Raw genomic sequence first — 65,908 nt, 5'->3', positions numbered from 1 at the left:
TTCGCGCAATATGAAATAATTAACAAATTTCTTAATTTTCTTTTTAGTGTTAATTGCGAATTTCGGGATTGGCTTAAGTGATATCACGTTGTCTGCACAAGATTTGATGTTAAAACTGGGCGAAGAGAGTACAGTCCAATTGAACATTACGTAAGTGCAGAAAGGTAAAGCTTTCAGAATCATTTTAGTTAATCTTTCAGTGAAATTGATTTATTTTATTTGTTTGTTTTTTTTTTTCAGGGAAATTAATTATAAAGATGATAAGTTGAACTTTTACGTTCAACACGATGATATCGTCTCGATAGAACCGGACAGCGTGAAGATGGTGGATGGGTTTTACGAACTGGTGGTAAAAGGGACGAGCCCTGGGCATTCCGAAATAACCACAAATACCACCAAAACTAATTACGAGTAAAGAAAAAAAAACCTTATAATTATCCAATCTTCATCGCACTGATACATTATTTTTCTATATGAAGCACGGATAGTTTATTCCTTCGGGTGACGGTCTTCAAGCACGCCCAACTCGATGTATTTTCGGAAATAATAGGGTGGATATACTTCGTGGCGTGGTCAATCTCGTTCTATCCCCAAATCTACATCAATTACGAGAGGCAAAGGTAAATTAAATCAATCGTGGAATGCAGTTCTCGTCTCATTATTTTCTCTTGTGTGATTATAGCGTCGTCGGTTTGAACTTCGATTTTTTAGCGTTGAACGTGGTCGGATTCACCCTTTACGCGATCTTCAATCTGGGCCTGTATTTCATACCTGAGATCAGGGTATGATCAATGCCCCGCAGCAGTCTTCATGAATCGAGTATAATATGATTATTTTTAGGCGAAGTATGCGGAACTTCATCCGCGCGGCTTGAATCCCGTCCAAGTAAATGACATTGTCTTCGCGCTGCACGCGACCTTTGCTTGCCTCGTCACTTTGGTGCAGTGCTACAGGTACGAGAGGGCCGACCAGAAGGTATCCCTAACGGCAAGATCCATCCTTGGAGCTTTCGCCGTTTTCCTGGGAATTGGAATCATCTTGGCCGCTACCAACACCATCCACTGGATCGACTTCTTGTACTACTGTTCCTACGTCAAATTAACAATTACGCTCATCAAGTACGTCCCCCAAGTGAGTAAACAAAACAATTAAAAGTTTTAAAGATCGCATGAGGATACAAGAATCTTTAATTGATCCCAGAAGTCAGCGACTGCAATTTACTCATTGAAAATAATTAATGCTCAGTCAATTGTATTTTTATATTTGTTGTAAAGGCCTACATGAACTATAAACGCAAGAGCACGGTGGGCTGGAGTATTGGAAACATATTCTTGGACTTCACCGGCGGTATTTTATCTATGCTGCAAATGATTGTCAACTCCTACAACTACGGTAACAAAACTCTACTGTTAATTTCTTTATCTAATTTAATTCTTTTTTATGCAGACGATTGGGAATCGATTTTTGGGGACAAGACCAAATTCGGCTTGGGCCTCTTCTCCGTCGTCTTCGACATCTTCTTCATAGTTCAACATTATATTCTCTACAGACACACGAATTACGAAGAAAGCTGATCTTTTCCTTCACGCACCTGCATTCTTCACTTATTATTTTTTAAAACACAAATTGTGTTTGTACTTATTTGTTGGTATTATTTATTATTTAAGGACAATAAATAACTACTTTTTTTTGTTTGTTTCTAGACACGTTGCTTATCTAATAGGAAAATCCAAACATTCTGCAGGAAATAACCACATCCTACGCGTAATACTCTCAAACGGCAATTGTAATCAAATTATAAAATTACATCAGCTTCAAAGTTTAGATAGTTACAAGTACAAAACGAATACTTGAAACTTCAATATTCAGTTTTATACGAATTAGTCGCTCATAACGCTTATTATTAATACAATAATACATGCATTGATAAGAAAGATGAGTAATATTTCTATTAGCGCTTTACCACATAGGCGCCAAAATAAACGGTATGATTTTTTTAGAAGAGTTAATATGGGGCCTCCAAATCAGGTTGCCTCACAAAGTCATGATTTGCTAACGCAACTTTATAGAAAGTTGAATACCTCATCTTTCCAACGAAACTATTGGCATCTTCGTACTGTCGTCGAGTCGCCTGCTATGAGCTGTAGAAATTGAAAAAACAGAGGAACGACGTTTCTTTTTTCAGTCTTTTCTGATTTTCTCGAGAACCCCTTAAGATAATTACATCATCGACTAATGGTATGAAAGCTAAATGTCTCACCTTTCCAACGAGCCTATTGGCATCTTCGTGCTGTCGCCTACTACGAGCTGTAGAAATTGATAAAAAAGTGAATAGGATTTTCTTAAAAATCTGAGATCCTCAGAGTTTTCAGGTGTTTTCATAATTACATGAAAATTACGTAAATTTTGTTGCATTTCATGATTGCGCCATCCTTACGCAACTTTTTAAGAAACAAAAGCATACAAACAGAATAATTGGAGAAGAATAACGATGCGTTCTCTAGCAACTGTGATCTTTTTAATTAGATATTATTGATTAGGTGTAATTGAGAATTATAAGAAGAATAAAAAATAATCAAATAACCCTTGATATCCGAGATCTGTTCGTTGAAAAATTGTAGATGTTATTTAATGAAGAAAGCAGAGAGAAAACGATTTCATTACAACGAAAACGATTACAGATTTTCATAAATTTAGATTAATTATCCAATAGAGAAATATGAAACATTACAATTTTATTATTAATTGTAATCTTTCATATTTCTCTATTGGATAATTAATCTAAATTCATACTTATTTATTCTATAATGCTCATTAATACATAATTAACAACAACAACAAAAAATTAATTGTATTGAGAATGAAATTAGAATGCTTAATTTTGATAACTTATAGTAGATGTACTGACCAAAACAAAATACCAGCAATTAGTTCATTTAAAATTTTGTAGTTTCCCTTTAATTTGCGTATTTGATGGTTTAATTAACATTTGTGGTAATCGAACGTGAAGGTTTTGCAGAAAATTGAAAATAAATGATTATATTCATATATAATGGAATATTTTAATTTACTATTTTAAAGAATAATTCTTTTGTTTTCGTTTGTTATAAAATATGTTAGTTTTGGTCAATTAATAAGAAAGTTATTAAGCCTTAATGAGTTGGCGGTTTTCGCGAATCAAAACGCAAGTCCCCCCCCCATTGTTTCTCGAAAATGCCAGAATATTTCGATTTGCACCAGGAGACCATGAGTAGCGAGGAGGTATCTGAGCTCCTGGCATCGGTCGTTCCTGATTGGTTGTAATTTGAAATTTTGAAATTTACGTTTGTGTGAGTGAGCGAACTGTCATTGTGACAGTTGTTAAAGTCACAAGTTAAATTTAATGGTTTTTATTGGATTTCCTGATTATTCTACATTGTTCTGAATGAGAACTTAATGAACAACATGCTCCATCGATTCCTTCTTCTATTTCCATGTATGGAAAACCTTTCTCTGAACTTTACATCTCACTTCGGGCAAGTACTAATGGAACATGTAAACAACCATCGATCACTAAAGTTCTTTGTCTTTAGAAAATATACAACAGAAATTCAGCTAACTTGGGACAATTCTTAAAATCTTTTTACAAGAAATATACTCAATCAGTGTCTTCATATAAGAATGTGCATTAATAATAAACATAAAGTGCATAGTCAACTTGTAAACAATCATTGCTAGAATTCTTATAATTTTAGGTGGAGCATATAGCAACATGCCTCTAATGTATAGTTGACGACCTTAAGTTCTCCAGAAAGTGAAGCAGTTTTCATTTGCAAATAGTGAAAACCTTAACTGCTGAATGTGACCGAAAATATTACTTCATTAAGAAGATGGATAACGACTATGAACCATGTAGCATGCATGATTCTATTGTTGCTTCCTACATGATTCTTAGAGACTCATTTTAATCTCTCTATATTCAAGATTAACAATAATGTTCAAAACTCTTCTGAGAGTTGATGTATATGAAAATAATGGTCATTTTCGAAAAACCAAAGTTTGATAATTTATTGTGACGAAGCTATGGTAGCTATAAACATGTTTTTATGCTGATTTTAATCTCCGTACATTCTAAGTCAACATTCATATTCAAAATTCTTCTGGCAGCAACTACAGTACATTTGCGAAGATGTTATTTTTCCATCTGTCATTTGTGAAATCCCAAAGTTTATTAATTAATTATGAATACGCTATAGCAGCTATAATCCAATATTTACGATCATTTGAATCTACCTATATTCAAGATAAACATCCATGTCTAACATTCTTGTGGGAGCTAATTTTTACGAAAATATAGGCCATTTTCGAAGACATTATTTTTCAACTCATTTTCTGAAATACCAAAGTTTGTTAATCAATTATGAAGACACCATTCCAGATACAAACTAATATTTACGCTAATTTTAATCTGTGTATATTCAAGATCAACATCCATGTATAACATTCTTCTTGGAGCTCAAGTTTACTAAAGTAGAGGCCATTATCTAAGTCTCTGTTTTCCTATTTGTACCTCAAAGATTATATGTATGTTTGGTTGCTTGCACAATAGGCGCAAAATATATTTTCATTTTTTATGACAGCTGGCGCCATCTGTTAGCAATCTTTCAAATGTTGTAGTTCAGGTATTTTTGGCGCTGCAGAAAATCCACTTCTTTAAAATCGTTGTAATTTAAATAAACAAACATGTCCACTTAGTGCTTGAATAAATATAATGTTATTACTTTAGTCTAATTATTTAAATGCTAATTAGTTTTCGAGTTATATGCATTTTAATTATGACAAGAGGCGACATCTGTCGGAATTTTCTGGAAATTTTATGTGTTCATTGTGTTGCATACATTGTCTTTCAGTTTGTTGACAATTCTTACCATCCTTACCAAAACTTAGGTTAATTTAAAGTTAGTAGTGATCTGCAGTAGTGACCATCAGTGACCATCCTTGTTGTAAAAAATGGAAAACCAAAAGAACGTTCCAACAAATGACGAAATCATCGACGAATTAACCAAAGATTTAGAATCGCATTGCATTCCAGCAGAAGTTGAGTCCAGTGTTCCTATACCAGAAGAAAATGAAAAGGAGAGTGTTTTTCCTGAGGATTTCGAGAAGTCAGACTCGGAGGACGAAGTCCACGAAGATTCACCAAATGATTTGATTGATGAGGAAGGGCTGAAGGAGATAGAACTGAAATTATCTGTGGAGGAACTTGAGGAGAGGTATAAAGAATCATTGGAGTTGAAGGGCAAAGGAAACGATTTGTTCAAGCAAGAGAACTACCTAGAATCCATAGAGAATTACACATCTGCATTGAGGATTTGTCCACTGAAGTACCCAAAGGACAGAGCCATATTTTACTCAAACAGAGCTGCCTCCAAAATCAAAGTGGAACGTACAAAATCTGCAATTGATGATTGCAGTAAATCCATTGAACTCGCTCCTGACTACTTGAAGGCATACCTCAGAAGAGCCAAAGTGTATGAAAGTACAGAGAAGCTGGACGAAAGTCTGGCTGATTGGAAGAAGATACTTGAACTGGATGCTGGAAATCATGAGGCCAGAGCTGCTTGCATGAGACTACCACCAATGATCAATGAAAGGAATGAGAAATTAAAAACAGAAATGCTTGGTAAATTATACAGATATTTAATGTGAATGTGCACTAATCTATTCTTTTGCAGGTAAATTGAAATCTCTGGGTAATGTTTTCCTAAAACCATTTGGCCTTTCAACGGAGAACTTCAACTTGCAGCAGGATCCAAACACAGGAAGCTACTCAGTGAATTTTCAACAACAAAAGAAATAAATTATTTTTTGTATTAGTTTAAATATTTATTTATAAACTCGTGTATTTATAACAGCCAATTAGTAACAAACAAACAAAAATGGGATTAATATATATTGACAGTTACTAATTTATTAATTTTTTTCCAGTATTTTTGCAAGTAATATCAAAGTGAGATCTAATCCAAACCATCCTCCTCAGCTGGTGGAGCTGTCTTTCCAAAGTCAGGATTTGGGAAGTTGCTCCATTTCTTCAAAAGCTCAACGAATGCGGCGAATTTCGGATTCGAGACGTACTTGTCCATATTATTTGGATTCAATACAATATCATTAAATGCAGCGCTTATCTCAGGATCCTAAAACAAAAACTTGTTACATAAAATCGTTACTTATTTTTTAGACTAAATATTACGTTCATAGCTTCACGCAACATTGGATCCTTTAGGAAATCTGCCAAGTTAGGCATATTGGGTGGTGGCTGATTAGCTGTTTCCTTAGGTTTTTCCTTCAACTTCTCAGCATTCTTTCTCTCTTGCTTGATTTTATGCTGCTGAATCTTCAGCGCATTTGGCTGCACCTCCTTCAGCCATTCATCGGACTGCTCATCAAAATCAATTTTGCAGGCCTGTCTCAAGTCATGGGCAGCCTTCTCCCATTCCCCAAGCAATCTGTACGCCCGACCTCTGAATTTAAATGCAGCAGCTGAATCACAGTTCAGATCCAGAGCTTTGGTGCAATCCTGGATGCAAGCATTTGGCTTGTTCATTTTGATGTAGGACTGTCCCCTCTTGGTGAACAGTATAGCACTCTTTGGATTCATTTGTATGGCCTCAGTGAAAAACTGTATGGCTTTCTCATAATTCCCTTCAGAGAATTCATGCATGCCTTGACCTCTGACTTCATCAGCTTTATCAATCTCCTCCTCAGTCGGTTTCTTCTCATCATCACCCATAACCTGCTCATCGGTTACTGTGTCTGGCTCCAGGCAGCCCTCCATATCAAACTCCAGAACAGATTCAGTATCACTTTCCTCAGCCTCCTGAGGCTTACCTTCAGCTGGATTTATCTTTGGTTCCTCCATCTTCTGTCTTTTAGGTATTTGACCTCCAAATGATTCAACAAATTCTTTGAAGAATTTTAATTCCTCTTTGTGCAGGACTTCTGGATTAGCTTTGCAAGTGTCAACGATACTTTTCAGTGCAGTCAGGTTGTCTTTATTGAAAGGGCAGGCCATTTTCTACGTTGTTTTGTTTTCACGGCCGGCTTTGCAAATTTTGTATACAAACAATATTTCAAGTTTCGCAATGGCTGTAACGCAGCTATATATATATAGAATACACCGGTTTATCATTCAACTACACCTTCTACCAACTCGACAAGACTTAAAACCGATATATTGCTATATTAAGAACGAATATTTGATAATAATTCCAAAATACAAATACTTTTAAAACTGATTAAATAATTTCAAAACAAAAATAAGATAATGTTACAAAAACACAATTTAATATTACTTATAATAACCAATTTCTAAAACGCATTTGCTTAACAGTTACTTTAAAGTCTTTACAACAATATTATGTTCATAATTGCTATATAAATAAGTTCCTAACATTCCTCAAATAATTAAAAAAATTTAAAAATCCTATAACCCATTTCTTGAAAGTTATTAAGTTGGCAGTAATTGGAAAACAACTTCGTGGCAATCCAATATAATATAACAAACTGACATGAAAACTGTACGTCACGTTTTAGTCGGCGTATTTTTTTTTGCATATTTACAAGTTTAGTTGTGTTTATTATTAATTAATGAAAGAGCGCATTCGCGTCTAATTATTACACAGCCATGTATTCGCGCCACTTTGTGATCGTAGCATTAGTTTTCTTACAAATCGTAGATTTTATACAAGGCGAATGGAACACGAAGGACTTCATGAAAAGGGAGCATTCTTTAGTTAGGCCTTATCAGAGTGAGTATTGTTTTCATAACGAATACATTCGTCTTATCAATCAATTGTTTAATATATTTTTTTAAGAATTTTAACCTTTTGTTTTTTTCGACATGCATAACTCTCAATGTCAAAGGGGTCCAAGTTTTATTTTTATACCTGTTTCAGCAATAATGAATCCAACAAAAGATACAAGTTTTGGAATCTCTTTGTTTTCCTACAGAATAATTATTTCCTTTTAAATTTTTATAAGAAAATTTCATATTCATTCTATGATACTATAGTTGCATATATTTGCAATTCTAAATAATATTTTGTTATATTTTTCAGCTGCTGGCCTGCAGATTCCTTATTGGGACTTTGGGGGCAACACAATGGTGACAAACGAGTACATAAGAATCACACCCGATAAACAGTCAATGTCCGGCTCTCTGTGGAATTCAGTGGTAAACAATGACTCACACTATTTCCTTACATTATCTAAGTCACATATAAGATTAAGTGCTTTGTTAATTTCATTTGTTTGCATTTAAAAGAAAATTTGTGGAACAAAGTATATATATATTTTTTTAATTTTAGCCTGTGAAAGCGAAAAATTGGGAACTGCAGGTGCAGTTCAAAGTGCACGGAAAAAGCGGAAACCTGTTTGGCGATGGTTTCGCCATTTGGTACGCGAAAGATCGAATGGAAGATGGACCCATCTTCGGTAGCAAGAACTTGTTTCACGGTTTGGCCATCATCCTGGACACTTACAGTAATCACAATGCGGCTCACAACGTAATCCATCTTTATTACATCCAATTGAACTATTTAAAATAATATATTTTGTTGTTTAGCACCAGCATCCTTACATCTCGGCTATGGTTAACAACGGCACATTGAACTATGACCACGATATGGATGGCACCCATACGCAGTTGGCTGGATGCGAGGCCAAGTTCCGGAACTTGGATCACGACACTCACGTATCCATCAGATACGAAAAGGACACAATTACTGGTGAATTGGATTTGGCTTATGCGTCTACATTCCAGGAATTAATTAACTTTCGCTGTTTTCAGTTATGACCGATTTCGATAACAAAGCCGCTTGGAAGATGTGCTTTACTGTGCCTGGAGTAAAGTTACCTACCGGCTACCATTTTGGTATTTCCGCCAAAACCGGACAACTCTCTGATAACCATGACATCCACTCTATTCGTCTATTCGAATTGGACCTTCCTGACGATGTACGTCTTTACACATTAAATACGTGAATATATAACAATTTGATTATTTTAGGTCCAAAATCAAGAGGACCGTTCGCAGATCGTGCCATCAGCGACGTTCTTCGAATCGCCCAGAGATCACGTGGATGATCCAAAGCCATCATCTTTGGGAGGATTTAAATTGTTCCTGCTGATGCTCATCGGCGCCCTGGCAATCCTTGCGTGCGTCGTGATCGGTATTATGTTCTACCAGCAACAGCAGCAAACGAGAAAACGTCTTTACTGATTCAAATATTTATATAAAAATTATTAATACCGAAAGAGACAAAGGCAAAAGCATCTAGTAAGTGCAGAAACAAAACACACAAAAAAAGGCCCATCTAGTCTTTTGTTCGTTTCTCTACGTTTTGTTTGTTTTCTACGTGTGAACTAAAGTTCGAAATTGTTCTTTTATTTTGTAATCGAGAATTAAATTGTTTTTTTTTCTGTGTGTGGGCCAAATAAAATACGTTCTTTTTATTTATTAACTTTGAAGGGACTTTTACTTAGATCATTCGATTATTAAGACACGGGATATTATTTATTTCACGTTTATATTTCTTTCCTTTTTCCACATCATCTTTATAATTTCAGGTTGATTTTTTTCTTTATATATGTTTTTGACACAGTTATATTACAGACAAGTACACAACATTTATAATTTAAATGGAATATCATTCGACACTAATTTAGATTATTCTTGGGTCAAATGTCTACATCAATTTTGGGAGTTTCTTTTGATAATATTAAGTCAACAGTACACGGGATTTATATTTATGTTTCTCTTTAATAAATATTCCATTATATTTCATTCAGGGCTTTGGTTATTATATTATTATTATTACACATCGAAATACACAACATTCATAATTTTAATGGGGAATTCTTCCTTTTGGCAAGGATTTACAAGCTGAAGCGAATTCTCATACAAATATTACGGAACATTTTTACTCAGTTTAGCTACAATACTTCAATTGGTAAGAAAATATTGATATTTTGATCCAAAAAAAAAATAAAATTCGCTCCAGCTTTGTACAAATAACTTAAGAATAAATGACTAAAATATTAACTTAAGAGATTTGCCCAAAAAAAAATACATTTTCGAATGTTTATACAATTTTTTTGAAACATTAATGTAGTAATAAAAAAAACAGAAACAAGTTGTAATATTTTTCCCTCGTAATTATATATGATAAAATGTTCAATGTTGTAATGTAAAAAAGGTTTAATTAAATAAATAAATTCATAGACTAAATGAAATAGTCCATTTTTTTTAAATCCTTACTAAAGATTAACACGTTTTCAATTGGGGGGTTAATAATAAAATTAAGAAAAAAAAACAAGTACCCACAGAAAAGGGATGTATTATTTTTTTTGTACATATATATATGAAAGTTTTGTACGTAACACAAGATAAAATTCCCAAAAAAATAAAAAGTAATAAACGACAAAACAAAACAATGTAGTAAATATAAAAACAACCGTACAATCTCTCTAAATAAATTCAATTGCGAGTTAAAATTCTATTTTAAGTATAACTGACTAGTATATTATTTATTTTTTTTATAAATCCATTTTACTTATATAAGAGATTTCTTTTATAATATCCACTTACGGCATACAATTATGTATTGTATATACTTGAAATACATTCAATTGTAAATAAGTACATCAATTTTGGATAACTTCTCCTAATTCGAGTATTCAATTGCTTTTTGTTTGGTTTCGAATTGTTTCAAATAAAATAAAACGTTTGATGATGATAATAATAATAATAAAAACACATTCAGGTTATTAAATATAGTAGTTTGGGTATTTTAAGTTTTGTTTGTACCATTTGAGGAGGAGGAGCGTTTGAAGGCGGAGCGATGCGAGTCTTCAAACGGTAGTTTCGCGGAATATCTTTACGGGGTTGTCTATGCTGTTAAGATAAATGTATCTGGTGACGGTGGAAGAGTCGATGATCTCATTAACAGGCGAAGTTAATTTCCGATCATCCTTAGCGCTCAGACCTGCTCGAAGGAGGAAATAAAACAAAAAGAAAACATTTGATTCGATTATTAATGCCGTCGCATCTGTCGGTTATGTAAATTGATGGAAAATGTTGCTATTTTTTGTTGTTGCTTGAATATGACTAGATTTGTTTGTGAATCATTGCAAGATTTTCCATTTTTTTTATATATATATGAATATAAGTTTCTGCTTTTGTAAGCGTCACACACTGCAAACAAATATTAGTTAATAATTTATAAAAAAATAATAATAAAAACCAAACTATAAATAAAATTAAAAAAAAAACATTGAATGCGCATAACATGTATGAAGTAAGTGAGCTAATATACTAAAAAAAAACTATTAGAACTACTCAGAATATACAACAGCAGCTACGTTTTTGATCGACTTTATTGGCGGTTGAGGTTGCTTTAACATCGATTTGCTCGATGAGCTTGTTCTGGCCGGCTTTGGTGGCAGCGGCCGTCTCCTCGAACTCGAACCAATCCTCGTCGCTGGAGCTGTGATGGCTGTGCAAACGGGCTAAGGAATGCATGCTTCTATTTGAGGATATCAACTTGGGTTTGCTACTGGATTTCATGTGCTCGCTCATCGTCCTCGTCCTGAAGGGGTGGTTGTGATGGTGCAACTGCTGCTGTATTCCACCACCGCCACCACCTCCCCCGTATCTATAGGACGAGACGTTCACGTTGTGGGAAACGCTCCTGGTCATCGGGCTTCTTCGCGAGTTCTCGAGCAGGAACGTTTCCAAGCGACGCTTCAACTGTTGCGGCGAAACCGAGTTACGTCTCAACGTCCGTAAGTCGATTTCGATCTTCGACTCGGGATTCGGCGAATGCGAGTCCGCACTTTCGGGCGTGTACGGCTCGTGCGATAACATGTCGCGTGTGATCGGCTCGTGCAGAAGGTTCGAGTTGATCGTCACATCTGTGTAACTCTTTCGCGTGTTCACCATGTAATCACTCATGTCTATAACATTGATAGTAACGGAAGCAAACGAACGACAACATTGGCAAGTCACTGGCAAGCATTCGTATTGCGCGTGGTCACAACATTTAATAATACCTGAGTTGGATAGGATTGTCGCCCTTAAATACACCGGCTGCAAAATTCAAAACATCTCTATACAAAACAACACTAAACATATATCAATATCATCACAGTCTTTGCGAACCCGAACATGCACGAACAGCACCCGATGATGGACACAGTCCGTGATCGCAAGGGTCACAATCAATCCTTCATCAACGTGCCTCTCATACCAGCTAATAAGTTGTATTTCAATTTTTAAATTACAAATTGAAACGTTAACTTATTTGCTAACATAGAGACAAATTACAAATTAACATTAGTTCTTACAAACCATGCGATGACTGCACTAATGATTGAAAGAATAAAAACACAGTATCAATGATTAAAGTCCTCATTCAACGTAATTATTATAGTTTTTTTTTTCTGATCTAATAAGGGTTGTTGTTTGGATAGTGGGGGAGAAGAAGTTTCTAAATCATATACACAATACATATGATACTAATCGAACGAATATGATAATTTGTCGGTATCTTCAAAATTCAAGTACCTTTTAAATCGACATGTGAAAATCCAAATAAACTGGCTGCACAATAAATAAATAAAAATAAACAAATAAATAAAGAGATTCTCTATGGTCCCAAAGCAGATTCTAAATTATTATTGAGTTGTCCCCCCGCTACTTTACGTCTCACACGTAAAACAGATGAGACCTTGATTAGTATTAGATTTATTCACACCCATGACGCTTCTAGATGAGTTGTATAAAAAAAAATGTTTGTTTTTATTACCTTATGATCACCCATACACGTGTTGCGTCCCATGAGATCATATATTACATTGTCAGTCTCTTCAGCGATCAGCGCTTTGGCTGCGTGGCTAATCAGGACGCGGTCGCACCAAGCCGGGCATCTGGTCTGCATGTAGCAGGAGCCTTTACCCACGGATTCCTCGAATGGATACGAAGGTTGGAACGTGACCGGATATTCGGTCAGGTTATCCTCGAAAGCGCTCATCTCCTTATCGAAACTCTTCAGCTGTTTACAAAACAAATCGTTAACATCATCAATTTCAAGTTGATCAAAGCTACAAACATACATAAGTCACTGAAGGATTCAGGAAGATGTTCTGGTGATCGGAATGGTTGAACTCCTTTTTGCCGACGGTCAATATGACCTCGCTTTCCTCGTTAGTGTACTGCAGCTTCGTCAGCTCGTTATTCTTGTTGTTCTGGACGTGCACAGTCCGCAAACCATCGGTCAATTTCTATAAACGAAATGTATTTTCAATTTAAATTGAGCCTACATCAATGAGCGAATGTAGCAGTTAATGAAAATAATGAAAGAAATATATATATATTGTGTTTATTTACTCGACGTTTTCTCTCTTTCTTACACTATATATTGATCGATTCATGCAATTTAAAAAAAAAACGATAGGAAACGGAGAGACAGCGAGAGAAAGAATAAACAGTAGAACGCAGGCATACACAGATAGTAAAAGAATTACAGATATGGAGTCAAGATGAAATTGTGTGAAAGCTACCCCTAAAATATTTACAAAATAAATTCAGATAAAAAAAAAACTAAATAGAGTTAGTCTCTTAAATTATCGTTTACAAAGTAGTACAGATTTATTATTATATAAAAAAATAAAACGAGAAGTAGAGTAAATAATAAATTAATAAAAATCATAAATACCCGCACACTGGGTGGGTATAATGAAATCCGTTCCCTCAGATCCACAAACCACCTACAAAAGCATTTAAAATAAACAAAATAAAAATGAACAAAAAAAAAAGAGTAAACAAAATAATACAAGGATAAGAAAACAAAGTAAAATAATCTCGATGGCCGCGCAAGTCCGTCGTTATTTAATCAAGCCGAATCTCGTAAATTCTCTAACAATGCAAATCGAGAGAGTGCGATATATAAATAAATACTCTGAGGAGAGAGAATAAAGGAGTGGGGACTTACCTCTCACCGAAACTCCCTGACTCCACATGTAATCAATTTACATTTATCTGTGAGAACGAATAGGTGCAAAGACAAATTTACCTTGACCACGGCGTCGGTGTCCGTGCGGAAGTTGAAGTCGCCGAAGAGGAAGTACGGAGCCTTTCCGTACTCGTCGTCATGGAAACGTTGCAGCGTATGTTCCAGAGCCCTCCGTCTGTTCTTGCAGTAGACCGATGGGAATTCCTCCATGGCTATGAAATTGGAAGCGTCGTGGAATAGATGGATATTGATTAGGTCGAAAACGGTGCCCTCGATCGACCACCTGGTGCGCAGGAAACCCTTCCTCGACCATTTGCACTGCAAAATAGGAAAACGATATGTAAAACTCGGTTCGAAACAAAATCCCGACAAACAGAACTTTACAAATGAATTTAAAAATGAACTTGTTTGAGTCCAACCATTATTGTTAATAGAGTATATAAACAAACTATGTTTAAGAGACTTCCACGTCTTGTTATATAAACAAATACATAAGAACAAAAAAAAACCTCCACCAAGACTCCTTTGATACTGTCGGTATTTTAACACTGTCAGGATTATGGTTGTCGGGATTTCGATATAAATCCTTTTAACTCTTTGAAATTCCTAAATTCCCCAAGTGGGGCCAGACAACTTCGTCAATTGAATCAACATCGGCTGGTATTCATCAAAATTCCTCGTATCATACCAACAAAATTAAAGATATTTCTCTTTCCTGGACATTTTCTATAAAATTATAATAATGCCCTCAAAAAGTTAAACATGCCATTATTATAATTTTCTAGAAAATGTCCAAGAAATGGATGAATTTGATAGTAGAAACTTTTATGTTGATTCATTTGACGAAGTTGTCTGGCCCCACTTGGGTTTAGTAATATACGAATTTCTGGCCCTTCAAAGGGTTGAGAGTATCTATTCTCATATATTTTCTAAATAATATTATAATATAAATAAAACTGTTAAATCAGTTACAAAGGACGAATCATGCCGAACAATAGGCACTCAGGATGGACCCTAAACGCAAATCTAATCAATTCCGCTCCGAGATTCAATACCTTCATAATTGAACATTGATCGTCACCGAAGTAGACGAGAGAGAGAGTTACACAATAGACCCGACCAGGAATCCGTCCATACGTGCATTTCCAACCTGATTATCGCAAAAGCGCAGGGACGATCCAATTCCTCGTTACATTCATATTACAAAACTCGCAGCGATGGATTGTTGTCAGTCAGTTCGAACGAACGAACGGGAAATTAAAAATAAAATAATATATGTTCATGTTTAGCGATATGTAAATTCTCGAGCAATTAAATAAAAGGAGTTTTAATGTTGTTGCTGGTGTAGTTATTTATTTTTTTATGCAGCTGCCACCGAATAATTAAAATGGAAAACAAATTATTATTTACTATGAAATGTGAATTTTTAATGTGTATTTGGTAACAAACTCAGATGTCCATTTTTATAATCTACGACTGGTGACGTCAAGACAATACGAAACAAAAAAATACACGTTCTCTTCTTTTGCATATGTATATATATAAAAACGAGTGTTTGCTTGCGTCGCCCGTTTGTTACGTCCGAGCGTCAAACCCAATTGCGTAAGATTCGACGCAATGTCGCGCGCCAAAATAATAAAAATATATATAATTGAGAAAAATAATTTTAAACGTTTGTTATTTTTACATGCGTATGTATTCACCTTCGGAAAGAAATCCTGCGGGAATTTGGCCTTCTCCTTCGTCACCACCGACTCTATATTGCCCGAATGGATTTCCTTCCCCGAGCACGCCTCAAATTCCAGCTCTTTGAAGTTCCATATCATCACGTTCTCGATGGACTCGTGCACGAAATACACGTTCCCCAAAGCCTATCAATATCAAAGAAAAATTATTATTTGTTTTCTTATATATATTTTTTTTTTTGTAGTCTGAAGTAATGTTTCTTTTGTGTTCTCACAGTGAAGTTCTCTGCAGAGCTGTAGTCCTCATCCAAATACACTCTGACCCTGTCGAAGAGTCTAAGCTCATTGCTTTGCATCAGCAGGTTGACAAAATCCTCGACATGTCTCATGCTGTTCTCATAGTTCTTGCCACCCACCTCCTGGCAATGCAGTGCAATAAACTTCGGGTTCAACTTGGACACAGTAGCTAGGAACTCTTCTGTCCATATTTTCAGCATTGGCTCAGGCTGTGCAGAGAGAAGAAAAAAACATGAAAATCAATTAGACAAAGCACTCTGTGTCTCATTGTGTATTAAAAGCATGCTATCTATTAATAATGAAATTGAATCAAGTGGTTGTTTTTAACATGTACACAAGCAAAGTTGAATGACTGAAGTTTGTCATAGATATATTGATTTTATGGAGCTTCTTTTATCTTCTTATTTTGATTGTTTCTATAGGAGAAACGACGTTTCCTAATGGACTTACATCCTCGAATATTGATCCTACATTGGCTGTGACTAGTAAAATAGGTATTGTTTTAGGTGTAGAGCCCATTGTGCTCTTTGGCTTCTGCCCAGTTCCTCTTTGTTGTTTATTTATTTATACTGCGGTCTTCGAAATCGAGATCCTCACTGAGTAGAAGAACATTGCATCGTCTCTTGGACCACTGCACCCGTCGATAACATTATCCTCTCCACCACGACCATCGACTCTACTTTTCTGATTATCCGCCACTTCCACCTCCTGATGACATCTAAACGCCCACGCACCACTCTCGCACTCGCTCTATGAACCTCTCTTCTCACACCTGTTTACACTATATATTTGTGTCTCAAATGTATATAGTGCTCATGTCGAGGAAATCCGTGCACTATCAGTTAGGTACGTCCTGATGAGCAGCTTTATGTACTGTAGTCGCGGCGTTGCCCTCTCTTACATAAGTCCGATACGTGATTAACGGAAGGGATCCTTCGATTCACTTAAAACAGGATTGAAAAGCAATTACTGGAACGGAAATTAATCGTCGGCCGATGAAAAGCAATCAGGCTCGTAATGGGGTCGAACCCAAATCTCCAAATAGATGAACTGTGGCAACATAGCCATAACATTAGTCAATATTGATCACATAACTGGAGGGCTTTTCCAATTTCCCACCGTTTTTCCATTTTCTTCGAAGCGCTCTTTCTTCACCAACGTTCACCTTTCACCAATCAACTGAAAACACACAATATATATTAACACTATTTTCAAATAAATAAATAAATCTGGTTTAAACATTTTCTATTCGATAATCTGGTTGTATACATGTGATGACATATATCGTTGTTTTTACAACACATTCATAAATGTTACTCGTAAAGTGTAAATATAGATATATTATTTCAACATTAGACACGTTCTATTTCTAAGTATTTCGAAATATCTCGTTAAAATATATGAAACTTATAACTAATAATCTAATAAGAACTACAATATCATTAAAGCTGAAAATCTTACCATTTCAAGAAATCCACTGATATCTTGTACACTCTTCAAGTCGCCTGCGAAGAGTTATCAAAACTGTAGAAGTTGAAGGGTCAAATCTTTACGTTTCATTTAATTTCAAGATAATTAAATAATTCAACAATGAATCATAAACTGAAAACTGCCACCTTTTTAGTGCTTTAAAAACGTACTGAAACCAATTTTTCGATTTCGAACGTCTCTGGAAACTTTCAGTATTTTTGTGTATTTTCTGCGCGATTTTGATCAAATCACGGTATGATAAAGATTAATTACTCGAAAATATTTGTTTTTCTTATTTGATTGTATAATCAGATGTGGATATGCGTTGTGCAATTCGCTACATATTAAATGTTATCATGATTTTTAAATTTTTCATAATTGTTATTGTATGTAACCAAATATACACAATGTGTATGTTTGGTTGCAGACATTATTGTTTTCAAAAAAGCTTTATTTTTGATTGATAGTGTTTCTTGATTCTGCAATCACCGAATTTAAATATTAATTACTTTGTAAGATATGAATGTTTTAATTATTACAGTTGGCGTCATCTGTCGACAATTAAAGTAACCCTAATTGAAGATCAAATTTGAAGACTCTATCTTTAGACAAACGAAGTTTGTAGTTCGGGCATTTTAGCGCTGCTCAAAATCCATTTCTCGAAAAACGTATTAATTTATTTAAAGAAAAACTTTAAATTGAAGAATGATCAATTAGAATTGAATTAATGCAATCACTGAATTTAAATATTAATGATCTTGTAAGATATGAACGTTTTAATTATTTCAATCAGCGCCATCTGTCCACAATTAAGGGAACTTTAATTCGAAATCGAATTTTGTGATAACAAAAGCTTATTTGAATCATTGTACATTTATATTAAAGATAAAGCTATGATCTTTCCAATAAATCTATTGATACATTTTTGTTTTATTTAATTACTCTATAACATAACGTGTGCGAATTACAATCTTCGAATTTTAGAATATTACAACAGAGTTAATTCCAACAAATTTACTTTAAGATTTCGATTTTGTTAATACTAAGAGTTGAAATGATTATCTATCTCGATTGATGCAAATGTAGTTTAAAATCTTGCTAATTCGTATTTGGTTGAAAAGAAACGCACATTTTATTTCACATTTAGTAAGTTTTAATTAACTGTCTCCAAAATAAAATAAAATAAAATAATATTTCCAACAAAAATATAGTGGGCTTGTATTGTAATCAATCAACATTCTGTTCGAAAATAAACATCATTTACAATAATTTGTACGAGAAATGATTGTAGTAAATTCATTACACATAATGTATAAAGTAGTAGAACTAAAACAAAAAACTTATTAATTAAATTAATAATTTTGCGAGATAGAGAGAAAATAAAAGGAAAAAAAAAACAAAAACATCTTAGAACCTAAATATGCACAGACGAAAATAATATTATAAACTTAATATATACAAGGGGGGTAGTTTTTTTGGGGAGTTGAGGGGGTGGGTGGATACAGTATCGCTGAGAGATATTTATTTCTTGCACATGGGCCAGATTGGAAGTAATAAAAAAAAATAAACAAAAGCCTAAAGGGCTCAAAGTCAGGGCCTCCCATGAAACTCTACACGTCTACCTACAGCATGCTTGGATTTGAAGATCCAATTACATTGAATTTGCGCCCAGTGCATTTTTGTCTGTTCTATATATTATATACATATATATATATATAATTAGAACTTTAATCAGAAGAGCAAATCTCCTGTTGTTTAAATACATGTTTTTTTTTGTTATATTAGTTCGTATGATATATAATAAATAAATAAGATATAGTTTTCTTAAAGAGAGGAAATCTTTCCAAACGTTACTTGAGAAAACCTGAATACGAGCGGGTTGATTATTACGTCCCTTTAGCACAGGAGAAACGAAGTGGAAAGATGGGGGGAGAATGAAAATAACACTTATTTTGTTGTGTCGGTGCTGTTGTTTTGTGTGTAACAGTTGGTATGATCAAAGAAACATCCTCAATTGATGATGACCACGTCGGCGTTGCTCTTGATCTCGGTGGGCTCTTTCTTGTTGAGTTTATGCCAGGTGTCGCCGAGGGCTTTGGCGAAGTGATCGTCGACGGAGAGGCTCGCATTGTCCATCATCTCTATGACCTTCTGCTGTGCTACTGGCGCCGATGCGCTCAGCACAGTCGGCAACTCCTTAGGAACGTTGTTATTTGAAAATACTGTGTTGTAGTCCTTTCCCAGGGATCTCCGAAAATGCTCATCAATTATTGGGTCGCACATCGAAATTCCTATAATAATAATAATAAGAAAAAAAACAATAATTAGATTCGAAAAGTAAAAAAATATAAATAACTATTTATCCCATGTTTAAGAGCAACTATTCAAGTATTCCGACATTTCATTGGAGATTGATTACCGACATGTGTTTCCAATTAATCTTACTTTATTACCTAAATATTTACTAAGAACATTCTTGTAACATGTAACATTCTTCTACTTAACTCATTAACTATACGTACTTTACTCAAAATAAATTTAACCAATTATCACATATTACTCCACTTAATGATTTCTTCATTAACAATTTTAAATTGATGCAGCAAATAACAATCATTCTCAAATATTCTTATAAAGCAATCAACAACAATAAAATGTTTACCAACACTTTATTCTTTGATTGATTGTCGACAGTTGTTTCCAATTAATCTTACTTTATTACCTAAATATTTACTAAGAACATTCTTGTAACATGTAACATTATTCTACTAAACTCATTAACTATACGTACTTTACCCAAAATAAATTTAACGAATTATCATTACACATAACTTCACTTAATTAATTCTTCATTGACTATTTTAAATTGCTCTTATAAAACAATCAACAATAAAATGTTTACCAACACTTTATTCTTTGATTGATTATCGACAGATGTTTCCAATTAATCTTACTTTATAGCCTAAATATTTATCAAAAACAAAAACATTCAAAAACTCGATGATTTCTCCATTAACAAAATTGATATTAAAATCGTTAAATTTCAAGAAATAAAAATCACTTTCAATTCGTAGTCTAAGCGTGGCGCTGAAAATTTACGAGCGCACTAAAAGAGCGTCGAAATTAATGGGTCCCCGAGGATCGCTTAATTTAAGAAAATCTAAATCTCAATCAATAGAAAACAACGAACTTTACGACTCAGATGGACATATTAATAATAATAATGTCGAAGCTCATTTTCGTGCTGCTTTTTAATGTGCCCACATATTTACGAACTTCTTTTTTTCTTCGTCTTCGTTTTCTTCTTCCTACGGCCATAAAAGCCGAACATCTGCTACTGCGCACGCAAAAATGTTTATTGTCGCATGTTTTGTAAACATTTGAGCCAACGCACCATAACAAAATAAAAAGAGAATGAGAAAGAAGAGAATTTACAGCCGTCGTCCCCTCAAAACTGGATTACTCAATAACACTGATGTTACGAGACCAGACTAAGTAAACTTACTTAATTATATCCATTCTCGTATTATAAGATTTACTTCTAAAACCACGAAGACTTAACGACTTCTTTTCATTGCATTTTCATAATGATTATTCATTAAATTTTGACTAGTAAATCTATTCGTTTGGTGAATAGAAATGATATTAAAGATTGCAATGAGTTTCAAATTTTTAAAATGTTATGGTTTTCCAATATTGAAATCTTAAAGGAATGTATTGGAAACAAGTTGATCGTACCTGAGGGCAATTCGTCCCTGGCGTTGGGACCATTTGAACTGATTGCAGGTCTGTAGCTGGATCGGAAGCTGGGATCGCTTATGGCCTGAGAATAAGTGGGAGGAAGACCCCTCTGTTTGACGGACATGTCCAGGGGGGCGTCGGCGGCCGTCGTCCTCGCACCGTTGCTGCTGTTACCATTTCCGTTTCCATTCTGACCGGAAGCCGGTGCTGCGGTGCCGTTCTCGCTCGGCATGACCAGCCTATCGCCGACGACCAACAGCACTTCCGGCATCCTCGGATCCGATTTCCTCAAGTACTCCGGACGCGTTCTCCGGTCTTTCTTCCATTTCGTTGTGGGTAACTGCTTAGCCGCCGCCTGCTTCGACTCCGCTGATTCCGCTGAAGCAAAAAGGAAGAAAGAAAAAAGTTAGTTAAAATCTGTAGCGCACATGTTTCCAATCCATATACATATCTTGTGTATGTGTCTGTATTTATTTTCTCGTATTGTTCGGCACGCGCGAAAATAGACCTTTACGGATTCTTCGGATTCTTTTCGAATTCCGGACATCACACTTGTTGTTGTCACAGCCGTTTGCCAAACGTTCGCGCGCGCGGCTCGTGAAAGGAGGAGACGCGCGTTTTTAGCGAAACATTTTTAGACTCCCTATCGTTCCTTCTGATCCGACCCAGTGGACAATAGTATAAACTTATATTTAGCCCTCCCAAACAGATTAAAACGAACACTTAAGTTCGGTGCGTTTTGCGGCGGTGGCATTCTCGGACCCGGATCCGAGGAACGCCGCCGAAATCCGGGTTCAAGAACACCGATTTATTGTTATCGCCGTTTCGATATTAATAATAGTTTCTACCACATTTCCTAATCACCATTATCGCAGTATTTCTTTTCTTCTTTTCTTCTTTATTTAGCTCAAAAGGAAATGCGCGGTTTCGCCTGCTCGAACGGAAACTTCGTCCAGATAACGCAATGTTGTTTACTTGTCAACAATTGCACGCAGCGAATGGATTATTTTCAGCAAACTCTCGTTATTTTAAGAGTCGAGTTAACATTTAACCCGAGGTTTCTAGAGATCGTAACCTGCAGCTAAACAATAACTCATTCAGCAATTTGCTCATCGAATCAGTATGCGTTTCTTAAACCAATTACGTTCAAAAATCACCTTTGAAGGCAAGATCGAGCACAAAAATGACGCAATTATGATAGCTCTTATTCCATTTTTAATATGTTGCAATAACATTGAACTACATTTGCATTCAACTACCTTTAGATCACAACTATTTATATTCATTTGATGTCATAGAAATCCCTTAAAGCAAATTCAAATTAGGATATCATTTTAAGAAATTCCAAATTTCAACACAGTAAACTATTTTGATTACTACTTAACCACGCATACTAATTAGATAATCAATTTACATATCACAAACAAAATTATGGCCTTTCCAGTGAGTAAATAACTTGTAAAAACATGAAAATTATTTCACATTTACAAAATTACTTTTAAGTATTACAAAGTAAATATTTGCTGAAACGTGTTTCAATAGCAGAGTAAAACAGCGTAAAACAGATGAAGAATGTTGATGATTAATGAATACAACTAGCTTACAAAGGATTGTTTCTATTGGGTAATCGATGCGTGCAACAGCGTATTTTTCTTAATTAACCGAAGTAAATCCATAACAGAATTATCCTGTTCTTTCTTCTTCTTCTATGTATGCACGTTCATTGAGATTACAGAAGTTTTGTAACACCAGAATCGATCCGGAACGCATCGAATCCAATTAGAGGAGAATTGAAATGTTTTTGCTTCTTTTTTTTACTCCATCCATTTGTTGACGTTCTCGTCAACTGCAAAAAAAAAACGCGGCGAAGGAAGAACAAAGTTAATTACGTTTTATGGGAATAGTTGCGTTTTCAGTTAATACCAAGAGAAGAATGATGACGATTTCTCACCATCTTGGGATAAGATGGAAATCTTGCGTTGTGCACGTGGACTAGATTTATTAATTGGAGTATTAAACATTTTATTGTTATTGCCATGGTCATGGAATGGACTAAATTGTTCGTAGCGCATGGACGTTGTTGACCCGTCAAGGCCACCATCAAACCGCGACGCAATCCGAAGAATTCCTTTGGAACGACGTGGAGGTGGACGAGAAGAACGAGATGAAGAAGAGGAGAGAAAAGAAGGAAAAAGCGCGCACACGAAATCGCGCACTTGTTTATATGTATATGCAGTTTTTTGTACCTTTCCACGGCTGCCAGAATCTTTGCTTCCGGTTCTTCGCCTTCCGGATCTGCTGCTCGATGCTATCCCTCACCAAAAGCAGCTCCTTCACGTACAGCGGTAAATCCATCACTCGTTCTATTTTGTTGTTGTTGTTGTTCTTGTTGGAGGGTTTGGTGGGCGGTGGTGATTCGGTATTTCGCACTTTTTAATCACTTCCGAAGGGCGCGCCGATAACAGATAACAATTGTCACTTGCTCACCGACAGTTTCTCGCCTCAGATTGACTTTTTGTTTGTTCTCTGGCCGTGTGAAAGACCTATTTTTACGCGAGTCCCATTGTTATTCCTCATGGACCTTGGACGAGAATAGTAAAGCCGGGAACTTCATTCATAAGAATCTCAGGTAGAAAAGCAGGTATCCGTAATTGCCTTTCCGAGGAGGCCTCGGCTTCTATCCGACCACTTCTTAAGGCCCAAAGTGCCTTGGCCGAGCTTACTTTTCAGCTCTTTTTTTCTTCTTCTTTGTTTTTACCTTCGTCCCTCTACTCCACTCCACTTCACCTCCCTCTCACTCTCTCTTTTATCCGACAAACCACTAATTTAATTCCAACTTCAATTAAAAACCAACACCCTACACACACATTTATAAATATATATATATACACACACATATGCATTTATAGATGCGTGTGTTTACATTTAAATATATTCAAGAATTTCGGCCTCATCCTTCTTCTTCTTCTCTTCCTTCAACTCCTCGAGCACCAACACCTCCTTCCTTTCATCGCCAACTACAAGGAATTGCTTTTTACGTCGAGCCCAATTAGCGCAATACGAAAACTGTTCTCTATGCAATTTCCACTTAATAAGAATCTTCTCCGTATTCAGTTCTCGTTTCCACCTTCCTCTTAGTTTTTTTTTTGTTTGTTTTGTTTTCCTTATTTCTTTCAACAAGCATTGCCATTATCTAAGCAGAATTATCTGCGACGACGCGTTTCGCCATCCATCGTGAATTCTCAATAAATCTGTATCACAGTTTCACCAGAAAACTTCATTGCGAAAATAAAAAAACGTTGAGAAAAGCATCCTCATCATCAACAACATCCACAGTCTAGATTTTACTTTTTACTTTTCAGCGACGAAGATGCATTATTCTTCACGCTTACTTAAACTTCTTGCAGGTCATCGATTTTAAAACAAACTCTGTTGCAAAAGCTAATTGCCAGAAAGTAAACAATATACAGTTTGTTTTTAATACATTAATTCTAAATAAAACATGAAGCAATAATATTAATTTATAACCAAATAGATTCGAAGATGAGACTTATTTTTCAAAGAAGTGTTGATTTATAAATTAGGAAACGTGAAGAAATCGAAAGTGCGTGAGCGATAGAAACATTCCCAAGGTAGATACTTTAAAATTTAAGTTAATTGCTGTAAAGAAAAAATAATCCAATGCAGGATAAACCGACTCATTGTAAAGCTATATATCATGTAGTTTAGGTAATTGAACGTTCAGAGATTGTACGTAGACTTCTTTATATATATATATTTTTTTCTCTCAAATATTTATTACCTGAAGGACGTCTGTAAATTTAGAAACCGTTTGGCGTCCTCCAACTTTGAGGTGGAACAAATACCCACCAAACACGCAAAATGCTATTATACATATCCACTGCGAGCATCGCGAAAAACAGTACAAACGTTTAATTGTTCCCTCGGCTTGCCAAAAACTTGTCCTGGCCTCATTCTACAATTTTTTTTCTCTACTTTGCTGCATATTTCTCCTACGACCAGGGATTCCTTTCCACACACACACACGCATGCAGACACAACAACAAAAAAAAATAAATAGTAATAAAAGGGAATAGAAATAGTTATTGAGGTATTTGAGAAACGTGATCGCTCGAAAATAAAAACGTGTTCTTTCTCGGGCGATTGAAAGACGGACGGGCACGTTAGCCTGCAGCCGTTTCGAAGTGATTACACTGTTAAAAAGAGATATTTAACGAGGCTTCGAAGATGATCGTAATCAAGTATAATGAAGAACTGATATGCTAATTAACCTTAAGCTTATTAGTTTTGTTTTTAATGGTAACTTGCAGAACGAGCTTGACGTTGTTAAAAAGTGTCTGAAATAGCAGTAAAAAAAATAATCATTTGCTTGAAATACAATGAAAACGTGCAATGACCTTACAAGATGTTCCATTATTTAAGAATGTGCTGTATTGCATTGAGAACTTTGCCTATTTTGCGCGATTCAGTTGCGGTGATCAGAATTAGTTGCATTCATAGGAAAGTCATCAACGCTTTGAACGAAACGCTGTATTTTCTAAACAAATTCAGAATTCCTGCTCGTCTGTTAATTAATATGCGCGTCTGTCGATACCGTCGTCCGAGTTGGAAAGTAGTTTGAATAACAAAAAAAAAAACAACAAATCTGAAAAACCATTAAAAGAAAGATCATATTTCGTCGATCGCATTCCTTTTCATTCCACCTCGAATTATTTATTTTAAAACTATGAAATGTGAATGAAACGTGTTTAAAGGATGAACAAATATAGATGTAATTGGTGAAAATATAAGATATAATCTGCGTATAAGGAAATTGCATCGCGGCGGCGTGACATTACCGTGTGTGAGAAAATTCAAAGGATCGTGATGTATGTAAAGTGATCTCATTATGTAATGAAAAGTGCACGAAACTGAGAGATACAAAACGGGAAATTCATGTACCGAGCGTAATTAGTTCTCGGCGGGGAAGATCATTACGTTGTATGACAAATCAGAAAATCGCACAGCTTCATCTCCTCAGGATCCGATGGGAATCTCGTGATCGCGATAGCGAAGAGAATATTTTCGGAAAAAGCTTTTTGGTAGGTTGGTCGGAATGTGGATGGTTGTGTTGGGCAATTGCATGAACATACTATTATTAAGAAATAAAAAAATCATTGGCGGATCGGCCAAAACAACAAGACAATTTATCTGTCGCGAGGAGGTGGAGAGTACCGACACCGATATAGAAGCGCATGGAGGAAGAGGGGAAGAGTTTGATGATGATGATGATGATCAAGATGTGTGTGGACGTTGAAAATGCCGATTCCGCACAATGGTTATTTCTGTCAACGTGCGTTTAGTCCGGTTGTAGTGTGTAAGTGTATAGAGGAGATATTTGAAGTAGTACAACCGCATGCCATTGATCGGCATTCTTATTTCACACCGACACATCTGTTTCCAGTGAGCGTACGGATGGTTGGTTGGTTGGCTTTGGGTTTGTCTCGACTTGGCATTGCTTGGTTCTCTTCGGGAGAGCACAGATCCGGATGATGTTGATGATGATGACGAGAAGGAGAAGGTAGTGGTGAAGGTGGAGGAGGAGGAGGAGGAGGAGAAGAGGAAGACGGCGAGCGAAGGCGACTCTGGCCCATACTGAAACGGTCACTAAAAGGCAACTTTCCAAAAACGCATTCCAGAACGAAAACCTCCCAAGAATTTTGACTGTTTGACCGAACACAACAACCACGCACACAATAAAAGAAAAGAAGAAGAAGAAAAAAAGAAGAGAATATAAGTAACAAAAGTGATGCGCGGACCCTGACACAATAATGCTGCTTCTGGTCCAGAAATTTCTCGGAATCGCTGATGGATAATTACGTGGCCAACATTTTCAACCGTTTTCCAGAATTATTCATATTCATCCTCCTGCTGCTTTTCAGGAATACGAAAGAAACTCTCCGCATCTTAAACTAATATTGTTTCCACGTACTTCACATTGAATTACATTAGTTTCATTTAATTGACATTCCTTAAAACTTACAAATGATAATGTTAAAATATTCATTTAATTATTTTTATAATAGAATATTTTAAGTTTCTTATTAAAATCCATTAAATATATATTTCAATAAACATTATAATATAATGTAAACATTTCATTTGACGTTGAAAATTAGTTTTTTTTTTTTGGAAATTTGCATAAACAATTAAAATTTTAAATTCTCCAATTCACTTTTGTTAACAAAAGTAGACTTATCTATTATTGTTTTTTTGTTAATTTCATATTGTTTTTATCTTAATTATAGAAAAATGAATGGTATTTAAATGCACGTTCATAATCAAAACAAAGTAATTAAGATATTTGTTTAATTGCGTCTTCAATGATAAACATTTGATTTGACGTTCAAACGAAATGTTTATATTGCAATTTAAACAAAACAATTGTCGGATTCTTTCAACTAAAAAAAGAAAAAAATGCAAATTGAATGATATTTAAACTAAAAGATCAGACGGTTCGCGCGCTATTTGTTTTGTATAAATTTTGAAACATGTCCAAGCGTCTGGGAGCCAAGACAAACAGGTTGATGGTCGTCAATCAGAGAAATTGTCTGCGAACTGGAATTCAGTTAAAAGATGAAAAAAAAAAAATTATATATATATTCAAATCGATTCGTTGCTTAAAACGGTGCGGATATTTTTCTCGTCGGCCTATGCCTTTCATCAAGTTCATTAAAGGAATCCGATGGAAGTGGAGGAGGTGGAGGCACGGACACAATTCTCAAGGTGAGATTGTGCGAAATCTTTCCTGTTTAGAGCACCGACGCGATGCGAAATTCCTCAAATATTTGAACAGATTTAAAGCAAAGTGGATATCCTACAACAGACTTTCTTTGTCCAATTTTATTGGAAAGTTCGCATACCGACACCTCTTCCTTCGCGCGTTTCGATTGTCCATTCCAGCGCCGTGTCTTTCCATCGAGCTTTAATTGTTACTACCAATAACTTTGATTTGATAGGAACGAAAGAGAGAGAGAGATGCGTCTGCCTGTGGGTGGGACAGGCTTGGAAAAAATTACGCGCCGCGAGTTATTCGAATGGAATGCGATAATGCGGCGCGAGAACAAACAAACAAATTTATTATTTCGACGAAAGCGGGCGGACCTCTACCAAAAAAAAAAAATTAACAAAACAACAAGAGAGAATAAATGAAGGGCGTTGTTTGATCGAGTGGTAATAATGAATCGCACCGAATTAGGTTTGAAGAACAAAACTGCGTTTGTTCTTTGATCTTCACACGGGAAATACGCATGAAAATCAAAAGGAACACGACACATGGGAAACAACAGCAAGAGAAGAATAAAATTTGAAGAAGAAAAAAATCGTGCACGTGGGAATTGTAGTTTTAAACTCACGGTACAAATGATATCGTTCACCTCTTGTATTTCTTTAATATGAAGACAACGAACAAGATTTGGGAAAACCTTCTGGGGTCAGGAATACATAACAGTTGTTCCGCAATTTACGAAATATGTTTACCATCCCGCATACCACACGTTCGCCAGCTGATAAGTCGGCTGTTATCAACGAAATAATTGTATATACGACATCATCATCGTATATCCAAATGCGGACAAATAGATACATAAATGCACGCACGCATATGTCGTGTCGTGTCGTGCGAGGAGCCGCTCATGCATTATTTAATAACACCGAGGCGATTATTGTTATTACCCGAAATGGAAATAAGTCGAACAGGAAACAGGAAATACCGCCGGGTCGGGAGAAGAATCCGAAGTCGCCACACGAAATGTTAATTGTCCAATAAATGTAATGCGTCTTTAATGCTCGACGGAGCTCTTCGGATTACTAATTAATTACGTAAATACAGTGCGTTTCCTCTCCAAGCCCACCTCATTTACATGATCATAAGGTTCCACTGAAAACAACAAACACACTCGATTCAAACGCTGAATTCAACAGCATTAACTAATTAACAACTAATCCATTAAATATACGTATTCAAGCTACAAAACTAATTATAAGAATTATCCCAATAAATCTGATTTTTTGAACTTACTTGCATTAATTTATAAGAATTTGTATTTATCTATTATAATGAAATTGTTTAATATTTCCTGTGGATATTTCCAAACAAAGCAATTATACTTTTAGATCAATTCATTGCACCAAACCGACATTATCGCTGTTCAAGAATTATCCCATTAAATCTGTACGTTTTATTTCGCAATCGGTTATAAAATCGGTTAATATTTCCTGTTGAAGAAAAAAAACGATAATTCCAAACAAATCAATTATTTTTTAGATTAATAATTGAATCGATCCAATCCACCAAACATCATTAAATTTCTGTTTTCAATTTACAAAACTCTAATCGTAAAATAATATGTATTTATAGAGCAATTAATCAATGAAATTAATACTTCTTTCGTCGTTAAATGATAATTATATACATTTTTTTGTTAAAATATTTGTTTAATTAGAATTTTAAATAAGTTTTTCGTTGGTAAATATTGCATTAATAATAAAATTGTATTTGTGCGAATGTTAAATAAACTATGCAAAGTAGATACGAGAGATACGCTTAGAATAAGAACAAGCAGCAACAACAATATCCAGGAACTTTCATCTGAAGATGTTGTGCTACAAACGTACCGAAATCTTAGGATCTACGATCACCGTAGCCATCTCGTCTCCTCTCTTCCGGTACGATTTAATTACGTTCGTTCCTTTCCCCTTTCTGGATGGACGTGCATTGTCTGAACTGCATCAATTAAATGTTATGAGCCGACTAATGGGGTCCCAACTGTGAGAGCATCCGCTCGTCGAGTCCACGGGACCCCCCTTTGGGGGAAGAGTGCGAGTGAGAGAAGACGGACAAACTATGTACAATCAGTTCCAATGAGACAAAAATACTCTCAATCTCAATTAAATGATTAATTAACGTCCACCTCTTCCTCATCCTCTTAGTTTTGAATAAAAACATAAAGCACGTAAACAACAAATATTTGTATGAAAGAGTTAAGAGTATTTTAGTTTAAACAACTCCAATGAAAACTCGATTTCACTAAATAATTAACATCCATCTCTTTCACATATTTAAGAACAAAACCATAAACCACATAAACAAAATGTGTCAACATATGTATGAACAATTGTAACATCAATCAGGTCAAAAGAAAAATGTTGAATCCCAATTAAACGCTTAATTAATTTCCATCATTTCCTCATCCTCATAGTTAAGAATAATTCTATAAAGCACGTAAACATCAACATCGATATTTGTATGAAAGGGTTAAGAGAATTTTAGATAAAAAAAGACAACTCCAATTAGGTCCAATGAAAAATACTCAATCCTAATTAAATGCTTAATTAATGTCCATCTCTACCTCATCCTCTCAGCTAAGAACAAAACCATAAAGTACAGCAACAACTAAATTTTGAAATAACTGCATGAAAATTTTAAGGCAATTTTAGCTAAAAACTTAATTTCATTGAATAATTAATTAACATCAATTTAATTCACATATTTAAGAACGAAACCATAAAGTACATAAACAACAACCATACGAAAATGTTTCTACATATATATGAAAACTTTATGATAATTGTAACTAAAATGCAACATCAGTCAGGTCAAATGAAAAATATTGTATCCCAATTAAACGCTTAATTAATTTCCATCATTTCCTCATCCTCATAGTTAAGAATAATTCTATAAAGCACGTAAACATCAACATCGATATTTGTGTGAAAGGTTTAAGAGAATTTTAGATAAAAAAACACAACTCCAATTAGGTCCAATGAAAAATACTCAATCCTAATTAAATGCTTAATTAATGTCCATCTCTACCTCATCCTCTTAGCTAAGAACAAAACCATAAAGCACAGCAACAACAAAATTTTGAAACAACTGCATGAAAAATTTAAGGCAATTTTAGCTAAAAACTTAATTTCATTCACATATTTAAGAACGAAACCATAAAGTACATAAACACCAACCATAAGAAAAGGTTTCTACATATGTATGAAAACTTAATGATAATTGTAACTAAAATTCAACATCAATCAGGTCAAATGAAAAATATTGAATCCCAATTAAACGCTTAATTAATTTCCATCCTCATAGTTAAGAAGAAACCCATAAAGCACGTAAACAACAGTAAGACATTTAAAAAGTACTTTAGTTGAAGTTGTTTGAATCGATGGGTTATATTTAATGAAAGTTAAGGAATTTACTTGATCAGAAGAGGAAAGGATAACAGATCATTGGACTCACGAATCAGTTGTTACATTGCGATCGCGTTGCGTCATTTGGATTTCGTTTCCCCTTTTTTTTGTATATACATATATTATTTTTTTCTCTCTTTTGAAGTAAAAACCTCCTAGTCCAAATGATTTACAATAAAAACGTTCCGAATTCCAGAAATGTTTACATGTTAATGTATTCACGGGGCCCACGGACGCCGGTGTCGAGATACGGACAAAACGAGGTTTTTTTTTTCTTGTTTGTTTTTGAGTATAGTGTGTGTATGTGTATTTTGATGTTTTTACCTGTTGCTGATGTCGGCGACGTACTGCTGAGGGCCATCGTCTTCTTCTGATGCTTCTGCTGATGCTGTGTCTCCTGGACCATGGTGGCCGCTCTCGACAGCACCTCCAATGGTGACTCGCCTCCCTCCATGTCCTGGAATGGAATGCGGGGTTATCACTCACAGCTTCTGACTAACTCTCATCCACACACAAATGCATACACTTGCAGCACATACAAATACATATAAATACGTGTGTGTGAGCGTGTGTGTCTGTCCTCTCTGTGATAAAAGGCGACCTCATTCAAAACGTGAGCCGCTCATTTAAAAACAGAAAATGCATTCACGACACTCTTTAAACTACTCCACATTCCAAATCGAATCTTTATTATTGATTGGGCACCGGCAAAAAGGATTCTTCATCTAATTATCTACGTGTTGTTCCACCTGTGATCCCCACACACACACATCACGGCACACCTCTGCATCCATTTAAAACGCGCGAGATAGTAACGAGCTGTTAAAGTCGTCTCCACCATTATAACATTTCACAATAAAATAGAATTACTTTTATCTTTGTTAATATTACTTTTCGATACTTTTCTAATAAAAGTAAGAACATTTTCAGTATCGCACTTGAATTCTACTTTGATTGATTTAAACTATAATATTATAATAATATTTAAATTGAAAGCGTTTAAAGTAATTTAAAACTTTTATTTTATATTGTGTTGAGTGTTATTTTCACTGCTCGACCTAATCTAGTCGCATATACTTAAGCAGCGTTGATAACGGTTCACAAAAGTCGAAGGATTTTAGCTCAATATTATTAGTTTTAGTATAAACGAGCACGAAAAATGGTATTTGCTCAATTCGCTTTCGATACGCCCCGATAAGTCGAAAATTATGCTTTATCTTCTGTTTACTGAATACCTTGATATAAAAAGTAAATAGTTGTACTCGTCTATTGCATCTTTGATTAAACACGAGTGTTACGTAACTGTTGCTTTTAGACTGTGAAATAAACGTATTTTTAAAGAATTATACATTTTTTCAAAATACTGAAAGCTACAAAGTTTTCTATCAAACGTATTTGATTATTGTTTTATTGATGGAGCAATTTCGTGCTGAGGCAATTTTAAACAAATTAGCTAATTAGCATTCATGTAGGTTACGAAAATTAAACTCTCGAAGTAATTGTTACCATGTACTGTGCGGTCTGCGACAAAATCGCGATCGGAATTAACAATTAAATCGCTTAATGAAGACATACTTCCACTTCGGTTTGGACGACGGATCGAGGCCTTTGCCTTTTTAACGACACACCGCTTTACACATGCAAGTCATATCGCGTGTGCTTTCCTACCTCCTGCTCTTCGTACAACCGCGTCCGCCCGAATATGCATGCACATTCGATAACAACAAAGAAAGAAAGATTGAAACAAAACGAAGAGGACATTATTACAAATGAAAGCAATTATGATGTTATGTGTTCAATTTCGAAATCGGAAATCGGTCATATCTGGAGCAAACTTGCATACACGTACGCTTCGCAATGGCACTCGAAGAAGGAAAGCGATTAAAATGTCTCGGCCCGACACCACTTTGGCATAAAACGACGATGCGGATCTCCTCTCTCGCCGAAGAGATTTATAGCCCAATGAAATGGCAGGAGGATAAGAAGAATCAAAATGGAAATTCGTAGCAATTCGATCTCACGACAATTAATTTCCCAGGCCACGTTCCGTTTTTATTCAATCCCGTATACGCCGTTTATTTCCGTCTTCTTCGCCGTTTTCACGTACCATTTGGTTTATGTGTGTGCACAGCCTTCGCGCGGATGTTCTTCTCTAGGCCGAGGAGAGGTTCTTGTAAATAGGTAACTGCTACCATCATGAGTTATGCATGGTGGTTGAGCTATCGCCACTATCCGTTTTTTTTTTCCACTCTTTTGTCCCTCTTTGTGCGACCGGGGCAGGTGGTGGGTTATTTATTTATTTTGTTATGTGCATACGTTCGTGCTCGTTTCTTTTTTGAAGAGCCATCAAAAACCACCTGCTGTTCGGGACGGAATTAAAAATTGGACACGTGCTTATTTCGTACGCACCGCAATTTGCGAAAAGGACGCGGAATTCGTTTTGTACAACATTTATTCTTTTGCTTCTTCCTCCTTCTATTTACCTCGCGCTACACGTGTCATGTGTGGATGCATTTATTGCATATGCAACGTACAACTGCATATGTACGTACACGAATAATGAATGCATTCACGTGAACTGACGTCGTCCTGAGGAGCTGAGTGTTCCATATCAGTTCACGAAAGTTATAATGTGTGCAGCACATGAGACGAAATATGATGTTTATACACATTAGCCTTCTTCCTCTCTTGGTAATGTTCTCGCATGCCACGGTTGGAAGAGGAAAAAAATTGAGGAGACGTAGGGGAGACGCAGCAGCAGCAGTCATGCTTGATGGACAACCCCTCCCTGCCAACCATTTCAAAAGGACAACTTCATTTTTACAGATTATGTTCACTAATACCTAGAAAACGCATTCTTTCTTTGAAAAAGAATGAAAAGAAACGAGTCTTAATTATAGAAAAAAATACTTGTCAAAATGACATCAACCCCAAATTCCACTTATACCTAGTTAATTAATTAAACAATAACTTAACTTAAACAACTATGTACTAATCGCACATCGTAATAAAGAAATTAATACCAAACAGATGACTTCACTTCATTTCACGAGCTGATAAATGCAAATCCTTCCTGGAATCTATTAATGTACAAATGCACATTGCGTGAATCAGTCTAATACCAGTAGCTGCATAAACAACAATTTTGTTAAATTAAAAAAAAAAACTTGTTAGCTCCAGCCTAATTCTAGTCGTGTCCAGCTTTAATTAAAACGATTACCATCATTTTACCTTTTCGGATGATTTGACGTTACCCGACTTTAACTGCTTAATTACTACCTTAAAAGGTAAACCTGACCTGAGGACCACGGTAGTCTGACAACCATTATTTACCCATTATTTTTATATATATATAATTGAAGGTTTTTAAGATCGATTGACAACATTTTTCTTATTTATTCTTGCTTGTCAAAATTCAAAGACACTAATAAAGACACATTGTCAATCTTCCGTCGTAACACAAAAAAAATTCAAATTGTTTGAGAAATATTGAATGAAATAACTTTTATGTTAATTCCAAAGTCACGCAATTGAAGGCTTTGCTGCAACAGCTCTTACTATGTAATTAATGTACACACACACACGCTGTAGTAGTGTGTATAAATATAAAAGATTATCTAACATTGACAATTAAGAATATGGTTAAAAGGGATTTAGTAAATATAACGATTATATGGATGATTGGGTCTGTAGCCGAAATGTCTATTAAAATGTTTAAGCAAGTTCTGCTATTTACTTGCTAAATGAAAGTAAATATGTACACAGTTTATGGTCACCAAACCAAAGCAGGTACTCAAAGGACAAATTGTATTCGATGTAATGGGAATACGCAACAAGCGATATAAATTCTGAAACTGCGTAATAAACTTTGTGTATAACTGCAGATATTTATGTATTTTCTTGCATCCATAGTCGAAGCCAGAGATATTCTCCTTAAAGAAGATAAGCGGAAGTCTTTTTGCCTAAATATAGAAACATACCCCTACATTAAGTCCAGATGCTACTTCCACTGAATTCTACAGTCTTTTTTTTTCACTTTTTATAACGTACTTCTATGTATTTTGTATACATTCACCATGCGACTAAAAGTATTAACTTTTATTAAATATTAATTATTTCTTTACAAATATGTAACATTTACATTATAAATAAATTGGAATACAATATTCTAATTATGTAAGAAACTATACATTTTCCGAAAATTGATAAGAGTTGTCAATAGCGTTTGAGACTTTCGTTACCATTCCTACTGTTTACGCAATTATTTGCCATTATGGGTCGGTTTCTGTCAGCAATTAGAGTAATTGCACAACGTTATTGATAGTTTCAGCAATTAGATGAGCGCGACAAAACAACACACATACAAAAAAAACATTCCATAGCAACCGAAAACGGGGAGGCGATGATCAATGGAAAAGGTCTTGTTTAGAATATCCATTAGTAGACGCATGAAAATATTCGCAACATTTGATTTTTCCGAATACCGGTGTCAAGGCCGCTTTCTGCAAGTAGCAATAATTTTATGAGAGCACGCAATTTTCCGATCGAGCGGATAAATCATAATAAAATATGAATGAATGAATGAATAAAAGAGCAGCCCTCTGGAACTAATTACAATAAGTTCAATTGCGAGGTGAAATTCCGCAAAAACAATGCGATTCAAATGAGAGAAAAAAAATAAAATAAACAAAGTGAATATAATTAAATGAATTGACGACGCGTGGAAAATCAGAAAATCAATACGTTCATTTATATATAAATATGCATATTAAACTTATGTTGTTGTTTTTTTCTTTCGGTTCGAGCCATTGCGCAAAACTTGTTTAAATCGTGAAATTGAAATTCGTTTAAAAGAATCCGCGGAATGTGACCTCAATTGTTTTCTTTCTTGTCCCCTGGTTTTTTGTTTTCTGTTGCCTGACGTTGTGTGTCTGCGTTTAAAATTAAAAGTTTATGAAATAAATATTTTCTGCTTGTTGTTGTTGTTGTTTGTTTTCGGGACAAGACTATTTTTTTTGTTTGTCTTGTGAAAAAGGATCATGTTTGTGCTTGGAAAAGTTGTTTATTGAATTGACCGGTGGTCGGTGGTTGTTTTATTTTTGTTTTCAGCCACCCCGAAAATCGATGCAGAGGGAGATCACGTGGTGGAGCAACCCCCTCGGTGTACGGTGTTGTCCATGGCACTCACCCCAAATTCCTTCTGCACCAAGACACGGAGTTGCTAACACTGCCACCGAATATCCAATGCGGGAACGGAACTATTCAAATTGTTTGACACTATTTTGTGCACCGACGAGTACAATTGTGCGAAGAATTTGACATTTCGGTCAAACCTGCGATTGTGGTATTCGAAGAATCCGAAGTATTTACTTTGAAACCCCTGCTGGAAAACGCGCCAACTAAACGACCAGGTTCACACGACACCAGTTCTCTAAGCGTGAGGATGACCGATGACACAGGACGACGTTCCAGACAATGCGGACGATGGGGACGCAATGCGCGGAACACGCTCGAAATACCTGGAAACTATCGACGGTTTCGTCGGATTCCAATTGGAAAATGCCGAATTTAGGACAGTAGCGAGTTGTGCGTGTTGATTGCGGCTTCGACGCGGATTCGTCGGCTCCGATCGACGCCCGTTCGCTCCGCCTCGGAGGCCGCCTCTTCGGAAAGCAGTTTCGAGCGCAAACGGGATTTCAGCCGGCTCGATTTCTATTCATTTATTGAGCGCAAACATCCGATACCAAACTTTTATTCCTTCAGACCATCACGCAGACGCCATCCGATCCCGCACTATTTCCCATTCAAAAATACGATCCTTATCACCTACATACCAGCAATACCTCCAACGAATATCGTACTAAGTTGTACAACTGTCTTTCCCATCCACAAATTCTTCTAAACATATCCACCTATCTCCGTCAATAACTGCAACTCCTTAATCTAATAGTTTCAAGCAAATTTCACAGCAAAACCTGAAAGCAATTCATACAATTAAACATAATAATATTAACGATATTATACTGACACATTCCAAAGGATATAGGTGTAAGATATGTCACATAATCACACTTCCTTAATGCTTTATTATGGACTAAACAAAACTTGATCTTACATAAATAAATCGCTAAGCCTTAAAAAATATGAGAATATTAATTACCGACATAATAGAGGTAGTAATTAAAGCAGATTTTTTTTTGAAATATTTTAAGCATGTGATTTACACTCTTAACTTTATTCCGAATCAGACATATCCATGATGGTCTGCAAAGAAAATTACGTATTACAAAAAATAATTCGATTACTTAAATTTAAGATCTGAGTTACGTTATCCTTCAGTGTGTACATCTCGGTCAGACCGGTCATATCTTCGAGCACCTGAGAGGAGTTAAACACGTTCAGCAGGAACTCGAAACCTTTGGTACGGTATGCCTCGACGATGCTGTCGGAACACGCAATGCATTGGTTATACTTTTCTGTAGCTGGGAGAACCTGAGTGAACGTGGAAAGGAATCCTCTTAACGAATGCGGCAATACCCCCAAAATGCAATCCTCTACAGCAGAATCTTCACAGATTTCCGCCGACTTCTGCATCTTATAGTAAGCCGGGGCAAAGCCTCTGCAAAGAAAGATTTAAAAACGTGTCCAAAATTGTTATAGATATTAACCCCAATTTATGTTGCAATATTGATATAGCGAGTTCGACTACTAAAGCTCCAGCAATTTGACTTATGCCAGGTCTGGTGACTGTGCATTGCTGATCTAAGCTCCTATCTTTCAGAGACTGAAATTGAAAAGTATTAACATTAAATTGTTAATTTTATCGTCAAGACTTTACATTTCCCGGTGCTGTTATATCGTTGCAAAAGTAACAACCTAAATTGTTGCCTTTGATCATTTTGAATCCTTTGACGTTGTTAGAGCAATTTTGCGTTTCTCCGCGTACGCCGTGTCTCATAACTAGGTACGTATCGAAACCCAAAGCTGCGTTCAAAACCAATTTCCCGTAGACCAATCCAAGTAACGTAGGCAACCATCTGGATTCTCTAGAATCCATCAGAAGGAACACCACATCAGACTCGACGATCAGATCACGCAACTTGTCGACGGTTTCTTTCGTATGTTCTAAGGTGCTTTCGCCGACCGGGTGACCGGGCATGGGAATCGTCAAGTTGTACCCTTCGCTCTCCTAAGAATCGATCAATCAGTAATTATCGAACAACAATGGGGAAACCATCATCACTCACAACTCCTGGAAAAATCTTCTTCAGATTATCAGCGGCGGCTTGAGCTTTCGGCTTGCCTGCTACGCAGTCTTCGTACGTGAACAGACTCTGCCTGACGGGATTCGAATATGAAACAGTCGAGTTATCCACGAACTTGATCTGCCTCACGCCCCAACCCTACAAACAAAATAACCACATTTAATAACTCTTCCCACAATAAATAAATATGTGTTAACACGTACCAAAAGAACTCTGGCCACGGAGCATCCCAAAGTCCCTGACCCAAGCAAAAGGCATTTAGCGTTTTTGATCTTCTCCAAATCGATGTCAGGCAGTAAACGCCACTTCATCAATTTTAAATTCAAATCTACCGCAGTTTCAGCCAAACTGAAACATCGTTCGATTATAACTAATTGTAGAATAAAAACAAATAAATTACCATTGAGGATCTATGGAACTTTTCAGATTGACCATTCTTGGACCCATTTTTCCTCTTTCGTTGCGTTCCCAGCCAATCCAAGCCTCAGGTTTGCCGAATTCTTCCGGTAAACTAGCACGAATCAACAAACTCTTCAGCAACGATATTTTACCATTTTCGCGGCTTACACGAAACGAAAGAAAATCTACTTGTTTTCCTCGAAGTTTATCACTAAATCAAACATATGTCATTAACAAATTAACCAATTCGTATGTAAAGAAACTTACCAATAATACATTAAAAATAACATAAAGTTCTTTAAAACCCATCCAGAGTATTTAGGATCAAAGCACGCGTCAGAAAACGCCATGTAATATTGATCCAAAGTATCCTTCAAATCAACAACTGCTTCCAAATGCTTCATCTCAAAATGTTCCTTGTGGACTAGGAAAAAATGCTTCTGATCTTCACATAAATTTGAGTAATTTACATATAACTGGTCCATCTGTGAATAATCCAAATAAACAATCAAAACTAACGTAAATTGTACAATTAATTTACCTGATCATTATTGAATTTTCCACTTATATCTTCAATAACATTCAGTTTCAGATTAACATTGGAAGGTGCAGGAAACCCAAACCAATAATAATAGTTGTACTTTTTGAGATCCTAGAATGTAATATAATGCAATTAGATTATTGTTAAATAATAAATTTAACACTTACAGCAAATGAAAGGACAACAAAAGAATTCAAAAGACCTGGGCTTTTCAGACACTTCCCATTAATAATGTTCTCCCAAATCTCATCTCCAGAAGCCTTAATTAAACCCATTTTATCACAATCTTTAAAGTTCTCAATGGTATTCTTATTGAACAGTTTGCCAGCAACTGCTAATTGCCCCTTCAAATCAGCACCTTTACTAAAAAAAAGAGAAACAAAAAAAAGTTAGGATTATTATAACAATATTGTATATAGTTGATAGTCCAATTATTATGTTTTTAGTGATTGTTATTTTGTGTTGCTTACATATTGAAAGAAGTACTGTCCACTTCAATAAAAGGTGAAAGTTGAGACTCGATATATGAATAGTAACCCCATATGGAGCGACCCTTCTCTTCCAGCTTATCAACATCTAATTTGATTTCAGTGTATTTATTCCAAAAGCTATGATTAATGCAGGAACTGAAAGGCACAAACTGCAACAATTGAGATTGCTCCATTTTGAATATAAGTAACGAATAACTGCAAATAATTTCACGCCAAAGTATCTAATTTAAGCAAATTTTTTTTTAAATATATACAATATCTTGTTAATCTTTTGACGACTTTAAAATAAATATTACTACTTCATTTCTATGCTATTATAACCGCAACAACTTCATTTGACAGATTTGTTGTTTGTTGGAAGGCAACCTAACGTACAATCACTCAAACTATTAAATAATTAATGTGATATTATTGCCGTATTTTTGCTATTTTCATCTGTTGTTGGTTTAAAGGTGGGTTTATAGAATATCTAATGTTTATTATCATTAATTTGCGTATTCTTATAGGTGTTTGTTGACAGTGGTCGTCAGCTGACAGGGGAAAATATAACCTAAATGTTTTGACAAAACGGAAAGAATGTCAATGTTTCGGACTTTCAGTAGGAATTTTCCCTACCTGAGGCAACAGTTCGCTGCGCTGCTTGGAAATACTAGTACAGCGGTGAAGTTCATCTGTGCAGTAGTACTAATAAGTTACTGTTTTTCATTTTCTGATGGAGCCATCAATATACTCTCTGTCACACCTGGACTTCTTATGCCCCCATCTTTCTGGCTGTGGACAGCGTTCACGTTCTGTTTTCTAGAGGTCCATTTCTGGGAGGTGCTAGTGGACATTGTGACTGTGGGACTCTGCGGGAAGTTAATTGAACCATTATGGGGGCAACAAGAGATGCTGACATTCTTTGCTGTGGTCAACTTGGGTGTAGCTGTTATAAGCACTACATTCTACCTGTTATTATATATGTGCACATTTAACACTGATCTACTATTCACAGTACATATTCATGGATTAGCAGGCTATATTGCTGGTGTTTCAGTGGCTGTTAAGCAGATCATGCCAGACCTTGTCTTGATCAAAACACCAATGGGAAAATTAAGCAATAGGGATGTTCCCTTGATGGTATTCTTTCTGACACTTGTTGTTTGGTTGATTGGTTTGTTGGAGGGTACCTATCCTACAATGTTCTTGAGTGGATTGTTGGTCAGCTGGGTGTACCTGAGGTTCTATCAGAGGCACAGCAATGGCAGCAGAGGAGACATGGCTGACTATTTTACATTTGCAAGCTTCTTTCCAAACGTCATCCAACCACCTATAGCGCTTGTCAGTAATACAATACATGGAGCATTAGTTAAAGTAGGTATTTGTAGGAAAGTTGTGAGGAGGTTTGACATTTCCAATCCAACTGGTGTCACCATATCAGTGCCAGGAGCTGATCAACATGATATGGAGAGGAGAAGGTAATATCGAAAATTAAACGTCTCCAACATTTATATTATATAAAATTACAACTATTTATTCCAGACAAATTGCTCTCAAAGCCTTAAGTGATAGACTATCAAAGTCGCACCATCAAGACAAACAACCACTACTTCCAAAGACAAATAATCCGAAGATCGGCAGATCCACGCAATCATCGTCAATTCCTTCAACGAGCGGAGTCCAGGTTCATCCAAGCAACCCGGTCATAAGTCCAACGATTACGCCGAAAACGTAATCTCCGCTACTAGCCGTAATTGCTACTAGCTATTATAACTACATCTAATAACTCTAACTTATATAAAATAATTACATTTGAAATATTTAGAATTTTAATAATAATGTTACTTTATTTTGTAATGAATATGTTTAAATGAAGAAAAACGATGATAAAAAAAAAAACGGAAAAATTAACTGAATAAACATTTAGTTTCTATAATAACTTTTCTATTTAATTGCCCCATCTTGTCTAGCTTAATAGAAATTATCTTTGATGATGTAACATGTTTTTTGTTAATATCAAATATTTACACAGCGATAAAAATAATTTAAAACTGAAATTGTAAAAAGTTAAGCAAATAAAATGGTGGGTCTCATCTGAAGTATTGGTTGTTCGTCCATTGCGGGGGATGGGCGTTTGTGTAATCGTATTGGTTCTGTCTGCTTTGACCTTGAACGTTCTGCGATGCATACTGCGGGTTTCCAGCTGCACCATTGTATGCTGGATAACTCTGCGCTGGGCTGTAAGCAGGTGGAGCTGCATAATACTGTGTCTGCTGAGGTGGCGGTATGTGCATAGGTGGCAGTGCCGCCTGGTTGTAGTTAGAGGCTTGCTGGTATTGGTTGTAATAGCCTTGTGGTTGAGTGTCATGCACTATGGGGGCGGTATCCTGGATGGGCACGGTGATCAGATTGGTCCGCACGCCGCTTGAACCTATCGCGTTCTGCCTTTGCCTAACGTTGCTGGGTATAGAAATTGGACCTCTAGGATCACCAGCTTTCGATCTGGCAGGTTGCCTTTCGGGTTCCTGCGTTTCCATAGGCTGCACCGCTGCCGATACGTGCCTATGATTAATGTGCGCTTGCAAATCCCTCTGAGACAGGTACGTCCTGCGACAACCATTCGAACCGTACCGTGACCCTCCATGAGTACACATGAAAACTGTACCTAAACCAGTTTGCTCCACTCTGGATACTTTATCGGAACATCTTGGACACTGCTTCTGTTCCTTTTTACCACATTCCAAACAGAACACATGTTTGCATGGAATCTAAAAAAGATAAACAAAATAAATTTAAATGTATAAGCTTAAGTTTGATCATTACCATTCTGCCATAAATCAAAATTGGTTTTGAGCATTTATCACAGCAATGTATCATGGGATTGAGGACCTTCTCCCCAATGAGATTCACTTTGTGGCTCCAATCTAAGCGCAGCATTGGTTCAGGTGGACCTCTGTTGATTGTTGTGAAAGTGGGTGCCTCAAGTTGAGAAATATCAGCTTCCAAATCAACTGAGTGGAAAAACAAAACATATCAATGTACATATGACATATCTTTGACTTAAGCCTACTCACTTTTTGGCACAGTATTCTCATTGTTTTCTACCTCTTGCTGTGGAGGCTGAGGCGCCTCCTCAGCGCTCTCCTGACTTGGCAAATCAACTTCTTCGTCACTTTCAATCACCTTTATAGCCTTTTTACCTCTACCTCTGCCTCGACCCCGTCCTCTTCCACGGCCTCTGCCACCTCTACCCCTGCCTCTACCTCTTTTAGGAGCATCATCCATATCCAACAGATTACTAATTAAAAGCAGCTATCAATAAATTTCAATAAACTCTAATAATGATACAACCAGATACAACACCAACACTTTGATAGGTTATGTTTATAATACTTGTTGACATATAAGAATCAATTAATTGGAGGAAATATCACAAAAAAATTAACTAAATTTATTGATTATAATAAATTATTAATTAGCAATAGTAAAGGTAATTTAGGAATTGCTGAAATAACATCAAATAAGATCAATTTCAGTGTTGGTAGTCTTGATTATAAAAAAAATATGTTGGCAGTCATGTAGTCAAAAAATCAAATCAATTTTTTCTTCAGTTTGTTTGAATTTCATGCAGAAAGTCAGTTGGGACGAGTGACCGTTGATTGTTTGGTTGTTTGTTTTTTTTTTTTGAAATTTTGATGAAGAAACATTGAATGTTAATGTTAAGTATTCGATATGGAAGGACGAAAATTTAACAATGCTACGTCAAAAACCCTCATCACAAACATGCAGGAGAAGTTAAAGGCATCTTCGGAGAGTCCCTTCAGGATGAGATACAGCTTTCAAACGCCTCCGTCGAAGCTCGCCAGCAAAGTTAGGAACCCGTTCGAGCCGATGATGCAGGAACGATTGCACACGCATTTTATGAGGTGAGTATAGTATTAAATTATTCCACTATAGTTTATTATATATTAAATATGTACGTGTGTTTGCAGTCCTTCTGTGTTCGCTAGACGTACGCCTAAGAATGAAGAGAAATTTAAATGGACAATTGATGAACTCTCTCATATGAAACCTGCAGATATTGATGAAGACGTTATTAATACACCTGAGCATGACGTGGCTTTAGACACTATTGCCCAATCACAAATTGACAAATTCTTCTCTATGAGGGAAATTGTGCCTAGTCCTTACACCCACATGATGAAGTATAGTCCTCTAATAAAAGAAAAGAAGAATATTGATTCCATATCTCCTCCAGAGAGATGTGAGAGTTCAGCTCAAACAGTATTAACATTACCTCCAGAATTGCCTAGAGATTTGGAGGAGGCTTTGCAGCCCTTTTGTACTTATACCCAGGACCAACAAGGCACTGACACTGCAATGAACACTTCATTATATAGAAATTTGTTTGATGCGCCAGATGATGATTGTGGTAGCGTTGAGAGTTCGCCAAATCAATCAATTGTTTTAGACCTACCGCCATCGAACTTTTCTCCAATCAGTGGTGGTGTTTTTGGAGGCAGAACTCTGCCCAACAAATCCCTGAACGACGAGCTGAAAGGCTGTGATTTATCCCCTATTAGTTTCAAGCAAGAGAACAAGTCTGCAGTCAGATTGAACTTCTCTGATCATCACATGAGCATTGATACCTCTTTCACAGTTCCTGATACCTCTGTATTACCTGATAGAAGTTTAGAGAGTGGTGAGTGATGAAATTAATTACAAATCTTCAATTTACTTTATTCAAATCTCTTGTTTTATTTACAGAAGATATTAAGCCTTTGGAACAGTTCAATGATTCAACAGTTGACTGGGACGCGGAGTACAAGAAGCTGGATGCATCGAGCTGCAGCGAAATGGACGTCTCCAATTCTAATACACCAAAGTCGAGGAAACTGGGTGGACAGGCCAAGAATCTCTCGGATAGTTTTAACAAAGGCAGCAACGAAAAGTCTGAAACAGTAGTCAACGAGGCTAAAGCAATAGTTACGAAAGTGATCCAGGATGTGACTGACGCCGGTTACCAAACGGGCTGCACTTTTTCCGATGAATCGAACGTGTGGAGCGTCTCCAACATCGTCGCCTCCACGCCTACAAAATTAAAGATTCTCAATATGTAGTGTGATTTCCTTATATTTATTATTGTATTTTGTATTTTAAATTAATTTTAATATCGAAACGCGATTTTATTCAAATTATTTCTTAAATCTCCGCCACAACGGATATGTAAGTGATATTATTTAATTGTTCGATTGAATACAGTTGTGTTGTATTATAAATTTTAGATTTTAAGAACTTTGAAAATTTGTGCAATCTCTTTCTTTTTTTCTTGTACTGATGAATTTTAGCACTGCCATAACGACGAAATAAAGTATTTTTTTTTAAACTATACACTAACTTATTTTATTTAGTTATAGTGTATACTGTTTGATTTTATAAAAGTTTGAAGAAATTTTAAAAAAAATCTTATTACATAATTTCAAATATTATGAAAGTTATGGCAACACTGCTGTTGACCATCTGACAGCTGGTTGTCAGAATGAAGGGCTGATTTCGCCATTGTCGCTGATAAACCCTAAGGTAGTGGCACGGAGGGTCCGTGAAGTGAAGTTTTTGAATTGCAGTTACCAAAAGGAATTACCATCCGTCGGGTAAGTTGCATTCGTTACACGAATAATTTAAGAAAGGCGAAGAGCGCGGGATATTTGAGAGAGCAGCAGTTCTTATCATTGGTGGTGATTAGAGGTGGTTGAGAAAAAAAACGAGTAATAATATGAACGAAATCAAGTGCAGTCTTCTACTAATACTGTCTGTATGTCTTTCCCTCGAATCGGCCGGAGTTTTTTCTTCTCCCCAACAAAGAAATCGTCGCAGTATGTGTAGTTTTTGCGTGATCTTTTATCGTGCCAGAGACATTCTTTGCACAGTGTTCACCCATATAGTTTGTCGCCCCAACTGGAAAACGCATTCGTCGCAATTTATTGGGTTTTTTAAATCGTTCCTGCAGTACAGTGCCAGCATTCTCTTGAAACCTTATAGAACATTTTTCCAAATGTACAGCACACACAGCAACATGTCTATGGTAACAAGAACTGTAAGATGTGTATTTAAAAAAAATATGTTTTGTGCTTCATACTGCAGTGTACAATTTTTGAGTGTCCCATCATGATGTTGCAAATTGAATCATATTTGATTATTTTTTGTGCAGATCCATAGTCATTTTGGCTTCATGGACGGGTTACAACTCATAAACCCAACCATTCAGCCACCGACCGCCACAGCACACACAGCCGGCAGGCGCATCAGGAATCGTGTGTCTATGCACACGATCATTGCTGAGAAAATGTCCCTTGGCGAAGCTGCAAAATTGGTAAATGAATTCATTCAGTTATCAACCAAAAAAAAAAAAGTTCTAGATTTCCGTTATTGCGCTTTGCTCAAGTTGTATATTTTTTTTGGGTATCCTTTGTATGCATTCAAATCACTTTTAGGAGTTTGTTGGGGGGATTGAGAAACCTGTTTGTTATGAGGCTACAACTTCTTTTCTTTTTCCGTTCTTTTAAGGAGATGACTTCGATGCCTACAAAAACTCCTGTTTCGGTGCTCCAGGAGCTATTGTCGCGGAGAGGGATAACGCCCAAGTATGAACTGGTTCAGATCGAGGGTGCAATCCATGAGCCCACATTCAGATACCGGGTGTTTTTGAATTCGGAGTACATTGCGACGGGCACTGGCAGATCTAAGAAGGAAGCGAAACATGCGGCAGCCAAGAACCTGTTGGATCTTCTGATCGGTAAAATGACTGCAGAGCAAGCAAATCAAAACGCAAATGGTACACCTAACATCGTTGTGCCGATGCCACCCGAGAAGTGAGTTGTATTCTAATAAGTCAGATCTTCGGATAAGTAATGCAGGCTTTGTTTTAGCACGAACCAAGTGGTTTCACCTTACGATGACAAGGTGATGGGGAACCCTATAGGTTGGCTTCAGGAGATGTGCATGTCGCGACGTTGGCCGCCACCGGCCTACGACATGGAGCACGAAGAAGGTTTACCACATGAGCGTTCGTTTACGATAGCCTGTCAGGTGTTGAAGTTTAAGGAGATTGGCACCGGCAAGTCGAAGAAGATGGCCAAACGAATGGCCGCTCATAAAATGTGGCAGTCACTGCAGGACCTTCCCACGGAGGGTGCCATCACCCTCCCAGGATACGACGATTATGAAGAGGTGAGCCCGACCGCACACCATGAAAAAGTAATCATCTTTTTTTTTTATTATTTCATTTACATTTTATTATTATTTGAAAGGTTTTACTATCTTTCGGATCATTGTGCTTTGAATACATTATATAAATTATGCACAATTGAAATGCCACGTTGTATTGTATACTCCAGAACACACGGCTTTGGCAATGAACTTTCGATTCTGTGCGTTACATGGATATATTTACAAGAGAAACCGATCGTTCGAATCAATACATGTATATTGGGTGGCCTACGCTAAAGTTCTTCAAACTTTTAATACACCCGTGAGCTTTAGATTTATCTGATTAAATTTCCTCAGACACATTTAAAAGGTATCAGAAATTGGCCTAAGCAACCCATTATATCAAGATATTAGGACTTTTTGATTATTTGTATATGTTTTCGTGATTTTTGATTATTTGCTTAAAATATTGTTATAATCAGAGAAATCGGGATTCCATATAATATTTACTTGTTTTATGAAAGTGCATTAATGTTTACATTTGAACAAATCATAAAATTGTTGCTTTTAGCAAAACTAAAGTGCTTTAAAATATATTCATGTAATATGAAATTTGTTTTTATTGTTAACAGTGATGGATGCATTTGTTTAGTCATTTCAATTATGTATATTGTTTTAGTTGTTGGCACGTTTGCCAAATATTCACAGCCGATACGCAGGACTGAAAGATAGTAAAATAAGTACCCTACAAACGGCCAACAGCAACCACACGCATAAAATATCGCAATTCCATAAATACATGGCAAAAATCAATGGTCCCATTTTAAATGAGCTGCAGGTAAATTTAACACTCCTCATCTTTGGTAAATATTTTTGTTTTAATAATCATTATTTCTACTAAACAATCTTTGGTGATGGGTACCCTCCTTAACATCATTTCACATCATTGTTTTATAGCACTCTTTCCTTATTATACACATATTTATTCCTTATTATTATCAATGTGATATTACATTCAACCTTATGATAACTTTGTTGATGAAGTACAACAGCAGTATGAGAGGAAAGAGTGTTGGTGCAGTTAATATTAATAATTATGTGTGTATATAGGAAGATCGGCAATTGTGTAATTAATGTGGGTTTTCTTGTAGAATTCGATGTTGGCAAACGCGAAGGAGTTCTGCTACGTGCAGTTCCTCAAAGATTTAGCCACCGAGCAGAACTTCGAAGTGACATACGTGGACATCGACGAGAAGTCCACCACTGGTAAATATCAATGCTTAGTACAATTATCCACGTTACCTGTGGCCGTATGTTACGGATCCGCTGGATCCCCCAAAGAGGCACAGGCAGTTGCCGCGCGTAACGCTCTCGAGTATTTGAAACTAATGACCAGAAAATGAGCTGAGTTGGAACTGCAAGGAAGGAAGCGGACAGTTTACTACAACAGACACCGTCGTATCCAATAATATGGTTTTAAACAAAATATATACATGGGAAACCGAATCATATAAAACTAAAAACCAAAAAAATTACTAAACACACACACACAAATTATATTTAAAAACAAGAACCGGACACGTGTGGGAAAGCATCATTTAACTTATTTGCGAAATGGACGAAAGCAAAACAAATTATAACAATCGTCGTGTTCTTTTTATTATTGATTTATATGTACACAATCGATTGGATAGATTTTTATGTCTATTTTTTTGTTTGTTTGTTTTAAAATGATTGTCTATTTGTGTATAGTGTATACTACGTCTTTTCTCGACGTGTACACGAATTGCACTGCGAGAGGCGAAATGGTGTCTTTTTTTGCGTGTGCGGCTCCGGTGTTTAATTATGCAAAAACAAATGCAACAACAACAAAAAAAAAAACTTGTATTTACTGCAATTGTTGGGCGCGCAGGCCGCGACGGGCAATTTTCTCTCTTAGGGTAACACGTGAATACGATAATTGCGTGGCCCCGGGTCGCGCCGACCCTCATAGCTCCATCCCCCGAATTCATTTTTTATTGACTTGGATCAGGGCGGCGGAGGCTTGTTCGAAACGATCGAATCACACACGTTTATTGTTGTGTTATTAATTATTTATTTATTGAATTCGATGTTGTTTCTTTATTATTTTTTTTTGGACTTATATGAGGGTCGGCGCGACCCAAGAACCGAATGCCAATGACGATGAGACAAGCACGAAGTATCTACGATTTATGTAATCTACAAGCTATACTTTGCATAGAATTAGTGGTTTTTTTCGTGGAGATTTACGTTATATGTACAAATATAACACAAACTGTTTCTGTCATATGTGTAAGGACTTTTAGCATTATATATAAGAGATAGGGAAGCCGAAGACTATTGATTGGAATATAAGTATATGTGTGTGAGCCGCGGATTAAAAGAAATAATGAACACTACATGTGACTTAAGAAGTAATTGTAATTAAGCGTGTCTTCTTCGTTTACGGGAAGTACGTAAGCGTAGAGGGCGTGTCTCCGCTTACGTTACGATTGTTTCTTTCTTTGTTTGTACGTTATTTATTTTTTTTTATTGTTATTTTGTTACCCTTGACAACGCGGTCTCGGATTCCTTTTTCACGTTTTCGGAACGAGAAGATGCAAAGTCTTTCTCCCGTTTTTTTATGTATATCTTCCGAGAAACTTATGTATTGAGTATGAATAGTCAGCATAGCTTAGGCACAAACCGTATGTTGCAATCTATGTGCGTAACTAGCTCATATCTTCTTTATGTAAGGCGAACGTGCGTGTACTCCGATGTGTGTTCTGTTTCTCATTGATATATATACAATGTTTGAAGCGGCAATGTTTGAAAAGAGAACAAGCAAAGTATATTAAAAACAAAAAAAAAGTATATAAATATATATATATGTAAAGAAATATTATATATGATAAGAATGTGCCCTGCCAATGTTCGGGGAAAAGGGCATTTATTTAATGCAAAGTATAGAGGTTGTAACTTTTTACGTTAATTTTAGTAATTAACATATATGTCAATAGGTGCGCAGATCTTTACATAAACATACAGATTTATGAAGAAACAAATATGTATATATATTACGTTTCTTATTGAAACAGTATATGAAAAAAAAAATAACAGAAAGAAAATGTTGCGGATTTATTATGTTTTTCAAAATTGATGTGTAATTTTTAACCAAATCAACCAATAACAAAGCAATGGAAACACTTGATGACGGTACAGATTGACGAATCAGCCTATCGGCGTCGTCTTGCAATCGGCAAGTTCCGGCTGCAAATCGGCGGTTTTCGCTCTTTGTTTCGTTCTATATTTTACGTACATGAATTTTTGTGTTTTCCCCTGTTTCGTTTCGATTGACTTGAATTAGATGTTTTTTGATATATATATATTGTCAGAATCGACGAGGAGAATATGTAATTTGGATGTAGTTCTATTTATTATTATGTTAAATATTTTTCTCAATTTATGCCCCCCTCATCTCCCCCAACCCCTACTGTTTCAAAAACAGACGTTATTAAAATACACTCCCATCCCCAAAATAAACCGAAATGTTTACGTTCTGAGAATGATTTCGGCACTTTTATTATTAAATTAAAGAAAGAAAGATAAAAAAAATGTTATACATGTGCATTTAAAAACAAATAGTATATGGTTCAATATTGATGTGTATGCTAATTAATATAATATATACATTAATCGCAAAAAGATTAAAAGAAATATAAGATGTTGTTTTATTACCTTTATATTAAAATATTTACCTTTACCAAAATTTCAATGAATGAGAATCAGAGTCAGCCTTGTATGTGTCAAGATGTTGTTTGTTTCGTAGTCTTATCAAAAAAAAAAAATATGGCTGCTCTAAATTTGTGTAGAAAAATCTGTAGTGTTCATTGTAGGTCTTCGGTGTTGAGCATCACCGGAGCTCGGTATTCGACGAAAATCTCATATCTGAAAGTGACGTTATGTGGAGCTGCAGGTACTTTATTTCTTTTTAAAGAATTCAAACGCTGGCTACATTTTCCAGATCTGTGTGTGTGATGTTTTAAGGGAGCGTCGGTCAACCCCTAAGTCTCATGTTGAAGCAGTCCCCGTACATCGACGAGTTGGCCCTTTTCGATAAGAAAGGCACCAGCGGTTTGGCTCTGGAGCTGAGCCACATCGACACCAAATGCAAGGTCACCTCGTATCAGCCGCCTACTGCAAGTGAAGCATTCCAAGTGAGAAATAATTATTTTGATTGAACTTTCTTTATAAGTTATTTACACATATTTCCAGAATGCAAGCGTCATCGTGATAGTTGCCGGACAACCTTCGGCCCAAACCTCAGATGCTTGTCGTTTGTTTGATAAAAATGCCCCAATTATGGCCGAGATGGCCAAGTACATTTCCAGTTACGCCCCATATGTAAAGTGTACACCTAAAAACCATTTTATCTTTTAATTTTTGAAAATTTCAGGCGATGGTCGCTGTTGCTTCAAATCCAATTGATGGTATGTTACCAACGCTCTCTGAAGCTTTGAAGCACAAAGGTACGTATGATCCTGCAAGATTGTTCGGCGTTACGACTCTTAACGTCGTTAGAACGAATACATATGTGGCGGAGGTGCTAGGCTTGGAAGCGGAATGCGTTGTTGTCCCGGTGATCGGTGGCAACATAGGCGGTAATATAATTCCCATCCTGTCGCAAGCGAAGCCTTGCAACGATTTAACTGAAGTATATAATATGAATTAATCGCATTAACCAAAAATGTAAACTGATGTCGTTTAGGAAGAGGTGATTGATATAACGCGTAAAGTGCAGAATGCTCACAATACGTCGAAAACTATGAAGACTAACGTGGGCGAAAACTTGTCGATGGCGTTTTCCGTAGCCAGATTCACCATATCCCTGATAAAAGGTATACAAGGACACAGTGATATCGTCGAGTGCGCTTTCGTGAAGACCAGCATTCAGCCCTTAACGGAATATTTATGTATACCGGTGTTGCTGGGACCAAGTAAGTCATTGCATTATTACAACATTTCTTATGACTGATCAATATTATTCCATGTAGATGGAATTCAAAAACATTTAGCGCTCCCCGAACTCTCGGCCTTTGAACAGTGCCAGCTGGAGTCGTCCATGGAAGGGCTGAAGAGTTACGCGATCCGAGCTCGCAGCTTCTTGGGTATAAAAGAGAAGAAACCGTGCGATCCCTGTGCTGTCAAACTCAAAGTACCAGAGTGTCCAGAAGACATGTGCGCCAAAGCTAAAAATTGATAATGTATCTCGACCCCCCTTTTTTTGATTTTAATAAATCTTTGTTATTAAAAAAAATTACATACCTTGTTACATTCATTAAATATGTTCTGTTTATATTTCTTTATTATATTAACTAATTTTTTTTAACGCAAATTATATAAGACAATATTCGCACATTTTGGATCTTTTTATTTCACCTAAAATAGTTTACATACCCATCTTGTTGGTTGTTTTTATTTTATTTGTTTAGTTTATGTAAAATATTTTGTTTTTAATTAGAGGTCCTAAAGAGCATATGAGAGAAACGACAGCTACAGTTTCGAGAGTTTCATTGCTTTTCGTACAAGAAAACAAAATGTATTTAATTTATATAAAATAAAAAATAAGAAAGAAGGAAGAAAAAATGTAATGCTCGCATTCGCTCCATATCTTTTTTTTTTTTCTTCGTCGAATTTGACTTACTAAAAACTACAGGGAACTGAAAACGTAAAGCCAATGCGAGTGACAAAAATATAAATCCTTATTGATGAGTCTGCTTCATTAAGAGTAATACATTAGAATTAAATAAATGGAATAGTGTTTTTTTTCTCTTTGTTTCATTTTTGTTGTTTGTTTGTTTTACATATAGAGCTTCTCATTACTTAATCGTCCGGTTGTATTTAAATAGTAAAAGGGGGCATGTTTTTTTTTCTCTTTTTCGTTGATTCAATAAGAAAAAAAAAACAACAATATTGTTATTTTAATACAAAGACTCCGCCGCATTCGACGTACGTGGCTTCTTGATCTTGTCCAGATTCTTCACGACGATGTCGTGCAGTGAGCAGTACCGGTTACGGATCTCTGCCATCATCAGCCATATGCTTAAGTACTCCTTCTCGTCCAGCTCTTGAACGGCGCGTCTGTAGTCGTCCAGGTGTGGATATTTGGCAACTTTAGAAACCAATTTACCTATATAAACGAAAAAAAGACCACACGTTAATATTCTTGTAATGTAGAGAAAATAAGGTGCTCATACCTCGTGAGATAAAGTATCTAGAAATTTGGTCAAAGAATGCAGCAGCTTCAGATTCTACAGATTGCACCTCAGCCAAAGTGTCCTCCTGAATGGACACGCCAAAGTTGTTTCCGTCTTCGATTTTCGGAATCATAAAAGAAATCCACATTTTCAACTGTAAAAGTAAATAATTATTAATAACACCTTCAATTTCTTTGATCACATTTCTAACAAAAAAAAAATAGGAAGAAATAACAAGTCATTTTGTTATTGTTAGATGCTTACCAAATTAGAGTCCTCCATGAGTTTCCTAATGTGAGGCTTTACAATCTCCACAAGCTCAAGCAAGTGTTTATTGCTTGTTACAGTGCCACTGGGCAGAGCCATCACCTTGGTGCCATCCTGCGATATGCTGTTATCATACTTAGTCTTTTTGGCTGGTGGCAGATCATCATGGTTAACCACAATTGGATCGGGCACAGGGATATTCAACTCATAGAATACATCTCTGAAATTACGATTCTTGAACGCTGGCGTCTCCAAGATATCATTCAAGTTAACTATTGTTTCTGGGAAGCCTTTGAGTATGAGGTTCTCGGCTTTCGTCTTCAAAGAATCCTTGTAGTCTTGCACCTGTCAAGTGAGAGAAAAAAAAAACACACAGAATAATTTGTGACACTGAAATCCTTGCAAAAACTACATAAAAATACAATGTCAATTCAGAGGTATCATCACCTTATCGTACTTGATTCTATCCACAGAGTCAAGTCTGAAGTATCTGCTTATATTTTGTGTGAAACTCATGATCGTGTCTTAATAAGAATCGCGCAATTGCTCAGTCTGACAAATACAGTAAATTTTAAACAAAAAAAGATTGGCAGCATGGTTGTTTGATATCCGATTATTTGTATACCGGTAACCCGGTCTAATGCGTTATGGGATTACGTATGAAAATATTGTAAAATGTGCATACCTTCTTGCTCATTTCGTCGGCCATTCTAATAAATAATTATAAACACAAATTACAATTAAAAATAATGTTTGAACTTCACTTAACCTAAAAACCTTGCCCAGCGTCAAATCACTTTAGCTTGCTTGTCTAACGAAAGGACAACCAAATGTACACCGCTGCTTTGAATACTAAAAAAGTAGTATACATTTTTATACTAACGTTCATGTGATGCTAAACATGTTTCAAACTTGTTAATACTTGTTTATTATATAATTTATTGGGTAGACGTGTGTTCTAGATTCATATAGCATTATATAAATAGATTCGATTACATTTTTATATATTAAGTTACACATTTAAGATTCCAATAAACACATACTAAATAATTTAATAAGTTACTTTTAATGTAATTAAAATTTGCTGAATTATATAGATTTAATATTATATTATAATGTAATAGTATTAGTAATAGTAATAGCTTGTAGTATCCAATCAGATCTTATGAATCCTATAAATATTAGAAAAAACTATTAAATAAAAGTAGTTTGAGAGTTTAAGAGAAAATAGGTGCTTTTTTAATATATATAACAATTTTGCGTTTTGGACTAATTATGATAAACTAAGATTTACTATATTAATAACAATTGAAATGGAAAATGATACAATAATAATAGGAAGGACAAATGATATATATTTCAAATTGTATGAATATTTTAGTATTAAGATATTTCAGAACTAATCAATTAAATTATTTGTGTGTTTGAAGTGGTAATTTTTAAAATTTTGATTTAATACAATGAAATAAATTTTCTCTGATTCAATAGTTTTCTCTATGATTTTCAAAAATATTGTTAGTTCCTCGATTTAGTTTTAAGATTCCAATAAACATATACTCAATAATTTAATAAGTAACTTTTAATGTAATTAAAATTTTCTGAATTATATATTTTTTAAGGACTTATATTGAAAATGACTAGCTTCTATTTGTAGATTTAATCTTATATTATAATGTAATAGTATTAGAGCTTGTAGTATCCAATCAGATTTTATAAATCCTATAAATATTAGGAAAAACTATTAAATAAAAGTAGTTTGAGTTGTATGACTATTTTAGTATTAAGAACTTTCAGAACTTTTCGTCAATTAAATTATTTGTATGTCTGAAGTGGTAATTTTTAAATTTCGGTATTAAATAATGACATTTTTTTACTGATTCAATAGTTTTCTCTATGAATATAATAAAAATAATTGATATTAAAAGTATTTCTTAAATATATGTGATTTTCAATAATATTGTTAGTTTCTTGATTTAGTTTTGTGACGAAAATGTTCAAGACAGGAAAAGAAAACGGCTTGCTAGGTTTAAATTATATTGTTTTTGTTTTTTATGTAATTTTAATGTCATGTCCAGTCACTCGTAGAACCATTCGTGAAACCGAAAACTAAAGGAAACCGAGAAAGTTTTCCGAAAGGCGCCGACCGGGAGAGCTTCGCACCAAATTCGTGAAGAGTTTTTTGATGGAACTGAAGATCCATCTGGGTCCAAACATTTCAGATTGCAAATAGATGCGCACGGAGGACACCGCCGGCGGAATAGGAGCGAAGAAGAACGGGATCGACGCACCTGGAGAAGATGCTAATAACATCAAGGTGCGCGAGTACATAAATTCAGCAGTTTACGTGGAGACCATCTACGAGATGGCACCGTGCAAGCAGAACGGCGCCGTCTACATGAACATCCCGGCCGGTGGAGACCAACCTAAGATGGTCAAGGTCTGCATCATTTCCATACGCTTCGATTCACACTACTTATTAATAATATGTGATCTTAAGGTGAAGAGGTGCGTGTGCTTCACCAATCCCAAGGAGTGCCCGTGTCATCCGCGGACCTTAACCGATTTCGATGACCAAATCCCGAGTCCCATTGAGATCAAACCGAAATTCACCTCCTCTACCACGGCTCTACTGACCAAGACCACAGAAAGAGCTAACAGCTTCGACAGCGATAGCGGGATCACCGTCAAAGCGACCAACTCGACTCAGGATGATCTGCGACTGTCCATCGCGTCTCTGACAACAATGAGTACAATCAGGATCATCGATGAGCAGACCAAGGAAGAGAATTTTAGGAACTGGTGTGCAAGGAAGGACCAAGAGCGTAAGCTGCAGGAGCAGAAAGCGTTGCTCCTGAACGAGATGAAGAGGAAGCAGCGCGAGCAGCAGCTCGAAATTGAGCGCGAGAATTTTCTTCGTTGGTTGGCTGGCAAGAAGAAGGACGAGGAGATAAAGAAGCGCGAAGAGGAGGAGAAGATCTTGGTGGAGGAGCGCAGGAAACAGGAGGAACGCGATAAAAGGATGCGGGAGAATGATCTAAATTTCCAGTTATGGCTGAAAAGGAAAGAGGAGAAGCTATTAGGTATTTACGTATTTTAAGCGAAAATTCATATAACACGTAACCGATTATTGCAGAAAAGAAACTTAAGGATCAGATGTCTTTAATTAAGAAGGAGGACGAAAAACAGAAGCGTTTGGGTTATAGCTCCAAAGCGTACGAGATCTGGTTGAAGCAGTCGAAGACGAAGCAAAAACCTGTACCATTAAATCGCGGCCTAGAAAGTATCAAATCTTACTCTTCTTATAAACAAACGCACATACAGATTAATCTTTTAATTTTTTTTAAGGTTTGAAATCTTCGGTTTCGGTAACTTATATAAATCCTCAGCCCTGGGTGCCCAACATCGACATGACTCAGAAGCCGACATCACAATGACACCTAATGGATCGGCCGACAACACTTAATGTTAAGAATATAATTAGAGGTGTAATGACGAATGTAAATGAAGATATACATTCATTGTACACAATTTATTAACAAATATAAATCGTTTTCTAATACATAAATATTCAATCTTTCCATTAACGACTATGTAATACAAAAAACAAATATCAAGTGCATATCAAGATAAGGCCACTCAAGTGCTTTAAATGTACGATGATTGTGCTGCTTAGAAAGTTTCCTCTTCCTCCTGGAGCCGCAGAATATCGGATTTGTTCATGAAGTAATACGTGGGTTGACGACCCTTCAGATCTTTCGCTACTCGCTCTGCACCGGCCTTCACGAGGACCCTACTAATTGATTCGATCTTCTCGATGCCAAGAGCATAGTGCAATGGTGTCCTCTCCAACTACAACAAAGATTCGTTAAATTACATTCCAAAAGTAAACAAATAGTAATAATTACGTTATCTCCAATTCTTAAGGTGTCATTAAAAGTGTTCGCTAAGTAATCAACGATCTCTTCTTGTTGACACAAAACTGCGATGTGCAGTGTGCATCTGCCGTAGCTGTTCTTCCCGATTGCCAGCAACTTTCCGCTTCCTGTCTCGTTCTCATCCGCGAGCATTTCCTTGATCTCAGCCATGTTTCCCTCCCGAATCGCATGGTGCACCCTCTCCCTGCGTTCCTGCAATAAAACCATAGAGGATCCCCAAACATTCTCATCGCCAATAGAAAAATGGCTCAAACTTACAACAAACTATATTTACCTCGAATGCTAAAATTGAGTGTAAAAAAGCGACAGTGTCCGGTTGGTCGGCATTCCCAACCGCTTCGATAATAGGAATTCCATCCTCATCGATAATATCGATGATGTGATCGTATCCATCCAACAATAATTCCACCAATTTGTCAGTGTCACCTAAAACAAATTGATATTAATTAACGCGCAAGAATACCACTTTCCTATACCTTTCGAAGCAATCTGCAAGACGTATCTGTCGATCTCCACTGTGTTCTCAGGGATGCTAGCTTGAATGCTGATATCTCTTGCAGTGCGATACAACTCATCGCGAAATCCAATATTGATTTCAGTTTCAGTGAGCAATTGGTAAAGGGCGTTTCTTCCGTGCGATCGGGCGGCAGCAAAATGCAACATGCTTTGACCATGTTCATCCTAAATGAACAAATGCAACTAATATATATAGAGAAAAAAAAACCGTTATTTTAATCGATTTACTCTGCTGGTAGCGTTGAAGGCGGATTCATCAGGATTGGTCATCTCTTCAGGTTCGAGCGTGACAACGTCGATATTTGCAGGAACAGCGTTGTTCGTGTCTACGTTTGCAGGAGAGCCGGTTGTAATTATTTGCTGGTTTTCCTGTTGATACAATTTAACAAATGTATTTAATCCTTAGTTAATTTTAATATTTGTTACTTGAGTTCTTCCTCTGGATTTGGCGCGGTTATTGTTGTTGTTAGCGAAGTTGTAAAGGTACTGAGCCAAGTAAGCGATCGGATCTTCGGGTCTTTTGTTTGCCACCTCCGTCAATCCCTTGATGAGCGGATCTCCAAGAGCTGGAACAGAGGCGATTACTGTTTCTGGATTAATGCAACTATTTGCAAAAGTGCGGCTCACTTACAAGATGCTAAATATCTACCCTCCTCCGTGCAGAAAAAAGGCATTTCTACTGGCGCATTTGGAGCATCTGAAACAAGCAAGATTTACACGATTTAGGATCCAATTAAATAAAGTGCTTATTCTTGTGATTTTAACGAGAAATAAAGAAGGCGTGAAAATACATATAGAAGCGACACCAGTTTACGGAAAGAACACGACACACTTGAGGTACGCAAATAGGTGTATTTACCTAAGATGCATTGGTCCTTAGGCACTGTTTCGTGATTTAAATTATTTGGCACTATGTACATAGAAAACAAGTTTTTTTTTTTAAATTTAATTAAATTTTATTTTAAATGAGAGCAATCTAAAAGTCGACTGCGCTCGTCTTTTTCCTTTTGAACATGTTAACAAAGAGAGCGGCGATGTGCATCGAATTGGACATGGCCAGATCCTTCTCCAGTTGCAATATATTGGCAACGGCTGTGCAGAAATCTTCGAACGTTTGTATCTCCGTTATTCCGAGGCATTGTTGATTCCCGATTCTCACCACGTCGGTGCTTTGCGAGTTCCTGTGAAACGTCAGACCTCGCACGTGGCACAGATGCCTCAGGTTTTCAGGCTCCTTTATTAAATGCGGAAATCTCACGTTCAAACAGAATTGAAGCGTGTTTCCTGCGATTGTAGGCCTCGCAGATAGAAATCCTAGTTTTTCATCGCGAACGAATTCCAATTTTTCAGATAAGCACTTCATCAGCTTGTTGACTCGAGTGTATATTTGACCTACGTTCCCTGGTTTCGCTTGGGAGGAACAAGTGATCAAGCGAAAGTGATCCAAAACGTTGATCCAGACAGCTAAGTTACAGCTGTTGCTCACGAAGACGCCTCTTCCGTAAGGCCAATGCTTTCCGTGCAATCTATCAGAATCGGGGATGTTCCAAAGAGGAATCATCAGGCCGTTAGAGGCTAAGATAACGCGCGCTTCGCTCGGATCTTCTAAGATCTCATTCATTGTGTAGTACGTTCCACTACCTTTATCTTGGATCTCTTCTTGCGTTGCGTGCGGATATAAAGTGGTAGCAATTTCATCGCTGAGAAGAGCAGATGTTATCTGTCTCTCGACAGCTTCAAGATCACCTACGTTCAAGTAATTGGGAAGCTGATAATCTTGCATGTTTCTTGTTACTTCCAGACTTCCAGAAAGTACGTGCTTCGCGTGCACATCCAAATCAAGATCAATTTCAGTCACACTTCCATCTTCGCTCACTGCAGAGCTGAATGTAGCTTCAGGATGATCGTGCAAATCTAAATGCACATCAAGGTTATTCACATCTTTGATTATCGGCAAGACAAACTCTGCAAATACTTTGTACGATGAGTAATCCGGTATAATTATCCCAGCTGGGAAGTCGTGGTCCATGTTTATGCGAAACGATTGTTCGATGGGGAGCTTCTTCACGCTCGGCCAGATCAGGTCGTAGAGGTTGTGGTCATAATTTGTGAGGCGAGATTTGACCGCATCAAAGATATATCTTCGCGTGTGTTTGCTCAAGACCGAGGAATACGATGGATTGGTGACGGCTGAGGAAATTGTACCGGTGGATGCGGCTGATGTCGCGTTCGAATTTCTTCTGCCGTGCAGCAGATTGTAACAACGTTCTAAAACCGCAATCATGTCCTCATCGTCGAGTTCTTTCCTCGCTGATTCGCAGTCGTCCGGAACTGTGTAAGCAACAAACAATGTGCAAGAAGTAGTTTGTTCGAAACTATATACATTGATGGAATGCGATAGAGGCTTGTATAATATATACACGACAGGCAAACAACTTAAACACATCTATCCACGAAAGGTGTTCACAATAATCTAAGGACATTCATATTTAAACTGATTAATTGATAAAAGTTTTCAGCATCATCAATTGATGTAAACACCTTTCGCATAAGCAACAATTATGTAAAACGCCAATTACCTTTATCTGAAAGCATCTCTTCGGAAATGACCTCTGCTCCGAAATCGCGCAGCAAGTTGTTGTGATTGAAATCGCTCGAGTTGACCCTGTAGAACTCGGGTGTATTCCCGAACTAAATTCAAATAATATAGAAATCATGTTAATTTAATTCCTACAATCTCACCTTGTCTTCCGCTCTGGTGTTGGCTCCTAAATGAACCAAAAGATTGTAGTAGTGTCCGTTATCAGGAACAACAGCTGCGTAGTGAAGAGGTGATCTGCTATTATCGTCTGTGACACCAACAGTTTCTGGAAATCTTCCTGCTAAATACCGAACGATGCTCGTGTTCCCAAAGACTATAGCCACGTGCAAAGGAGAAGCTCCGTTTGGAGAAATCTTATCTTTGGCGATTGCAAACTTGCGTCTATCCAATGCGGCTTGCAGCTCCTTCAAGCTACCGTCTCTTGCAGCCAAGTGAATCTTATTAATTTTAGACTGAAAATACATTGATTTCGTTAATTATTCAATACGACTTATTGATCGACAGACCATGTAAACTGTGACGTTGTCTAAAAAAGACTGCAGCTCCGGGATATCGCTTGTGTGTCCCATCAAACGTTCACCTTCACCATTTAGAACCAATCCAGCTAGATGCTCCATATTTCCCTCCTCCACCATCGCTGCTATTTCCGCATCGTCTTTACCATCATCTGCGGCCCCTTGTCCTTCTTCATTCACAGACTCGATTTCGTTTTCTCCATTCACAATGCCCTCGATCACTCCTTCGCCTTCAACGATCGCCTCGGCCAGATTTTCTATCAATTCATCTTCTGCCTTTCCTTCATCGTCAACTTTCTCAGGCTCTTCGTCAGGATTTTCAGTTGATTCTTCAACTTTATTTTCGTCATCTTTTTCATTTTCTTCTTCTTCTTCATGTGGAGGCTGAGTTTCCTCTTCGGCTGCTTCTCCAATTTCCTTTTCTCCAGCTGCTACTTCATTATCTTCTTCTTTTGGAGATGCCTCAGTTTCTTCTTCTGTCGGAGCTGCTTCAGTTTCTTCTTCTTTCGGAACTGCTTCAGTTTCTTCTTCTTTTGGAGCTGCATCAGATTCTTCTTCTATCGGAGCTTCTTCAGTTTCTTCTTCTTTCGGAGCTGCTTCAGATTCTTCTTCTTTAGGAGCTACTTCATTTTCTTCTTCTTTTGGAGCTGGTTCAGTTTCTTCTTCAGCTGTAGTCGCATGCTCTTCTTCCGCAGCTGGTTCCTCTTCTGCTGCAGGTTCATCTACCTTAGCCTCTTTCTCAGCTTCTTCCGGATCATCTTTCTCTTCCGGTTCTTCATGACTCGATTTTGCATCTCCATTCTCCGCGGTATCTCCATTCTCTGCATTATGATTAACTTCCTCTTCCTCGTTTCCATTAGTCTCCTCCACATTACCATTTATTTCCTCGCCATTGGTTTCTTCAGCTGGAGATATGACTTTGGCCATTTCTTCAGTCGGTGTCGCAGCAATACCCAAGACGCTCCAATCCAATGGCGCCTGTTCTCTAGCCTTTCGAGGACAATCCGGAATGACCTGCAAGACTTTGGAATCGAGCTCGTGCGTACGCGTCTTGTAGAACGCTGCGCTTTTCGATTTCTGAAAAACATTTATAAAGATTTTCTTGAATTTTTTAAAACCAAAATTTACATTATCTAAAGCTCCTTCGTCCGCGCCTGCTTCTACCAAATAATCAAACATTTTTCCGCCATCTTTCGAAAGGACAGAATAATGAAGAGGTGTTCTACCCTCGTTGTCCACCAGCGCAACGCTCTTCGGATTCTGCGTGATGATATATTCCGCAACTTCCTGCAAACCTAAACCCGCAGCCTGAAATTAATTGAAAGCCAATTAGCGTATCTTTCATTTGGTATTGTTCGATTTAGATACTTTGTGGAGAGGTGTTAAACCGTTGAAATCTTTGGCAATTACTAGCGTGTTGGGAGCTGGAGGTGCCGTCTTTTCCTTCAAACCCTCCAAGTCGTTGTTGATAACATCCGTATGCACTCCGGTGATTACACCCTGAAGAAATTCAAACAAATAAAATTACTTTCCCCCTAAATCTTCATATAACTCACCAAGATATGAGGGATCGCTTCCAAGAACCGCTTAACTCTCGGATTGTTGCTGTGCTCCACCAGAAGTCTGTTTCCGTGACCCTCCCAGATGACCTGCTGCAGACTGCTCAGGTCTCTCTGATGAATCCAAATCCTGATGTTGGACTTCTTGATGTTCAAACCTGAAATGGAATCCTTCATGATTGGTGTACGCGCATGTGAGTGGCTCGCAGGAAAATGAATTGTTGTTCGAGCAGCATACGTCGCATGTTCTAGTCTGGTCACATGACCTGCTCAGCGTTAATAATTTAGTATTTTCCTATTATATTATTGATTGAGCTTTTCCTGCTTTAACATACATCGCTTTATCACGTCCATTTCTTCACACATGCACACATACATACTTTTAATTACAACAACAATTATCGATTCGCATTTGTTGAATCACCAACAGCAACAACAACCACACACGAAAACAAACAAATGAAAAGAACCATTATTACCTGGAACAAACATACTTCGATGGTCTCTGAACAATTTCCTGTACCGATCGAAAGCCGAGTACAATTGCTGCTTGAGCATATTCCGATCACTTCAGTTTTAATTACTTTGCTCTTCCACTTTACAACAAACCAAAATACTTGGAAAATCATCAAAAACATCAGTAAACTAATTAATTAAAATATATATCTTCAATTGTTTTATGACTACATTAAAAGTGGTCTTTTCACGTCTTTTGATACAAATGCTATTACGTAATATTAATTAATAACTGACGTATAGCGATTTTAAAAAAATAGTTCACTTCTTCACGTTTTATTTAATTACTCAAAAACCACGCTTCTTAATTAGATAATCAAATATCCATATTAAAGATAAAAGTATGGCCTTCCAATGAGCCTAATATCATTTTCGGTATTTCGTATTTTACTATTATTACCTTTTAAATGTTACCTAATAATATGAAAAAAAAATTGTTAAAGAGAATTTCCAGAAGAAGAATTTTATAACTACATCTCAAATGGTCTTCCATTGCCCATCTAATGATATAAATACTATTTTGAAATGTTAATTAATACTTGAGATATTACGTTTTTCTTTTTTCTTGTTAAGTCTTCACTTTTTATTTAATTACTCAAAAACCACGATTCTTAATTAGATCATCAAATATCAATATTAAAGATGAAAGTATGGCCTTCCAATGAACCTAATATTACATTTTCGGTATTTCATATTTCACTATTATAACCTTTCAAATTTTACCTATTAATTTAAAAAAAAATGTTAAAGAGAATTTTTAGAATAATTCGAAAATTGTACAACTTTTTATGTATTTTTTAACTACATATCAAGTGGTCTTCCATTGCCCATCTAATGATACAACTACTATTTTAGAATGTTAATTAATACTTGAGATATTACGTTTTTCTTTTTTCTTGTTACGTCTTCACTTTTTATTTAATTACTCAAAAACCACGCTTCTTAATTCGATCATTAAATATCCATATTAAAGGTAAACTTATGGTCTTCCAACGAGCCTAATATTACATATTTGGTATTTCATATTTTACTATTATAACCTTTCAAATTTTACCTATTAATTTAAAAAAAAAATTAAAGACAATTTTCAGAATTATTCGAAAATTGTAAAACTTTTTATGTATTTTATAACTACATATCAAGTGGTCTTCCATTGCCCATCTAATGATGCAACTACTATTTTGTAATGTTAATTAATACTTGAGATATGACGTTTTTCTTTTTTCTTGTTAAGTCTTCACTTTTTATTTAATTACTCAAAAACCACGCTTCTTAATTAGATCATCAAATATCCATATTAAAGATAAAAGTATGGCCTTCCAATGAACCTGATATTACATTTTCGGTATTTCATATTTTACTATTATAACCTTTCAAATTTTACCTATTCATTTAAAAAAAATTAAAGAGAATTTTCAGACTTATTCGAAAATTGTAAAACTTTTTATGTATTTTATAACTACATATCAAGTGGTCTTCCATTGCCCATCTAATGATACAACTACTATTTTGTAATGTTAATTAATACTTGAGATATTACGTTTTTCTTTTTTCTTGTTAAGTCTTCACTTTTTATTTAATTACTCAAAAACCACGATTCTTAATTAGATCATCAAATATCAATATTAAAGATGAAAGTATGGCCTTCCAATGAACCTAATATTACATTTTCGGTATTTCATATTTCACTATTATAACCTTTCAAATTTTACCTATTAATTTAAAAAAAAATAAAGACAATTTTCAGAATTATTCGAAAATTGTAAAACTTTTTATGTATTTTATAAATACATATCAAGTGGTCTTCCATTGCCCATATAATGATACAAATACTATTTTGAAATGTTAATTAATACTTGAGATATTACGTTTTCCTTTTTTCTTGTTAAGTCTTCACTTTTTATTTCATTACTCAAAAACCACGCTTCTTAATTAGATCATCAAATATCCATATTAAAGATAAAAGTATGGCCTTCCAATTAGCCTATTATTACATTTTCGGTATTTCATATTTCACTATTATGACCTTTCAAATTTTACCTATTAATTTAAAAAAAAATGTTAAAGAGAATTTTCAGAATTAATTCGAAAATTGTAAAACTTTTTATGTATTTTTTAATACATATCAAGTGGTCTTCATTGCCCATTAATGATATCAAATACTATTTTGTAATGTTAATTAATACTTGAGATATTACGTTTTCTCTTTTTTCTTGTTAAGTCTTCACTTTTTATTTCATTACTCAAAAACCACGCTTCTTAATTAGATCATCAAATATCCATATTAAAGATAAAAGTATGGCCTTCCAATTAGCCTATTATTTGTAGGTATTCTATTGAATACATTATCTAATTATAATTTATA

At 36.1% G+C, this 65,908-nt stretch overlaps 14 protein-coding genes across 24 annotated transcripts in view; 7 read left to right on the top strand and 7 right to left on the bottom strand.

The window, feature by feature from the left end:
• The window catches only part of LOC108557874 (cystinosin homolog), a 5,091-nt gene extending 3,389 nt beyond the window's left edge, over window positions 1–1,702 (top strand). For all 3 annotated transcript variants that reach the window (XM_017914576.1, XM_017914577.1, XM_017914575.1), the window contains exons 3-9: window positions 48–150; window positions 241–411; window positions 480–620; window positions 683–782; window positions 841–1,131; window positions 1,275–1,392; window positions 1,447–1,702. In XM_017914576.1, the coding sequence (XP_017770065.1) occupies window positions 48–150; window positions 241–411; window positions 480–620; window positions 683–782; window positions 841–1,131; window positions 1,275–1,392; window positions 1,447–1,574 (1,052 nt within the window). In that variant the 3' untranslated portion in view covers window positions 1,575–1,702. The remainder of the gene's footprint in view (window positions 1–47; window positions 151–240; window positions 412–479; window positions 621–682; window positions 783–840; window positions 1,132–1,274; window positions 1,393–1,446) is intronic.
• A 3,201-nt stretch (window positions 1,703–4,903) lies between these two features.
• Window positions 4,904–5,855, top strand: LOC108557873 (tetratricopeptide repeat protein 1). Its single transcript, XM_017914574.1, has 2 exons — window positions 4,904–5,662; window positions 5,715–5,855. Exons 1-2 carry the CDS (start codon window positions 4,990–4,992, stop codon window positions 5,837–5,839), a joined length of 798 nt encoding a protein of 265 aa, XP_017770063.1. The 5' UTR covers window positions 4,904–4,989; the 3' UTR covers window positions 5,840–5,855.
• Window positions 5,856–5,893: 38 nt separating this feature from the next.
• On the bottom strand, window positions 5,894–7,224 carry LOC108557872 (putative protein FAM10A4). Its single transcript, XM_017914572.1, has 2 exons — window positions 6,230–7,224; window positions 5,894–6,173 (listed from the first exon to the last, which is right to left on the bottom strand). The coding sequence occupies exons 1-2, from the start codon at window positions 7,049–7,051 to the stop codon at window positions 5,997–5,999; spliced, it is 999 nt and encodes a 332-aa protein (XP_017770061.1). The 5' UTR covers window positions 7,052–7,224; the 3' UTR covers window positions 5,894–5,996.
• Window positions 7,225–7,526: 302 nt separating this feature from the next.
• Window positions 7,527–9,497, top strand: LOC108557862 (vesicular integral-membrane protein VIP36). The gene is made up of 6 exons (XM_017914551.1): window positions 7,527–7,787; window positions 8,097–8,212; window positions 8,346–8,543; window positions 8,603–8,765; window positions 8,828–8,994; window positions 9,047–9,497. Exons 1-6 carry the CDS (start codon window positions 7,664–7,666, stop codon window positions 9,257–9,259), a joined length of 981 nt encoding a protein of 326 aa, XP_017770040.1. The 5' UTR covers window positions 7,527–7,663; the 3' UTR covers window positions 9,260–9,497.
• A 1,111-nt stretch (window positions 9,498–10,608) lies between these two features.
• Window positions 10,609–17,212, bottom strand: LOC108557870 (type I inositol 1,4,5-trisphosphate 5-phosphatase). 5 transcript variants are annotated; one of them, XM_017914567.1, is made up of 9 exons: window positions 16,484–17,206; window positions 16,012–16,242; window positions 15,755–15,922; window positions 14,112–14,369; window positions 13,153–13,320; window positions 12,846–13,091; window positions 12,605–12,640; window positions 12,091–12,127; window positions 10,980–11,024 (listed from the first exon to the last, which is right to left on the bottom strand). In XM_017914567.1, the coding sequence occupies exons 1-7, from the start codon at window positions 16,550–16,552 to the stop codon at window positions 12,608–12,610; spliced, it is 1,173 nt and encodes a 390-aa protein (XP_017770056.1). In that variant the 5' UTR covers window positions 16,553–17,206; the 3' UTR covers window positions 10,980–11,024; window positions 12,091–12,127; window positions 12,605–12,607. The 5 variants fall into 5 exon arrangements, with proteins under 5 accessions (XP_017770055.1, XP_017770057.1, XP_017770058.1 ...); XM_017914566.1 differs by lacking the exon at window positions 12,605–12,640 and having other exon boundaries at window positions 10,609–11,024; window positions 16,484–17,202; XM_017914568.1 differs by lacking the exon at window positions 12,091–12,127 and having other exon boundaries at window positions 10,948–11,024; window positions 16,484–17,208.
• A 1,650-nt stretch (window positions 17,213–18,862) lies between these two features.
• LOC108557868 (transcription cofactor vestigial-like protein 4) lies at window positions 18,863–37,037 on the bottom strand. The gene is made up of 4 exons (XM_017914559.1): window positions 36,684–37,037; window positions 31,820–31,952; window positions 21,242–21,622; window positions 18,863–19,794 (listed from the first exon to the last, which is right to left on the bottom strand). Exons 2-4 carry the CDS (start codon window positions 31,947–31,949, stop codon window positions 19,514–19,516), a joined length of 792 nt encoding a protein of 263 aa, XP_017770048.1. The 5' UTR covers window positions 31,950–31,952; window positions 36,684–37,037; the 3' UTR covers window positions 18,863–19,513.
• Window positions 37,038–37,561: 524 nt separating this feature from the next.
• LOC108557866 (ubiquitin-like modifier-activating enzyme ATG7) lies at window positions 37,562–40,457 on the bottom strand. Its single transcript, XM_017914557.1, has 11 exons — window positions 40,171–40,457; window positions 39,868–40,063; window positions 39,701–39,811; window positions 39,427–39,644; window positions 39,161–39,370; window positions 38,964–39,108; window positions 38,743–38,898; window positions 38,334–38,684; window positions 38,164–38,279; window positions 37,823–38,114; window positions 37,562–37,759 (listed from the first exon to the last, which is right to left on the bottom strand). The coding sequence occupies exons 1-11, from the start codon at window positions 40,362–40,364 to the stop codon at window positions 37,730–37,732; spliced, it is 2,019 nt and encodes a 672-aa protein (XP_017770046.1). The 5' UTR covers window positions 40,365–40,457; the 3' UTR covers window positions 37,562–37,729.
• An 89-nt stretch (window positions 40,458–40,546) lies between these two features.
• On the top strand, window positions 40,547–41,993 carry LOC108557867 (transmembrane protein 115). The gene is made up of 3 exons (XM_017914558.1): window positions 40,547–40,643; window positions 40,698–41,648; window positions 41,713–41,993. Exons 2-3 carry the CDS (start codon window positions 40,768–40,770, stop codon window positions 41,903–41,905), a joined length of 1,074 nt encoding a protein of 357 aa, XP_017770047.1. The 5' UTR covers window positions 40,547–40,643; window positions 40,698–40,767; the 3' UTR covers window positions 41,906–41,993.
• A 206-nt stretch (window positions 41,994–42,199) lies between these two features.
• On the bottom strand, window positions 42,200–43,578 carry LOC108557864 (E3 ubiquitin-protein ligase Hakai). The gene is made up of 3 exons (XM_017914555.1): window positions 43,245–43,578; window positions 42,994–43,181; window positions 42,200–42,938 (listed from the first exon to the last, which is right to left on the bottom strand). Exons 1-3 carry the CDS (start codon window positions 43,453–43,455, stop codon window positions 42,261–42,263), a joined length of 1,077 nt encoding a protein of 358 aa, XP_017770044.1. The 5' UTR covers window positions 43,456–43,578; the 3' UTR covers window positions 42,200–42,260.
• A 192-nt stretch (window positions 43,579–43,770) lies between these two features.
• On the top strand, window positions 43,771–45,532 carry LOC108557865 (protein aurora borealis). Its single transcript, XM_017914556.1, has 3 exons — window positions 43,771–44,096; window positions 44,163–44,872; window positions 44,938–45,532. The coding sequence occupies exons 1-3, from the start codon at window positions 43,903–43,905 to the stop codon at window positions 45,288–45,290; spliced, it is 1,257 nt and encodes a 418-aa protein (XP_017770045.1). The 5' UTR covers window positions 43,771–43,902; the 3' UTR covers window positions 45,291–45,532.
• A 150-nt stretch (window positions 45,533–45,682) lies between these two features.
• On the top strand, window positions 45,683–52,687 carry LOC108557869. 4 transcript variants are annotated; one of them, XM_017914564.1, is made up of 11 exons: window positions 45,683–45,821; window positions 46,379–46,540; window positions 46,735–47,039; window positions 47,097–47,424; window positions 48,056–48,214; window positions 48,528–48,642; window positions 51,424–51,593; window positions 51,652–51,780; window positions 51,833–52,090; window positions 52,145–52,373; window positions 52,431–52,686. In XM_017914564.1, the coding sequence occupies exons 2-11, from the start codon at window positions 46,400–46,402 to the stop codon at window positions 52,634–52,636; spliced, it is 2,040 nt and encodes a 679-aa protein (XP_017770053.1). In that variant the 5' UTR covers window positions 45,683–45,821; window positions 46,379–46,399; the 3' UTR covers window positions 52,637–52,686. The 4 variants fall into 4 exon arrangements, with proteins under 4 accessions (XP_017770053.1, XP_017770054.1, XP_017770050.1 ...); XM_017914561.1 differs by lacking the exon at window positions 45,683–45,821 and adding an exon at window positions 45,937–46,264 and having other exon boundaries at window positions 47,097–47,397; window positions 52,431–52,687; XM_017914560.1 differs by lacking the exon at window positions 45,683–45,821 and adding an exon at window positions 45,939–46,252 and having other exon boundaries at window positions 52,431–52,687.
• Window positions 52,688–52,899: 212 nt separating this feature from the next.
• On the bottom strand, window positions 52,900–54,730 carry LOC108557863 (proteasome activator complex subunit 3). 2 transcript variants are annotated; one of them, XM_017914553.1, is made up of 4 exons: window positions 54,586–54,730; window positions 53,898–54,245; window positions 53,634–53,787; window positions 52,900–53,566 (listed from the first exon to the last, which is right to left on the bottom strand). In XM_017914553.1, exons 1-4 carry the CDS (start codon window positions 54,607–54,609, stop codon window positions 53,358–53,360), a joined length of 735 nt encoding a protein of 244 aa, XP_017770042.1. In that variant the 5' UTR covers window positions 54,610–54,730; the 3' UTR covers window positions 52,900–53,357. The 2 variants fall into 2 exon arrangements, with proteins under 2 accessions (XP_017770042.1, XP_017770041.1); XM_017914552.1 differs by lacking the exon at window positions 54,586–54,730 and adding an exon at window positions 54,348–54,474.
• A 1,400-nt stretch (window positions 54,731–56,130) lies between these two features.
• Window positions 56,131–57,334, top strand: LOC108557861 (stress response protein NST1-like). The gene is made up of 4 exons (XM_017914550.1): window positions 56,131–56,337; window positions 56,398–56,980; window positions 57,034–57,180; window positions 57,246–57,334. Exons 1-4 carry the CDS (start codon window positions 56,131–56,133, stop codon window positions 57,332–57,334), a joined length of 1,026 nt encoding a protein of 341 aa, XP_017770039.1.
• A 163-nt stretch (window positions 57,335–57,497) lies between these two features.
• Window positions 57,498–63,222, bottom strand: LOC108557860. Its single transcript, XM_017914549.1, has 15 exons — window positions 63,025–63,222; window positions 62,837–62,968; window positions 62,597–62,776; window positions 61,460–62,545; window positions 61,094–61,405; window positions 60,931–61,042; window positions 59,340–60,682; window positions 59,211–59,289; window positions 58,983–59,048; window positions 58,778–58,917; window positions 58,580–58,720; window positions 58,312–58,516; window positions 58,110–58,261; window positions 57,806–58,027; window positions 57,498–57,749 (listed from the first exon to the last, which is right to left on the bottom strand). Exons 1-15 carry the CDS (start codon window positions 63,202–63,204, stop codon window positions 57,570–57,572), a joined length of 4,530 nt encoding a protein of 1,509 aa, XP_017770038.1. The 5' UTR covers window positions 63,205–63,222; the 3' UTR covers window positions 57,498–57,569.
• Window positions 63,223–65,908: the final 2,686 nt, after the last annotated feature.

This window comes from Nicrophorus vespilloides, unplaced genomic scaffold (genome assembly GCF_001412225.1).
Source record: "Nicrophorus vespilloides isolate i.1.1-1 unplaced genomic scaffold, Nicve_v1.0, whole genome shotgun sequence".
Taxonomy (NCBI): Eukaryota; Metazoa; Arthropoda; class Insecta; order Coleoptera; family Silphidae; genus Nicrophorus; species Nicrophorus vespilloides.
This window is presented reverse-complemented; position numbering and strand designations above follow the sequence as displayed.

What these genes read in the sequence shown, in the direction of transcription:
- LOC108557863 (XM_017914552.1), bottom strand. Translation starts at nt 54,416, where the DNA reads ATGAGTTTCACACAAAATATAAGCAGATACTTCAGACTTGACTCTGTG. An exon ending in ATAGAATCAAGTACGATAAG is followed by an intron (nt 54,246 to 54,347) that starts GTGATGATACCT and finishes CTCACTTGACAG; the next exon opens with GTGCAAGACTACAAGGATTC. An exon ending in TCATGGAGGACTCTAATTTG is followed by an intron (nt 53,788 to 53,897) that starts GTAAGCATCTAA and finishes TTACTTTTACAG; the next exon opens with TTGAAAATGTGGATTTCTTT.
- LOC108557872 (XM_017914572.1), bottom strand. Translation starts at nt 7,051, where the DNA reads ATGGCCTGCCCTTTCAATAAAGACAACCTGACTGCACTGAAAAGTATC. An exon ending in TGTTGCGTGAAGCTATGAAC is followed by an intron (nt 6,174 to 6,229) that starts GTAATATTTAGT and finishes TTTTTGTTTTAG; the next exon opens with GATCCTGAGATAAGCGCTGC.
- LOC108557873 (XM_017914574.1), top strand. Translation starts at nt 4,990, where the DNA reads ATGGAAAACCAAAAGAACGTTCCAACAAATGACGAAATCATCGACGAA. An exon ending in ATTAAAAACAGAAATGCTTG is followed by an intron (nt 5,663 to 5,714) that starts GTAAATTATACA and finishes ATTCTTTTGCAG; the next exon opens with GTAAATTGAAATCTCTGGGT.
- LOC108557862 (XM_017914551.1), top strand. Translation starts at nt 7,664, where the DNA reads ATGTATTCGCGCCACTTTGTGATCGTAGCATTAGTTTTCTTACAAATC. An exon ending in CGAAAAGGACACAATTACTG is followed by an intron (nt 8,766 to 8,827) that starts GTGAATTGGATT and finishes CGCTGTTTTCAG; the next exon opens with TTATGACCGATTTCGATAAC. An exon ending in AATTGGACCTTCCTGACGAT is followed by an intron (nt 8,995 to 9,046) that starts GTACGTCTTTAC and finishes TGATTATTTTAG; the next exon opens with GTCCAAAATCAAGAGGACCG.
- LOC108557867 (XM_017914558.1), top strand. Translation starts at nt 40,768, where the DNA reads ATGTCAATGTTTCGGACTTTCAGTAGGAATTTTCCCTACCTGAGGCAA. An exon ending in CATGATATGGAGAGGAGAAG is followed by an intron (nt 41,649 to 41,712) that starts GTAATATCGAAA and finishes TATTTATTCCAG; the next exon opens with ACAAATTGCTCTCAAAGCCT.
- LOC108557869 (XM_017914560.1), top strand. Translation starts at nt 45,944, where the DNA reads ATGAACGAAATCAAGTGCAGTCTTCTACTAATACTGTCTGTATGTCTT. An exon ending in CCATTTTAAATGAGCTGCAG is followed by an intron (nt 48,215 to 48,527) that starts GTAAATTTAACA and finishes GTTTTCTTGTAG; the next exon opens with AATTCGATGTTGGCAAACGC. An exon ending in CGACGAGAAGTCCACCACTG is followed by an intron (nt 48,643 to 51,423) that starts GTAAATATCAAT and finishes TGATGTTTTAAG; the next exon opens with GGAGCGTCGGTCAACCCCTA.
- LOC108557865 (XM_017914556.1), top strand. Translation starts at nt 43,903, where the DNA reads ATGGAAGGACGAAAATTTAACAATGCTACGTCAAAAACCCTCATCACA. An exon ending in TTGCACACGCATTTTATGAG is followed by an intron (nt 44,097 to 44,162) that starts GTGAGTATAGTA and finishes GTGTGTTTGCAG; the next exon opens with TCCTTCTGTGTTCGCTAGAC. An exon ending in TGATAGAAGTTTAGAGAGTG is followed by an intron (nt 44,873 to 44,937) that starts GTGAGTGATGAA and finishes TTTTATTTACAG; the next exon opens with AAGATATTAAGCCTTTGGAA.
- LOC108557864 (XM_017914555.1), bottom strand. Translation starts at nt 43,455, where the DNA reads ATGGATGATGCTCCTAAAAGAGGTAGAGGCAGGGGTAGAGGTGGCAGA. An exon ending in TGAGAATACTGTGCCAAAAA is followed by an intron (nt 43,182 to 43,244) that starts GTGAGTAGGCTT and finishes TTTTCCACTCAG; the next exon opens with TTGATTTGGAAGCTGATATT. An exon ending in TTTTGATTTATGGCAGAATG is followed by an intron (nt 42,939 to 42,993) that starts GTAATGATCAAA and finishes TATCTTTTTTAG; the next exon opens with ATTCCATGCAAACATGTGTT.
- LOC108557861 (XM_017914550.1), top strand. Translation starts at nt 56,131, where the DNA reads ATGCGCACGGAGGACACCGCCGGCGGAATAGGAGCGAAGAAGAACGGG. An exon ending in ACCAACCTAAGATGGTCAAG is followed by an intron (nt 56,338 to 56,397) that starts GTCTGCATCATT and finishes TGTGATCTTAAG; the next exon opens with GTGAAGAGGTGCGTGTGCTT. An exon ending in ATTAAATCGCGGCCTAGAAA is followed by an intron (nt 57,181 to 57,245) that starts GTATCAAATCTT and finishes ATTTTTTTTAAG; the next exon opens with GTTTGAAATCTTCGGTTTCG.
- LOC108557868 (XM_017914559.1), bottom strand. Translation starts at nt 31,949, where the DNA reads ATGGAGGGAGGCGAGTCACCATTGGAGGTGCTGTCGAGAGCGGCCACC. An exon ending in GTCGCCGACATCAGCAACAG is followed by an intron (nt 21,623 to 31,819) that starts GTAAAAACATCA and finishes TTTTTGCTTCAG; the next exon opens with CGGAATCAGCGGAGTCGAAG. An exon ending in CAGGGACGAATTGCCCTCAG is followed by an intron (nt 19,795 to 21,241) that starts GTACGATCAACT and finishes TTATTATTATAG; the next exon opens with GAATTTCGATGTGCGACCCA.
- LOC108557860 (XM_017914549.1), bottom strand. Translation starts at nt 63,204, where the DNA reads ATGAAGGATTCCATTTCAGGTTTGAACATCAAGAAGTCCAACATCAGG. An exon ending in GTTTAACACCTCTCCACAAA is followed by an intron (nt 62,777 to 62,836) that starts GTATCTAAATCG and finishes AATTAATTTCAG; the next exon opens with GCTGCGGGTTTAGGTTTGCA. An exon ending in ACGAAGGAGCTTTAGATAAT is followed by an intron (nt 62,546 to 62,596) that starts GTAAATTTTGGT and finishes AATGTTTTTCAG; the next exon opens with AAATCGAAAAGCGCAGCGTT.
- LOC108557866 (XM_017914557.1), bottom strand. Translation starts at nt 40,364, where the DNA reads ATGGAGCAATCTCAATTGTTGCAGTTTGTGCCTTTCAGTTCCTGCATT. An exon ending in ATATAACAGCACCGGGAAAT is followed by an intron (nt 38,280 to 38,333) that starts GTAAAGTCTTGA and finishes TTTCAATTTCAG; the next exon opens with TCTCTGAAAGATAGGAGCTT. An exon ending in TGTACACACTGAAGGATAAC is followed by an intron (nt 37,760 to 37,822) that starts GTAACTCAGATC and finishes TTTTCTTTGCAG; the next exon opens with ACCATCATGGATATGTCTGA.
- LOC108557870 (XM_017914570.1), bottom strand. Translation starts at nt 16,552, where the DNA reads ATGGGCTCTACACCTAAAACAATACCTATTTTACTAGTCACAGCCAAT. An exon ending in TAGGATCAATATTCGAGGAT is followed by an intron (nt 16,243 to 16,483) that starts GTAAGTCCATTA and finishes CTCTCTGCACAG; the next exon opens with CCTGAGCCAATGCTGAAAAT. An exon ending in CGTGTATGGGTGATCATAAG is followed by an intron (nt 12,128 to 12,845) that starts GTAATAAAAACA and finishes TGAATTTTGCAG; the next exon opens with CCGGTGTATTTAAGGGCGAC.